General features: G+C 37.6%; 4 protein-coding genes across 6 annotated transcripts; 1 reads left to right on the forward strand and 3 right to left on the reverse strand.

The window, feature by feature from the left end:
- Window positions 1-881: 881 nt before the first annotated feature.
- LOC149834536 (uncharacterized) lies at window positions 882-5948 on the reverse strand. The gene is made up of 4 exons (XM_090011468.1): window positions 5822-5948; window positions 5565-5749; window positions 2305-2437; window positions 882-1116 (listed from the first exon to the last, which is right to left on the reverse strand). The coding sequence occupies exons 1-4, from the start codon at window positions 5832-5834 to the stop codon at window positions 983-985; spliced, it is 465 nt and encodes a 154-aa protein (XP_089867594.1). The 5' UTR covers window positions 5835-5948; the 3' UTR covers window positions 882-982.
- Window positions 5949-9802: 3854 nt separating this feature from the next.
- Window positions 9803-11636, reverse strand: LOC149834537 (uncharacterized). Its single transcript, XM_090010175.1, has one exon. It carries the CDS (start codon window positions 11506-11508, stop codon window positions 10264-10266), a length of 1245 nt encoding a protein of 414 aa, XP_089866301.1. The 5' UTR covers window positions 11509-11636; the 3' UTR covers window positions 9803-10263.
- A 2531-nt stretch (window positions 11637-14167) lies between these two features.
- On the reverse strand, window positions 14168-35706 carry LOC149834538 (Noc2p family). Of its 3 annotated transcripts, none has more exons than XR_016432781.1 (13): window positions 35534-35687; window positions 22652-22760; window positions 21832-21871; window positions 21655-21731; window positions 20763-20837; window positions 20156-20671; window positions 19676-19978; window positions 15819-16148; window positions 15521-15727; window positions 15249-15338; window positions 15065-15176; window positions 14868-14987; window positions 14168-14770 (listed from the first exon to the last, which is right to left on the reverse strand). XR_016432781.1 is itself a non-coding variant. In XM_090011469.1 (13 exons), exons 2-13 carry the CDS (start codon window positions 22652-22654, stop codon window positions 14512-14514), a joined length of 2115 nt encoding a protein of 704 aa, XP_089867595.1. In that variant the 5' UTR covers window positions 22655-22760; window positions 35534-35706; the 3' UTR covers window positions 14168-14511. The 3 variants fall into 3 exon arrangements, 1 of the variants encoding a protein (XP_089867595.1); XM_090011469.1 differs by having other exon boundaries at window positions 15065-15159; window positions 35534-35706; XR_016432780.1 differs by lacking the exon at window positions 15065-15176.
- Window positions 35707-61804: 26098 nt separating this feature from the next.
- On the forward strand, window positions 61805-63326 carry LOC149834539 (myb family transcription factor IPN2-like). The gene is made up of 6 exons (XM_090010176.1): window positions 61805-61907; window positions 62017-62093; window positions 62252-62318; window positions 62397-62463; window positions 62590-62659; window positions 62985-63326. The coding sequence occupies exons 2-6, from the start codon at window positions 62037-62039 to the stop codon at window positions 63324-63326; spliced, it is 603 nt and encodes a 200-aa protein (XP_089866302.1). The 5' UTR covers window positions 61805-61907; window positions 62017-62036.
- Window positions 63327-72089: the final 8763 nt, after the last annotated feature.

Consider the following 72089-nt stretch of genomic DNA (forward strand, 5'->3'; position numbering starts at 1 on the left):
CATGCATTTTTAGAAATTCTCCACAAGTTTTAAAAACGCTAGGTCTCCAATTTCAGAAACAGTTTCCCAAGAAATGAATTTCTCACAAGTAGAGTTTCCGGTCACCCCAGATGGAACAGATCCAACTGGGACTTACTCAATCTGCCCCGCACCTGACCTTGTGAGCTCATTAGCAGTCTGATGTACATTCAGATCAAGGATTCGGACTTGCATGTTTGGACTTTCAGATTCAGAATTGTAATTTGTGTAATTGTGTTAGATCTATATTCGGACCTGTATCAGTTCTGCACCAATTGCGATTTTGATGTGGAATACCCTCGTTTAACCTTTTCAGTTGAGTCCAGTACTATTCACTTAAATTTGAATCTGGATTGAACCTCCCTTTAACCCAACTTGATTATAGTCAGGTCAAGGGTGCGTGCGTTTGTGGAGAGAGAGAGAGAGAGAGAGCATACACATGGTATATAATATGATTAACCTAATATAATTTTCAGATGAGCAAAAGAAATGGCTACACCAGAAGATGCATTCAAAATGGACTAAAGTAGGTAGACTATAAAAAAAAGAGTATGATTTCCATTTACAATTGAAAGAACATCTCCAAGGGGGACCATTTGGTCATGTCAACCTGACATTTCAAATGAGTTAGAGATCATAGGTGTGGTTCGTGTTGATCCAATCAGACCTCACAGATAGACCCAGCATGGTCCAAATGCTAGAGACCACTCTTGGATCACATTTTTTCTACAAAAAACATAATTTTATGAGCAAAGAAAATATCACACATTGTGAGCTATTGATTTTGTAAGGATTATAAAATCGTACCTACCTAGCGGACGAGCCAAGAGTAGATCCCCACTATCCAAACCATGTAGATCATATCTGTAAGGTTAGTTTCATGAAAAATAACACAAAATTCAATTTGCGCATCATGGCGACCTGGCCAAATCTTAACCACATCTCCAAGAGGCTAGCAACTTTTTCATAGTACTCGAAGCAAGTAGTTGGTAAGATATGCCCCCTCTGGGTAAGACGGGTCAATAGGATGATCAGAAGCTGCACCAGCTTGACGGAGAACAGTAATTCTCCTTCCTTCCATTGAAGCAGCACCCTGTATCAACCATTTAAATTATTCAGAAATCATATCAGATTCATGCAGCGCTGTAAGGGCTTGAAAACAGTCATGCATAAGAGGTTAGAATAAAACATCTTACTTGCACAACATTAAGACAGACAAGTGAAACAATCCCCTACTTGACTGATACACTTTCACCCAAGTATAGATGTAGATACAATGGGTTCTCGCATGAAATTAAATGATCGCACAATATTTTTTTTGGATAATCAGGGAAAAACTCCCTCGTACATTCATTGACATAAAACCTCAGGTTCCTCTTGCTCACCAGGGAATACACCCATCATGCCCACTAGGGAATACACCAATCCTTGTCCTTGCAGCAAAGGACATGCACCCGTGGGTTCCAAACTCATGATGTCCTGTTAACTTAGTGACATTCACGAGTTGTCCCTACCAAATGAGTGAAGTCATCATGGACAGACATGAAAATGTTCATTAAATGACAATTCTGGAATCCATACAAGAGCATTCAATTCAATCCAATTCCACCACATAAAGCACTAAGATGTACTTCAAAGCACATGTGCCTAATTTAGTGAATAATGGAGTGAAAGCGTGCACTTTCTGGCAAGTGAAAAGAGAAAAGGAACAATAAAACTGATGTCCTACAGAAATAACTGAATACACCAAAAGAAACTTGGTTACAAAAATGCAACTCTTATCAGGTCAAAACCTAAATGTCTATATTAGACAAAAGGTCCGCAGGTGAAGGATTCAATTCATGCAAAAAAAAACTAGACGTACCCATGATTCCTGCCATAAATAGAATCACAGAACAATGAGATAAAGAGCATAATAGGTTGAGAATGTAGTTGGTATCAGATAGACCATTGAAAAGGCAACATAATTAAAAGATTACAGCACATCATAAACAAGTGAGGCTGAAGAATTATCACAAGCAACTATGACAGTGACAAAAAAAATCCAACTAATGTTCCATTGAAAGCTTTTGAAGGCTATAAACCTCCCGAATAACTATGTTTAAATCAAAGCACAGAGAGAAGAATTATATGCGTGTATGGTTCTGACAAAGAAACATTTCAAGCCAACTTTCATGTGCCAAAGGAAACACAAAACAAAATGCCAAGAACATGGATATATGGTTCAAAACAAGGTAATTCCACGAACTAGTAAGTGATAAGTATAACGTGAACAACTTTCCTGAAGAATTTGTAAAAATGTCCCACTTTGGGTCATAGCTCCTGAGCATGAACAGGTCATAAGGAGACCGCCTTCCTTTGTTATCCTCATAGCTAGGCAATTTAAGCGTTTGTACATACCAGATGCACGCTGAAGAACCTAAAAATATGTCAAAGTAGTCAACAGAATGTCACTGAGTGATTCAAGGCATTGTGGATGACCAATTAGTCAATTACTTCAAACAGATCAATTTGTCTGGCTATGAAGACATACAGACAAAAATTTCAGGAATTCTCATGGGCCATAAAAATTAAGCTTCTGAAATATTATACTATGGTCATCAGCATTTGTCTCAGAAATATCATGTCATGGGTTTTTTTTTTTGGAATAATTTAGGAATACGTGACTCCTCTCATGAAATGACATTTTAAAAAGTAAATAACAATAAAATTAAAAACCCTAACATCTCAAAAAGGATCACAAAAAATTCATTTTGAAGTTTTTTAAAAAATATTGCACTACAATTTTTTCTTTTAAAAAACAGTTAAAAGCCTGATATTCTCATAATATTGTGATGGCCAGTAACTAATCATTTGACATCCATTCAAGCAGAAATCTGCTGCAATAACCACTCTTGCTGTTAGATAGTTCTATGGTGAAGACTCACTTCTGCTGAAGAAACAAACAATTAGCAATGAATCAAAGCAAAAGATGGCACACAGAGAACAAAGAGAGATAGAGCCACACAAGAGTTGATCAGGTTTCGCCATCTTGTTAATAATTGTAAGGTTAGCTGGAGGAATCCCTATCCCCAGTTGTGTCAGACACTCATAATTATTACACAAGGTAGGAGTGTTGTACTCGCATCATAAGCCTCATAGATTAAGTCCTTTTTGGGACATAATTGTTAAGATTGTGTACCCAATATATATATATATATATATATATATATATATATATGTGTGTGTGTGTGTGTGTGTGTGTGTGTGTGTTTAGTAGTAAGTAAACCGAAATACCCATCAGGGGTATTTCGATCATTTCCTTTTGTAATAGGGGCCAGCCCACTAGGCGCTGAGTTTGTAATTTTCTTATTTTATTTTATTTTTTGTTTTTTATGTAAATCATTTCATGTGACTGATTCGGACAGCCCAACTAGTCGTTGGGCTAGTCCCAACGGTCATATTTATGACCATTGGGGACTAGTCCAACTCCTAGTTGGGCTGCCCCCTTTGTCCCTTGTGCTTATAAATAGGGATCTCCCTATTGTATTTTCTCAATGCTTTTCTAAGCATTTGTTAATGAAGGATCTATTATTTTTACTTTGTGAGTTGTTGGTGTGTATTTTCATTGTGTGAATTTCTTTGGTCCATAAGTGACCACTATTGTATTGGTATCTCATTGTAGCCTTTGTGGCACTCTTTTGAGATTTTGCTGGTTTCATTACATTAATAACTGACTAATTAATGAGTTAAAGAGGGGGCCTTAATCCTGTAGTATGCTTATAAAGATATGGTTTTTGCGAAAGATAAATATACAAAATCACCATTTTAAAATATAACCAAAGCATAATCATTGCAACAATACCATCATTGATCTTTTTAAGAAACAACTTGTTAAAAATTTGATTTTTTAAAATTTATTTTTTTTAATAATGTTCAAAAACCAATATTTTCGAAAGAAAACCAGTTTTTTTTTTAAGTTCTGAAGAAAACTCTCACCAACAATTATCTTGACCAATATGGGTGACCATGAGCCATACACATGCAATCCAAAAAAGACAGATGCAAAACACTTCATATCAACACATTATGAAAAATAGAAAGGATATTGATTTATATGAACTCTATCAAAATGGATCCAAAAGATTGAAATAAGATTTTATTTTATTTTTCACACAAGCTATTAAGAACTTCAGAAAAGTAATTTTGAGTTTAGAAATCACTTTAAAGTCTCTCAAAAAACCATAACTAATATGATACAACATTGTCTTGGCAGGCAAGAATTGGATTATCCACATTGCAGTATTTCCAATAGGAAACAAAAGAAATCCTCCAATACCCAGCACCATACATGGCCAGCCTAAAATGTCATGCACATTCTTATGAGACAAAGTAGGTCCAAATGCATTAGATGAATATCAGAGTTTTGTAATAACCACCAAGCCATCACTGACCCACAGGGATGGGATTACGAGTGACCTACTGACAACCTATTCCATTATAATCAATCACCCACTAAGTTTCTTACCCGATGAAATGATTTTAAAATTCACACAATACATCAGAAAGGTCACACTACAAACTAATGGCTCTATATCTACGTTGGTATAAAACTAGCCTTAAAATACTACCTTCATATAAGAAATTGATTTTGACAAATGCAAAATAACATGAATAACAATGACAGAAACTTTATTTAACTAAATTAGTCCATATAGCCTTACAGGGCCACAACATTTTCATAGAACTCCTACTTTGTCCATCTTCTAAAGAAACATGTCAGGTGGCATGGGTAAGAACAAATGATCTTTTCAATCAGAGTCTATTACAATGTATGACGACCCTGAAAAAAATGCACTATGTTGGATACCACATTTATGATATTCTCTATTCGGGGCAGCGAATGTTGACCTACTACAACAACAACAACAACACCTTCATCCCAACGATATGAACCAAAAAAGAAAATCATTTCGGGTCTTCCACATGAATCCTTCTCCTCCAATCATTTCTATCCAATGCCATGTCCTCGGTGAGGTTCAAAGCATTCATATCCTTTCTTATCATCTCCATCCAAGTCTTCTTAGGCCTACCCCGACCTCTTTTAACTAATATATTATCCCATTTCTCCATCCTTCGAATGTTGACCTACTACTTCACTGTAAATTTTCTAGCATAACCAACAAAGGAGAGATGAAAGTGAGTGGAAGATAGAGAAGAGATACATAAATGACCCTTAGCCCCTGAAGTTTCACCTGTAGATGAGAGGTGGCACCTAAGAACTTTATATATATATATATATATATATATATATATATATATATATATATATATATATATATATATATATATATATATATATATATATATGAACCCTTATTTTAAGATAATAAATTACATCCTTGTCATTCACAAGTGGCAAAAGCAAACAAATAAAAGAAAAACAGAAATTACATAAACTGTCCCCAGAAAGGTGACGCCTTAGACCATAGGAATGTCCTTTTTTTTCTGAAGCAAAACATATCATACATCAATCTGAGGTTGATAAGACTATAGCAGCAAGGTACCTTTCGAGAAGGTGCTAGTTTTGGTGGATCCAAGATTATTAGATCCCATGTTTCTTTTCTAGAAGCAGCATTTTTTATGAATTCTGCTGTGTCTTCCTTCAAAAATGATATCCTTTGGGGATCAAGATTATTAAGAAGGATATTTTCCTTTGCAAGCTCTATAGCAGCTGATGAGGAATCAATCCCTGAATACAATAACGTATGTATGCATTAGTGGACATGCCAAATTACACATTCATTTAAAAGAATAACTATACCGTCTTGCGTCATCCTCTAGTTGCATTATACGGACACAGAACATTGAAAAGGAATTGTACAAGCCCCACCCAATTGGCTTTTCGGATCCATCTGTCACCAGCACAATATCTCCAGTCTTCGGAGGAGGCCTACCAACTATTCTGTCAACAGCACCACTGTACACCATTGGACTTCCATTTCAAAACAACTGTGTTTTCCCTTTCTTCAAAACAACCTTTGGTATACCTGTAGTACCAGAGATCTCATCATAAAATTAATGTTGGTATAAAGTGTGGGGAAGTCATATATATACCACAATATACAAGGAACTATGTCACATGGGTGCGGGTGTGGGGATTCGGCACTTCCAAAAAACCCGGGTGCGGGGGTGCGGCAGGGGCAAAAATGTAATATATATATATATATATATATATATATATATATATATATATATATATATAAGGGGGGTCCGGGGTTCCCCCCGGCGTGGGTACCCCCCCCCCCCCAGATTTTTTTTTTTAAATTCCACAGCCCATTTCATAGGGCAATTTAAAAAAAAAAAAAATGGACCAAAATGACCCTGGGTGCGGTCAATGCACCCAGGGTCGGGTTGACCGCACCCGGTGCCGCACCCGCATCGAGTCGCGTCGACGCGGGTGCAGCACCCTGCTAGCCGAGTCCCTGTGACATAGACAAGGAATTGTTTACAAGAAAGACAAATGATTGAATAGAAAAGGAAAATAGTTTGTCACTTAAATAATAGTGGAAGACCTATGCCATCAGCCCATGCCCTTCTATGGTTCCTTTGGCAATTTATGGAAATAGAAGAAACTATGAAGAAGAATGTACAACCCCAGTAAATGTTAACCATACAGGTAACTGCCATGTAGATCGGAATGAACTTAAAATGGTGCATTATTGTTGTTGTTGTTATTATGATGGTGGTATAAAAGAAGTGTTAGTGATCATATTTTGTTTGTGGAAAAAAGTGAGAAGATACTAATCTTCACAATATACATGAATAATATCATAGAAACAGATGTTGGTAAAGAAACTCAAAGAGTAGAAGTGTATATAAATCAAATGTTTGACAGATAAGGTCTAAGAACATAACACTACTTTCTAGGTATAGAAGTTGCAAGATCTCAACAAAAATTGTTATATATCTCAACAAAGTATGTCCATGATCTTCTTAAGGAGACTTGAATGTTGTGATAATAAGGTAGTGGATAGTCCAAGTGGGCAAAACCAAATTGAGGGCAAAGAACTCAAATGAACCAAAGAAGTTTTTCCAGCCTATTTCATTATATTTCTTTTATTTGCTCAAACTGCTGGATTTCTTCTAAAATTTTGCTACTTTTCCTTTTGTCTTCTCATTCTCCAACTTTTACTTAAATATCAATCTCATTGGTCTTGCTTTAGGGAGTTTCAACAACTCTTTGCTTAAGCCACTAAGGTTTCTTTGTTGTTGAGCAATGATGGCCTTGGTTGAATGCAGAGCTGTGGTGTGCCACATGGTGTTCATAGCTGAAAAATATTCCTAGAAAGCGTGTGAGAAGAATCATGATAACCCCACATGTTGCAATTTGGCAACTCCACTAGCGTCGGTGAAAATATGCTTTATCTGTTGTCAAGTCCTATGTCATATGACAACAAGGAAAACGTTTTCTTTACAATTTTATCCTCAAAAGGTACTGATTGAAAATAACGATATAGACACTAACAGGAAAATATGTTGAAGATATTTGAGCCTGGCCAACTGACAAGAAAATTGCAAGCAATCTCTCACTGCATCAAATATTATTTCGAGTGGCATTTGAAAAAGATAAAAATGCCTTTGTTAATGCTCAAGCACCTTTTCATATGAGACAGAGTAACAACTTCTTGATATGTTGCCTTGAAAGGTCTCTATTTGCTATATAGAGAACAACAATAGTTGGAAACATCAAACACTTGAACTACAGACCGTACATCTCCATCACCCGCAATGTATTGGACCAAAAAAGAGAAAAAAGAGGAATCCCCAAAAGCTCACAAAAAAGACAACAGCAAAAATTCAAACCTGACCATCAAAATTCATGAGCTATGGTGGAAATATTCGTAGAAATAACAAATACAAGGAGATTGGGGTGTATAATTTCCATTAATCGCTAATATTTTGGCATTGTATAAATCAACAATTTGACAATAATGTGCAAAAAAGAGCAATAGAGTGAACAACCAACAAATACAAAACTAGAACTTCATATTTTAGTTCCATTTCATGGTCATTTCAATAGTAACCAGGATTACTGTCTCAGGTGAAGTTTTATAAGCATAGAAAGCGCGCTCTTCACTTTATAGTTTTATTTGAAAAGCAAAATGCTCCGAACGAATCGTGTTCTCTCCGCAGGCAATCCATTATCTACCATGGAGAGCAAGTCATATTGGGCTTCCTTTTGTTGTCAAGAGAAACTAATAAAAGATAGCTGCTACCCACAAAAGTTGAGAGCGAGAGAGACCTGGGGTGGCGACAGCAGTTTCTTGGAGGGGGCTTGGGGAGTTGGTGGTAGTGGAGGAAGAGAAAGAGGCAACGATGAGAGGCTTCAACAGAAGGGAGGTGGGGCACTGCATTTGCTTCTTTACATTCAGAAAGAGGTTAGCTGGTGCGAAGGCTAGCATCTTCTTCTGCTGCTGCCGCTGCTGGAGAGAGCTTGTGGCTTACAAAAGAACCACGAAGCAGAAGTTGTAAACGAGGGCGGGAGCAGATCCAGTGATCGGTTATGGGCTGGTTCATGACCGATCCGAACGTTAATCTAAAATGTTCAGTTTGTTTTTCTTAATCTTTTCTTGGTATTAGAATTTATAACTAGGGAACAGGGATGTAAACGGTTTAGATTCGGATTGGATGTAGCCAAAATCAAATCTGACTAATAGGATACTGGCTAATTGGACTTGGATTTGGATTTAGATTCAAATGAGAAAAAGCTAATGCTGAATATGGAAAAACAAATGTAATCAGATTGGATTAGGATATGGGTCAGAATCAGATATTGGTCCGGGTTCACTCATGAAATCCTAAACCCAATTTGGATCCAATTACTAATTGGATTCAGTTTTCTTAACCAAATCCAACTATTTGGGTTGATATTCAGACCAAATATCCGATATTTTGAATCCATTGACATCCCTAACTGCAACATATATTTTGGATCTGGGATCATAGTCTATTTATTACAGCTGGCAAATGGTTCTGGTCATAAAGTGCTCATTAAAACTTGTAAAATGAGCTCGGCAAGTCAAACATGAAAAGTAGGTGTTCAGCTCGACCCAGCTCATATAAGCTCGTTAAGAGGTACAAATAGTTTAGATCAAATGACTGAAGTACTTGGTTAGTTGGTTTGCAAACAATAGGTTTGAAGATGAAATCATATTGCTTAGAGGTCTGAAACAATGCATTTTTTGTAATCCTATTACTTTTAGCTCTAAAACTTTTTTTTAGACAAGTCATCTCGAGTTTGGCTCATTCAGTTCGAACTCAAACATAATGTGAGAAATCTTGCAACGAAGTAAATTTCTGTTCCCTGAATTATCCTTTAAGAGATTTCTTGCAAATGAGTTAGTGCCAGCTCGAGGTTGGTTGTTCTTAAGAGTGATATTCTCCTTTTTTTTATTTTATAATCCAAGGGAAATAAAACCCCATCACCCACTGCACATTGGCTGACCTCCAGTTGGTAAAACCCTTGAGGTCCCCCTGCTCACCGGAGAGTACCCCCAACTTCGACCTTGCCGTAAGGGATGCCACCTGTGGGTTTCGAACTTGTGACCTCCCGTCAACTTGGCGACATTCACAAGCTGCCCCTACTAGATGAGCAGAGCCCTTGTGAGGGTAAGTGATATTTCCCCTTGAGTTTCAAGGATCATGTGAAAACTTGGGACTTACCTAACAGCACAAGATAGCCTGCTGATCTCACAAAAATGCAACAGCATGACTTACAAGTTACCTAACAGCACAAGATTCATGCACTAATAACAGAGCATTTCCTGCAAACCACATAACGTTTATGAACATTTTGAATTGCATAAGACAAAAAGAAAAGTGTGAATCAGTATGAATATGTTTCTCTGCATAGAAGTCGTTTGGCAAACAAACAATCAGAAAACCTCTTCAGGAACCAACACTCAGAAACCCTTCTGTTTGATTTCTGTTCATACTTTCTGGTGCTACAGCTTAAAACATCCAATTGGGAGCTCTGATGTAAATGCTCAGGATGCAGATTCAAGAGATCACACTTACCTTCAATGCTTGTCTGAATGCTTCAAGCATCAGAATACATGCTATTGATCAGGTACTTGCTCTACTTTTACCCAGTCCGTGCATCTAAATCTTTTATTTTTTCTTTGTTTTTTTCAAAGAAGCAATCACCATTAAATTACAATGATCAAATTCAACAATCTCCATTCAATTGCAACAAAATAGTCATTAGAATGATGGCATAACCACTGCTCCAACACTCTTCACATAAGCCTCGCATATGTCAGGAGCGATATCCTCGTAGGGAAGAATGTATCGGTTTCTGAATACCTTTTCACTCAATTGAGCAGCAGTAGCAGGGCATATGCATTTCTTGCGAATCTTCTTCGAGTTAAATTCCTCACAAAATCTGTAGCGTGGAACGAGCCTCATTTCCAAGCTTAAAGTCAAGAGATAAGCACGCGAAGCTAGATACGAGCTATCATACTTAACTTGGTTCATGAAGAACTCCAATTTCTCCCGGATGTTTTGCACGGACACTGAGAAACAAAATGGGTATGAACGAAATGCACGCATCACATCGGTGTCCGCCCATCCGAAGCTCTTGAAGGCATCAACTTTAGCATTCAAACTGGATTCGCTTAAGCTGCACACCAAACGGAGAGCATGGGCAAACACACCGGAACAGGGATCGATCCCAAATTCAATAACCTTGCAGACACGTCTCTCGAGCCAATCCGGATTTTGCAAAAGGTAACCAGGGTTTAGATCTATCAGCTTAGATATAACACGCTTGTGAACTCCATGTTTCTGCAAAATGCAGATGCCGTGGGGCATTACCTTCCAGAAGTTATGCGGAAGACGAAATTTAGATCTCCTAATAACCCTCACAATGTCTTCATCCCTACAAAACAAGGTCCTAAGGAAATCGATCGATGGCGCGAAGCTTCGGATGAGGAGTTCAGAGTTTGTGGCCATCAAGCTCGCGATCTCGTTGTCGGGAAAACCTAGATCCTGGAAAACCCTGAGCTTGGGCTTCAGGGTCCTCTCTACATCGGCCACAAGAAGCTTTGGCCTCCAAACGACCACTCTTTTGATATGGGCGTCTTCGAAACCGAACTGCCTCAGGTAATTGAGGACGGAGCATGGTTTGCTGATGGTCTTCAGGCCGGCTAATCCTGATGCTACGGTTTCAGCGCTTTCAGAGGGGAAGCCCCATGAGTTGATGAGATAGTCCACCAGCAACGATGAAGGTAAAGGAGAAGGAGAAGAATAAGATGAGGACGAAGGGCTGCTCGTGTTATCTCCATCGCCATCGGAGGCGTGGAAATGCGGAGGTGGGTATTGCTCAAAAGTGGTTGTTGAGAAGAGAAGAAGACGTCCCAAAAGGAAATGTTGGGTGAAACAACAGGTGTTGCTGATCAATCTCTTCCCCATGAACCCATCTCTCAGAAAGAGATCTCTATACAACATACTTCTTCACTATGCATGAATATAAAGGAGAAAAGCCCGAGAAACAAAAAGGACCCAAGAAACTCTTGAAGCGTATTGTACCTGGAAGAAACTTCTTTTGGATGAATTCTCAAGCCTGAATGTTTCTTCGTTTTCTGAAACCCTAACACCCGCGAGTAAGGGGCTTTGCTTTTCTCGTTGCACGCAGGCGATTTTTGCATCGGATCCTGTCAGATTCGAATTGAAATCCGAAATGCAAACAGTAGATTCGAATCCGAATCCGAATCCGAATCCGGATCCGAAGAGGTTAGATTGAATCCGAATAAAAAATACATGTGGTAGTGCTGGATCCGGGTAAAAATAGATCATATCCAAACCATTTGCAACCCTAGTTGCAGTATGACAATTCTCGTTGTCAGGATAATCTCAGTAAGAAAAATTACTAAATATTTTGAAAATCGTTCTGAGTAAAATCTTGAGAAATTATCATGGTGCTAAATGAAACATTATTTGTATAGATCTAGCCACCAAATGGTAGATCTAACCATGTATATATATATATATATATATATGCAAATCAACAACCGGGCATAGCTTGTTGACATGCTACTTAATTGCTGCTCTGCTCCTACTATACTGAGTTACGGTTAGGGATATCAATGGTTTGGATTCAGGTCAGATATCCAACCGAATTTGAATCCGTTTAGTCAGATGCAGTAGAGTAAATGATATGCCATTAATAATGGTATTCAATTTGGAACAAAGTTTTGCAGCCAAACCCGAATCATGTAAAAGGAATATTGGACTAATAAGATGCAGGTTTGGCTTTAGCTTTTTTTATCTGAAACTGAATATCTGATTATGTAATATTTGATTATATTGGACTTAGTAATCCCTACAACTGATCCAAATCCAAACTGTGTACACTCCTAAGTTTGATTCTTGGGTTGTTGTGTTGGACTTCTGAAAATTCCATTACAAAGCGCACATCACCTGGAGGAAATTGCCTCAAGTGGAAATTTTTTGTACAATGGTCATTCCATTGTAGCTGTGATGAATGCAAGATCATTGGTAGCCCAAACATGATCATGATTAACTTGGAAGCATGGTACATCCTACGCAAGTGCAAAAAGATGTACCACAATCATGATTAGTAATTTTTCTCACTGTGTTAGGGTTGTAAACGGTTCGGATTCATATATAGGATGTGGTCAATTCCAGATGTAATCAGATGCCTAAACAGATTCCGATTTGGCTGGTGAAAAACTCATACCAAATCTGCTTTTTTACATGTGATTGGATTCGGATATCCCTCAAATCAGCATTTCTGCCAGTTTCGGCAGCAGAAAACCAAAACCATATCCACATCCAATTGTAATTGGATATGACTTTGGTCTGACTAAACGAAGTCGGATTCGATCGGATATAAGGTAAAATCTGATCCATTGACATCCCTAGACTGTGGGATGGTAATTTGATTAACATCTAAACATCCTTTGTGAAACTAAGCAAACGAAGATCATATGGAGGTAATATTGGCATTGATCTTTGGCTGTTAATCAAGTAAACAAATATGCCTTGGAAACATTGAACGTATAACAATTTAAAAGAACGAATAACGAAAAAACTTTTGATCATTAAGACCCTACATGTTTGAGAAAGTATGGCTCCCATAGTTATTAGAGTTTAAACCGAGTAAATGAATACGTTGCCTGTAGCGGGCAGAAATATTATTTTTTAGGGTAATTACATAAAGGTACTTAACAAATGAGAAAATTATAAACTGCCTCAGGTTTCAAATATTTGAGATGGTCTCTAACGTTTTAAGAAAATACCCCAAACCTGCTTTTTCTCTCTGAAATCACTTGTTTATCCTAGGGTTAAAATTGACATTCTAAAGAGTAAGCTGGAGTTAAAGAAGCAACTCGTGACCATTTGAGCAATTTTTTAAAAGGTTAGGCATATATATTAAATATCTGAAACCTAAGCAGTTAAACATAGATTTGACAAATATTAGGCACGTATATGTAAATTACCCTTCTTTCTACGAGAAAGAATCATCATCTAAAGAGATGCCAATCCTAGTTCCTATTGTAGAAGAGAGTTTGTGATTGGTTATCACACAATCTTTTTGCACTATCAAGAGAAAGAAGATGCTTATTCTTGTAAGAATATGCTTTTCCTGCCAGTTGGAACTTGGTAATCAAGATTAATGCAAGAGGATGCCAGAAAAGGTTTTTTAAAGCAATAATTGATGTCTTGATATGTAGTAACTAAATGGTAGGAAGTCTCTCTCTCTCTGAGATGCTAAGTTGATATTGCTGCTACCTGCAAAACTGGTTGCCACTGAAACCTGGGGATTGAACTCATGCTACTTATATATATTTAGGCTAATGCTACCAAAACAAGTACTTGCAAGAGCTTGAACTCAGGTACAGATGGAGGTACCCCTGCTGCCCTACCATCAAGCATGTAAACAGAAAGCTTTGGCATAAGTTTCCTCTTGATTTGTCATGGCCCTCTAGTAGGGGTAGGCAATGACCCTATATGCCAAGCCAACCCAGTGCACCATGGGCCGGGTTTGGGTCAGAGTTTTAGGCCCTAACCTGTTAGCTGAGCAAGTACCCAATTAATTGCTTTAGTAATATACAAACTAGAACTAATAGCTGCATTAATTGTATTCAAACTAATAAGGAATTGAGAATTTTATGATTTTTCATTAATTTGATAATCTTCAAAATAACTTACAAATGGGTTTGGGGGGTTCGAAGAGGACCACTAAACATTGGCCCGTTGGGCCAATGGGCTGGGTCATGGGTTGCCTTTCAAACCCAAGCCCATTAAGAACCGGGCCAAAACCCAGCCTGTTAACAAATGGTCCGGGCTGGGTCATGCTCAAAGTCCAATGGGGCGAGATCAAAAAGCATCCCTACCCTCAAATGATTCCTAGATCATTTTGCATAAACCATTTCAAAAAATCTTAAATGTGCCATTTTCTTTCCATCCTTGAGCTGGGTTAGTGCTTCACTTTGCAGTCTTTCTTTTCTTTCTGTTCTTGGGACGGTTTTTTGCTCTCTTTGCTGTGTGATTCGATGTTTTCTGCTGTGACTTTTGACCACCTGCAGTAGATGTTTTTGTCTCACTGCGACCCTTGACAACTGGGGAGTCAGAGTGCTCGTCTTCATCAGAACTCAACTCTAATTCTGTCACCACATCCTCATCCATAACAGGTTCCTCATCTTCCGATTCCCGTTTCTTTGCGTGTTTGGATTTCAGACTCTTCCTGCAGAGTTGTAATATATTTCATGAAGCAGAGATGGAACAAAGATTAAAAGATAAATATGAAAAAGGCAAAGGAAAATGTCGGCAAATTAAGATACTTGGCGTCAATCCCTGGTAACCAGCTAGAATTAAAGACAGCATCGCCTTTTTCCACGTTCTCACTTTCAATATCGGGTATCCCTTTCGTGAATTTGGATGCCTTCTCTCCAACCAAAACACTGGCAATTTGATGGAACTTCATGTTATAAAGCACCAAAACAAAGAACAACCATAGAAAACAAATGGGATCACTAGCCTGGATTCATCCATTGAAGCCTTTCTCTGGTGTGCTCTTAGGCTTAGGTTGTCTATATATCGCGACAGTGGACTTAGTTTGGACCCCTTCTCAACCTAGTGTGAAAAGAATTCTGCATTTCTGTATTTTTTTCTATAACTACAAATACCGAAGTGTGAAAAAAAGAGGGACAATTTATGCAAACCTCAAGATATGATTCTATTTCAGCCTGGTCATTTGGTGAAAATGCAATACTTGCCCGCCTGTTATTCGTGAACTCTATGTTGGCCTCTACCTGTTACATGTACATAAAGAAGAGAAAAAAGTTCAATACCTGCCTTTCACTAATATATTCCACTTCAAAATTGACTTTTATTGTTCCTCACAGCAAATGGAACAAACAAAAAGATGAACAGAAAGTTAACATTAACAATGTGTCAGGCAGATATGGCAAGTTAAACAACAGTTACAACACACCTGCTGTATCAACTGTCTTGCTTCTCTCCTGAACCTTTCTATTTTAGTGGATTTGCAGAAGCTTCGCAAATGTGTTAGTGGTAAAAATGCCAACTCATAAAAGAAAACAGAATAGCTCCATTGTGCTAAATGTTCACCAAGTTGTTCGATTACAGAAAATACACATTCCTCCTGAAATGCACGTGTCTTTAGTGTCTGTTTGCTAATCTGTCATAAATGGAAGCCACAATCAATGAAAAATTTCTGGTTTGCATCCTTATGACCTGTAGCATGCTTGACTTATCAACTGATTTCTTACCTTCAATGTGGAACGAAAATTTACTGATTTTCCAACCCCTCCAGTGGCCGACTTGTTCAATTCCTTGAACTCCAGCATATTAACAAGGAGTGAAGCGATGGGAATAAAGGTACCGGTAGATATAGCAATTTGATTGAGCATCCTAGCACACCTCAATCTAAGAGGGATATATCTGGCAGTTGGAACCAAGTTGGCAGCCCCAGATGTTATCTGAGTCAACGGGTATGCCAGGAGACAAAAATCAGGATCCTCTTTGTATGCACATACAACTCTAGTCCATAGTTCAAGGCAATTTAAGTATTTCCACTCGTACACCTTTCTATATGCGTCCTGCAAAATCAATGTATTCAGGTTATGCTGTTCTGCACGAGATTTCAAGAGAATGTAGCAGTTCGGGTATCGCAAAAGATGTCCTTCACACAAATCACTAAGTGGCATATTCGCAAACAGCCATAAATCTTGTTTTCAGAATTTCCTCAGCAAGAGCAAATCTCATGATGAATTAAAACAAATATTCTTTTGGGAGAATATTGGGAAATTGTTGGTACATTTAGAAAATAAATTGTAAGAAAATATAAAAATATAAAAACAACTAAATCATGATAAATGTGTGACCTGTTAGAAGAAGACATTTTAAATTTATTACAATATTGTTAAGGGTTCACTGTTTCGGGAATTTTGCAATAATATTATGACAATACTAGCTAAATTTGTGACAAATAAAGCAACATAACAAATACCAATTAACTTCCTTTTCATACTCTACAGATACGTAGACTCCTAGACCATTCACATTCACGGTTGATCAATTGCTTCCTAACTGGCCTCAACTGACATTGAGTCAGGATCGGGTGCAATCACATGGCACAAAATTTGTGCATTAAGCACCTGATCTCCCTCCATCAGGCCTTGGGCCACGCAACTGACAGGCCCTGTCCCCAAGATGGAGGGTGATCAGGTGCTTAATGCACCAATATTTGTGCAATCATATTGCACCTGATCTTTTCACACTGACATCATGGAAGTATTTCTACAGTCAACTTATTAAATTATAGTTGTTGAAGGAGGCGTTGGAGGACAGAGCATACAAAAAGAGGGCCTGGAAAAGAAAAAATACAGTAATAATTTTTAGAAACTAATTAGAGAAGGATGCAGACATGGGAATGTGAGAAGCAAGAACAGAAACGTCCAAAAAGTAAATAAGGAGGGTTACATTATAGGTATGCCCACATGTTTCTCATGGTTAACAGAACCAAATACAACAACTACGCCTTCATCCCAAAACAATTGGGGTCGGCGATATGAACCAACAAAGAAAATCATTATGGGTCTTCCACATGAATCCTTATCCTCCATTCATTTCTATCCAATGCCATGTCCTCGGTGAGGTTCAAAGCATTCATATCCTTTCTTATCACCTCCATCCATGTCTTCCTAAGCCTACCCCGACCTCTTTTGACTAATATATTTTCCCATTTCTCCATCCTTCTAACTGGAGCATCATTAGGCCTTCGTCGAATATGTCCAAACCACCATAAACGATTCTCTCTCATCTTATTTTCAATGGGTGCAACGCCTACCTTCTTACGTATCTCTTCGTTCCAAATCTTATCTTTTATTGTATTTCCACACATCCATCTCAGCATACGCATCTCAGCTACACTCATTTTTTGAATATGATGTCTCTTGGCAGCCCAACATTCTGTACTATATAGTAAAGCGGGCCTAATAGTCGTCCTATAAAACTTTCCCTTCAACCGCAATGGCATTCTACGATCGCACAACACTCCAGTTGCACTCTTTCATTTCATCCACCCAACCTTTATCCTATGATTTACATCTCCATCAATTTCTCTAGATCCCAAATATTTGAAAGAATCATCCACCGGTATTTCATGCTCACCAAGCTTCACTACACTCCCATCACTACTTCATTGCTTACTAAATCGACATTCCATGTATTCTGTCTTACTCTTACTCAACTTAAAACCTCTTGCTTCCAATGTCTGTCTCCATAATTCTAACTTAGCATTAACCCCAGCTCTAGACTCATCAATCAAAACAATATCATCAGCAAACAACATACACCACGGCACATTTTCTTGAATTGATCTCGTAAGCTCATCCATCACTATAGCAAATAGGAAGGGGCTTAAGGCAGATCCTTGATGTAACCCAACCGTTATAGGAAAATTGGTTGTCACCCCTCCACAAGTGCGAGCATTGGTTACTACTCCTTCATACATATCTTTAATTATACTAATGTACTTGAGAGAAACACCTTTCTTCATCATTGTCTACCAGAGAACGTCTCTAGGTACTCTATCGTAAGCCTTCTCCAAATCAATAAAAACCATATGCAAATCTTTGTTCCTCTCTCTATTTTTCTCAATAAGTTGTCTAAGAAGATGTATAGCTTTCATAGTTGATCTTCCAGGCATAAAACCAAATTGATTCTCCGATATCATGACAATCTTCCTCAACCTAGACTCAATCACCCTCTCCCAAAGTTTCATAGTATGACTCATGAGTTTTATACCACGATAGTTTGTGCAATCTTGTATATCACCCTTATTCTTATATAGAGGCACCAAAGTACTTTTCCTCCACTCATTAGGCATCTTATTTGTCCGCCAAATCTTGTTAAAAAGTTTTGTCAACCATTCTAAACCTTTCTCTCCCAAGCATTTCCAAGCCTCGATAGGTATACCATCTGGGTCAACTGCCCTTCTTGATTTCATTTTCTTCAAAGCCTCTGCAATTTCTTTTTTTTGAATCTTGCGCATGAAGTCACGATTAATCTCATGAAAAGGAATTGAAAAGTCTCCAAGATCCTGAGCATGACTTTCATTAAATAGCTTATCAAAATAATCTTTCCATCTCTCCTTAATCTCCTCATCTTTGACTAAAACGCTTTGCGTTTCATCTTTGATACATCTAACCATACCCAGATCCCTCGATTTCCTATCTCTCATCTTTGCAAGCCTATAAATATCCTTCTCACCCTCTTTGGTTAACAGAACCAAATGAATGAGAAAAATACAAATCTCGATTAAGTGTTTTCCTAGAAGCATATTTCAAACATCTAAGGGCTGCCAACAATAATGTCTTAATTATTCCCTTAGATAAACAAATTTCTAGATTCAGGCTCAAGCTGACAAGGTAAGAATAATCAGAAGTAGTAATTTTGTAGATTGTACATTTCTGTTTCATGTAACTTAACCTGTGCAGGAACGTGACAGTTTATACTCTTCATTAAGAAAATGGAGGAGAAGAAAAGATATGCCCTTCCTGCGTCTTTTTTTGTCACTTCCATAGCCTAGATACTTACCCTTCATCTCAGCAAATTAGTATTATGCAAATTTAGGACATGTTTGCAACCATCACATGCTAGGAAAGATGTGTGAGGAGAACATGCCCAGGGAAATTTGGAAATTTTATCACCTGGGTAAATCTCAGTCCACTTTGGGTCTTTTTCCCATGAGGAAAGAATCACATGTTTGTAAACCCAATGAAAAGCTTTCCTACCTAAGAAAAAAACAGTCTACTTTCTCAGATGAGAAAGGGTTGCATAGGCTTGCAAATGTGCCCTTAGTAGTATTTGAAAATGTAACCTAGTGACAGAGAAATTTCAAGGGGCAAAAGCTTAGCATCTGAAAAAAAAAACAGAGTGCACTGGAAACTGATGAGATTAGCTATGCTATACCCCAAAACCTAATGGTCTCTCCTGGACAACGTGGAGATGGTAAAGTACCCAGTCAATTTAAATGTAGCATACATCAGTTTATATCTTAGGTTGCACGAAAAAAGTTGACAGGCATCAATATATTATAACATATGCAAAAAGGATAAAATACCTTGGTCTGTACAGTGATGGCATCTCGTAATATCATTCCCAATTGTCGGATGAAAACAAATGCATGTTGATACGCATTTGGTAGGTCTACACCATATAGCTCAATGACACAACTTCCAAGAAATTCAATGTGATGTAACTTGGTTGGTGTCACAAACTGGCAGTTCATAACATAGGCCTTATAGATACCTTTCAGACAGATATCCAGGCAATCAGAACCAAGCCGAATACAGCAGTCTCTTAGGAGCAGAAAGGAAACAACTGGAACGGCACCCTTTCCAGTACCCCAGAAGTACAGAGAAACCTGCAATAACCAAGTCAGTATCAGGAGATTCATCAAGGCATTTTATTGGCATCCTAATAACCCCAGCGGGATAGACAGCATCATATATTACCTAGAATATGCACACGTTTGCATGGATGTACAACATAAATAATATCCATTACTGACTACAAAATCAATGACAGATCTTCAACTCACCTTGATATACCTCCTTAAAAGACTAGGAAATGCTGCCAAGAATATTGCTGAAGCTCTGAGACGTTGTAAAGTAAATGAGATCATATCAGTGTCAGTCATTTGTTGCAGTACATGAAGAGAATTTCCAAGGTAAGACTTCACTAAATAACCATAGTCCTTCCATGCTTTAGTAGCCATCAATTCTACTATAGTATCTTTCTTTCCACCAGATTCAGGGAGTTTTAGCAAAGTACGGAATATGCCATCAATTTTACCAAGGACAAATACCATTATTTTGTTAAATACACTGCTGGTCATGATAGTAATCCTTGGAGCAGATCCACTTTTGCCATCATCACCATAATGACAAGCAGTCTGGAAAGCACGCATAAGGGACCGAATAGCACCTAAACTACCATTTTCCGAAATCCTTTTGCACCAGGAATCAACCATTGCAGTTGTAAGAACCTTTCCTGAACTCTTTGTGCTCTCTGTGGATACCTGAGACTCCAACTCCTTGTCAACATCAGTATCTTCCTGAAAATATCAACCCAAATACATGATAACCTTTTGTGATAACAGAAAATAAAACATATGTTGCACAGGGATATGCAATATTAATACTCACATAAGGTTCTTCATCATCCCCAAACTCTAGAAGCTCATTGTCATGATCTTTCAGAAACTGGTAAAACTCCGGGTCCTAAGCACAAGCATCGGTCACATTGCATTATCAGTAATACATAAGTCTTAACATGAAGACCTTTATTTGGATCCAATAAGCCATAATATTTCATGCATCAAAAATATATCTTCAACTACTTATTCCAACGTTGAAAGTAACGATGATAGTCCGATTATCCAAATGGAACAGAATTAACATTTACCACTTAAGGGATTTGATTGACTTCATTGCATGAAATTTTTTCTAAAGCATGCACACATTGTATTAAGATCCCAAGCACACTTGGAACATGTGGCTGAGTGAAAATATGTTTGATTCCCAGAGAGTTTCCAATGAATGCAAAATGATTGACGTGTGGTGCCAAGCAACAGTTGAAATATATAGGCCACAATATTTGTTGGGTAGAAGAAGAATCAAACTATTGGCACAAAGGAAGCAGCTACATTCCCTTCGCTTTCTAAGTGCTCCCAACTTCAAAATTGCCATGTATAAACCACTCCTCCAAACATTAAGATATGATATGTCATGTACTATACCAATTCATGAGAAAATGCTTCATTAAAAATACATACATGCACCTACTCACATACATCTATGTGTGTGCACAGACACCGCCCACCCCCACACACACGAGCATTATAATGTGAACATACTCTTTTTTCTTCTTCGGAGAGAAAAAATTATTTCAGAACTAAAAGGGTACTTGCAAACTATTTATAATTTTCAATCAAAGTGTTCCAGACAGCCATGTTTTGGCAACGTTGTGGGGGGGCTTCGCTTCTAAGCCCATGACACAAAGATCTTATTCAATAATAACTTTGCTGGTGTGTCCTACCTTCTCCTTTAGTCGCTCTAGCTGATGCTTGTGTTCTTCTACTTCACGTCGAAACTTAGGCACGGAGTGACCTTTATCTGTAACAAGCAAACATGATATGTCACACAATATTAATAAGCATGTAACAAGTCATACAACTAAAAGTGATAAAATCTGATGAACCTGAATTGGAATCACCTGATATAACTGTTTTATGGTCAACTATGTCATTTTCATCCTGATGACAAGAGAGGTAATAAGAGTCAGTAAATCACCATATCAAAATGAGAACGTTCTCATGCATGCATTAAAAATAATGAAAGCAAACACACAATAATAAGGATTATACATAAATTTTCTCATATATGCCCTAAACCCCATGTAAGCAATACCAGAAAAGAAGCAGTATAGAAAGAACATATCAGCAATTTGATAGTGTCATCCTTCCGACCATCTTAAAAGAATATATTTCAACAATGTCTGGAAGGATGTTAAGCATAGTCACCAATATCGTTCTCGGCAAGGTTTTTCTCGGGAGCTTTTTCCAAAAAAGTTGTATTTCTCAGAAAAATCTCTAGAAAATATCGGAAGCTTTAAATTTAAAAATAAAAAAGATATGAGATAATTGGTTCTACTTCTATAGTATTTTTCTTACAAAAATATAAACAATAAGTAAAGTTTTTAAAATATAAAAGAAACAAAAAAGATACTTAAAATATATGAAAGATGTTTTTCAAAATCTCCAGAAAATATTGTGATATGTTATGTTCTGGTGATGTTTTGAGAATATCAAGAAGATCTTGGGAAAATATGGGTTGACCTTGAAATACCGATAATATTGTGATATTTTCAAAATATCAGCAATATCGATGACTATGTTGTTAAGATATCAAGAAAGAAAAATGGGGGGAAAAAGCAAAAACATCCACTCAAAAGATGAGCAAATAAAATATATCAAGGATTTATTAGCGAGATATACATATGCAACGTGGCAATGAAAATTTGCTCCAAACCATACCATCTTCACAATCCCAGATATAAAGAATCTTTTTCCACCTCAGCAGCCAACTCCTTGCTGAATGGGTTAATGAGTGTTCAAGCTTTACTCAGTCTGTTCCTTGGTTGTCCTGTCATGACCTCAAAGTAGTTTTAGCATCAGCTAGCATACAAATTATGCAAGAATAAACAATAATTTGCAAAGGAAACCGAATTAGAAGAACAATCAACTCTAACGGTGACATTCATCCTTGCGATTTGTAGTTGTTAAAGAAGTCTATCTGAAACAACTGTGTGATATGGAGCAAACAATAAGTAGAAGAATGATAAAAACTAAAACTAAGACTAATTTTCATGATGTCATGCATATGCATTATTTTCTCTGCCTGTGTGTCTGTGACGACGTCTATATGAAGCAACTTATGTTGAGTAAATAAGAAATGGGAGAAAGATAAAATGTAAAAGCAATAATAACTTTCACTCAACATATTATGCAATTAAAAGTCTATATAAAGCAATTTATCTGGAGTAAATAAAAAAGGAAGTACGACAAAAAACTAAAAGCAATAATAACTTTCATGATATTATGCAATTCAAAGTCTACATGGAGCAACTTGTGTGGAGTATAAGAAAGGGAAGAACAACTAATACCAAATTCATCATCATCGAGCCTTATCCTAACAACATGGGGTCAGATTTGCGAGTCCTATTTCTCCATTCATGCCTATCTAGAGCGACAACTTCGGTCACTTTACAATCCTTCATGTCACCTCTAACTGCCTCATTCAAAGTCTTCAGTGGTCTTCCTCTTTTTCTAGTTCCTTCTACTTGTACCACCATGTCAACCTTTCTCATAGGAGTCGTGAGAGGTCAATAGCAATTTTCATGATATTATGCAATTCAGGTTGGAATATCAACATACAATGTTACCTTCCTATCTCTTAACTTGAATAGGTGACTCTTCAAGCCTATTTGTTTCTTTTAAGTTTGACATATTCAATACTTTGTAGAGATCGATAACATCACCATGCATTAAACCCACCATGGGCAAGAGATTCGAGAATTCTAGACGCATAAATCATATACTAAACAACATCAGCCCATAATGCAATCTTGAATTATCCCAACTTACCAAACAAATAAGTTGGGATTGCTAACTCGTCTATTGGAGTAAGTGGGTGCATCCAAACAGTCTCTTAGAACATAAAAGTGGACTCTACTTTAAAACACAAACTCTCTTTTATAACATCTGAACTTTACTAAACCCTTAAAAAAATGCTTCAAAAGTTATGGTTGACCCTAGAAACCGCCAGATATTTCTGATTACAACCAATAGAATCGCCTCTCTATGCAACAACTTGTGTGAGAAACAAAATATGTCCTATTTTTTAACCAAAGTGGGGGAGCATTAATAAAGATTTGAAATTAGAGAGAGTAAAATCAACTATGTGATATGGATGCCGCATGGGAGCATGTGATACCTCTTGATGCAATGAAGAAAAAAGTGTGTTGTTTATATTGCTTAGTTGTCAAAGGCACTAGGGGGGCCTAAGCAGTGAGCCCCTACAAAAACTAGGCGGGACTAGTCAGTACCCCAATTAAAAAAACAAAAAAAAATGCACAACATATGTAAACAAACTGCAAAAATTAATAACAAACATGTATACAACACAAAATAAATCAACAATAAGCAAAAGACAAAACACATGTCGCCGAATACTAGAATGCAATTATATAAAATAACCTGCTCAAAACAATTAAGAATAAGTGAACAATTGAACAAACAAACCATACAACTAACAATATGAATAAACAATATACAAAAAATGAATTCATGTATACAAAAAAAATTAACAACAGACAGAAAATAAGCAAAAGAGAAGAAGAAAACCCAGAGAGTGAGAAACCGAGAGATAGAGAGAGAGACTGAGAGAGAAGTAGAGAGAGAGAGAGAGGTAGAGCGCGAATGAGAGAAACCAAGAGAGAGAGTGACTCATAACTAGTTGGTCGCCTTCTTCTTGCTGCAAAACGTCGAGAGAGAGAGAGAGAAGAGGGAAACGAAAGGGCAAGAGAGGGAGAGAGAGCAGAAAGGGAAAAGGTGAAAAAACTTTAAAAAAAGAAGACCACCGCTCAGGCGGTCCCAGCCTAGGTGGTGCCTAGGCGAGATAGGTGGCGCCTAGGCATTAAAATAGGGCCCCACAGCCCAAACCCAATCTCCCAGGCGGTGGGGCTGCGCCTAGGTTGCCTGCCTTTGACAATGAAGGTGGTGGTATCAATAGGCTCAAACATTTTGCCTATGTAATATGAGAAGTCGAGCCATGTACTCAAGTGGATGATGATGTGAAAGAGATGTTCTTACGAATAACAACAACTACGCCTTCATCCCAAAACAATTGGGGTCGGCGATATGAACCAAAAAAGAAAATCATTTTGGGTCTTCCACATGAATCCTTCTCCTCCAATCATTTCTATCCAATGCCATGTCCTCGGTGAGAATAAGGTACAATATAAGAAATGGAAGCATTACAAGGCACATATGATAAAATTGGTTCTTTTGATGTGGATCTAGGAAGATGATTATATACATGTCAGATGATGCTAATGGCAAGGGATTGCGCACACGTGCTAGTAAGAGAAGAACAATATTGATTATTTTGTGAACGTTAAGCGAGGACCACCATCTATGAAACAACTTGGGTTAAAAGCAGCTTAGATAAGAAAGAGAAAATTTAAGTTCTTTTGTTGCTAGATTCTTTTACCATTCAACAATCCCATTTAATGCAGCTATTTCTCCTTATTTTGTGAAGATGCTTGAAGTATGTTCACCAATAGGGATGGATCTAAAGTCACCTTCATCATCTAAAATTTTTGTAAGGTTGTTGAAAGAAGAAATACAACAACAACAACTACTACTACGCCTTCATCCCAAAACAATTGGGGTCAGCGATATGAACCAAAAAAGAAATTCATTTTGGGTCTTCCACATGAATCCTTTTCCTCCAATCATTTCTATCCAATGTCATGTCCTCGGTGAGGTTCAAAGCATTCATATCCTTTCCTATCATCTCCATCCAAGTCTTCCTAGGCCTACCCCGACCTCTTTTAACTAATATATTTTCTCATTTCTCCAACCTTCTAACTGGAGCATCATTAGGCCTTCGCCGAATATGTCCAAACCACCGTAAGAAATAAAGAAGATAAATATTTTAAAGAATATGAGGCATCATGGGCTGATAGTAGTTCTATTATAGTTGATAGTTGGAAAGATGCCAACCAAAAGATGTTGATAAATTTCCTAATTCACTGCCCATGGAGATATATTTTATCAAATCAGTTGATGCATTAAATATTGTTGAGAATCAAGACAATTTTTCAAATTGTTCGAAGAAATGATAAAAATTATAAGTGTTGAAACTATCAGCCCTTGGTTCTATTTTAGAGAGACGAGAGAGAGAGAGAGAGTTTGATACTTTCATTAACCCTAATCACCTATTTAAATAGGTGATTAGTAAAATGTGATTACAAGTAGGCATATGTAATTATGCTAAATTACGTATGACCACCCCAGATTATGAATATTGTTTTTAACACTCCCCCTCAAGCTGGAGCATATATATCTATCATGCTCAGCTTGCTGCAACATCTTGAAAAAACTGCACTTGCGAGAGGCTTGGTGAAGACGTCTGCAACTTGGTCTTCAGAAGTCGCATGACTAGTAGAAATATGCTCCGCCTACACTAAGTCACGTATATAGTGGCAACCAACTTCAATGTGTTTCGTTCACTCATGAAAATCTGGATTGTTAGCTATATAGGTGGTTGCTCGATTATCACACATCATCAACATTGGGGATAGAATCATCACTTGTAGATCTTTTAGAATGGACCTAACACACATCATTTCAGCAGTTGTTTGAGCCATAGCTCTATATTCTGATTCAGCACTCGAACGAGCTATCACAGTTTGTTTTTTACTTCTCCAATTAATTAAGTTTCCTCCTACAAACACGCAGAACCCTGAGGTGGACTTTCTATCATCGATGACCCCTGCATAGTCTGTATCTGAGTACGCAATTATATCAAGGTTGGAACATTGTTTATATAGCAATCCCTTTCCAGGAGAGGATTTCAAATACCTGAGAATGCCAATGCACTCGAGTTGGTTTGTCCATGAATTGGCTTATCTTGCTCACGGCTAAGGAGATATTTGGCCTTGTTACAGTGACATATAAAAGTTTACCAACCAAGGATCTAAAACTTTTACTGTCAATTGGTTCTGCTTTTTCATCATACATATGCAGATTAGGATCCATTGGTATATTGGCCGGTTTGGCACCTAACATCCATGTTTCCTGCAGTAGGTCGAGTACATACTTTCTCTATGATAGAACTAACCCCTCACTGCTTCTGGCCACCTCTATGCCCAAGAAATATCTAAGAGACCCGAGATCTTTTGTGACAAAGTGCTTCTGAAGATGAATTTTTGTATCTGAGATGTCTTTTGCACTGCTCCTTGTAAGAATAATGTCATCTACATATACAACCATAACCACAATAACAGCGAAGGTTTTCTTGATAAACAAGGAGTGATCTGAAGATGACCTGTTGAAGCCAAATGCAGACATAATTTCAAATAACTTCTAAAACCATGCACGGGAACTTTATTTAAGACCATATATGGCCTTCTTTAGTTTGCACACCTTGCTACACTCCCCCTGAACCTCAAACTCTGGAGGTTGCTGCATGTACATAGTCTCAGACAGATCCCCATACAAGAAGGCGTTTTTCACATCTAACTGACATCAACTCCATCTACAATGAAAAGCTACGGATATGACCAGACAAATAGTCCCAAGACGGGCTACTGAAGAAAAAGTCTCAAAGTCAACTCCATATGTTTGAGTATACCCTTTAGCGACCAACCGGGCCTTGTACCGTTCAATTGAGCCATCCGAGTTATACTTAATGGTGTAGACCCACTTACATCCAACGATATCTGTATCAGTGGGAGGAACAACCAAATCCCATGTGTCGCATGAGAGCAAGGCGTCCATCTCAACCTGCATCGCTTGCTTCCACTTAAGATTTAACAACGCTTGATGATGATCAAGTGGGACAGATGTGGCAGATAAAGCGGAGATGAAATTCTTCATGTGAACCCAAAGTCGTGCCTCAGTAACAAACTTGGAAATAGGATGTAATGTGCGTCTTTTACCTTTCCTGAAAGCGATAGGTCTATCATCATCAACATTAGACATCTCAATATTTTCATGTCAAATCGCTGACTGCAACATAGTTTAACAACCTCCACCCAGGACGACACCAATCTGATTTGAGTCGTGACTTCAGATCAACATACTTTTCCTTATGTGTCACGATGATCAAACACGATCTGATATATATATATATATATATATATATATATATATATATATATATATATATATATATATATATATATATATATATATATTTAAAGACCCACGAGCAGATCACGATCCACAACATCCAAACCTTCTTCACGATCAGCAGCTTCAGATCCAATCGTTGTTTTCAGATCAGCGTGCTTTTGTTTATGCATCACGATGACCGGACACGATCAAAAAAAATTTTTTGATCCACGAGCAAATCACGATCCACGAAATCCAGTCCTTCTTCACGATCAGCAGCAGCAGCATCCGATCCACAGCATCCGGTCCTTCTTCACGATCAGCAGCAGCAGTGTCATCCCAGAAGGGAGACCTGCTCTGATACCATGTTGAAACTATCAACCCTTGGTTGTATTTTAGAGAGACGAGAGAGAGAGAGAGAGAGTTCGATACTTTCATTAACCCTAATCACCTATTTAAATAGGTGATTAGTAAAATGTGATTACAAGTAGGCATACGTAATTATGCTAAATTACTAATGACCACCCCAGATTATGAATATTGCTTTTAACAATAGGTCTTAAGAATGTTGTTCAGGTATTTAAAATGCTTTACCAATTGCTATATAGTTTTCATTTTATTTAGTTAGATACTTGGATATTTTTTTATGTCTTTTAACCTTTAATTACTGACAATGCAGCCCACTATCAAACAACTGGAAAGATGTTAGAGAATGAGAAAAAAACTTTATTTTGGACCCCGTATGCAGCACATTGCATCGACTTGATGCTTGAGCATATAGGCAAAATCAAAAGTATAGTTGCATGTGTGGAGAAGGGAAAGAAAATAACAAAGTTTATTTATAACCACACGTGTGTTGGATTTGATGTGTACCCAGTTTTTCAATCAAAAGGAGATTTTAAATCCAATTATTACAAGATTTGCAATGAATTTCATGATACTTCAATCATTGCTAGAATATTGTTCTAATCTTAGAAGGATGGTCGTGTTAGAAGAATGGAGTATGTCAACCTATTGAGAAGATGATCGTGAAAAAGAGATGGAGGAGATTATATCAAATCATAATTTTTTGAGGGCAGTGGAATCAACAATTAAGATAATAGAGCCTATTTTCAAGGTTCTGAGATTGGTTGATGGAGAAGATAATCCTACAATGGGATATCTTTATGATGATATGGACAGATCCAAACAAGCCATTAAAAAAATCCATGAAAATGATGAAAAGAAATATAAAGCTTATTGGAGAATAATTGATAATCAATGGGAACATCAACTGCCTATTATTTGAATCCAAAATACCAATATAGTTGAATATTGTAATAAATAAAAGAGATGATGATCCATATTGTTTGTTAACCATTTTCATAAGGATGTTGCCATCATTAATTTTGATGATAGCATAGAATGCTATGTCACATGGGTGTGGGTGCGACACGGGTGCGGCGCAATTCCAAAAAAATTGGACACGGGGACTCGGCTATATATATATTAAAAATATATATTATAAATATATATTTTAAATATATATAATTATATATAACAATAAATTAACACATAAAGATTGTAAATTTTAAAAAAAAATAAAAAAGCAATTCTTAACAGCACAAACTTACCAAAATATAATACATAAAGATGCTTGTGAGTGTGATAAACAACAAAACTTATCATAAATCTGCCTCATCATCTGAATTAGAGGGAGTAACAGGATCGAGGTAGTCCATGTTGAGAGTATGTAAATTATGTTCTCCCTCCAAGTCAAAATCTTTTGGATTTACATCCCAATTCTTGGATGGTCCACAATTGCATCAAAAAATGATTATATTATATCTAACTTAAAACTTTGAATACAAATATTTAAATACAAACTTTGAATACAAAGAAAAAAAGGTACCTATACTCTTCTTTGGTGCGGCGAGAAATTAATCGTAGATTTGATATAACATAAACCAAATCCTCTGCTCTTTTACTAGTGAGTTTGTTTCTTTTAATGTTGTGAATTTGAGCATATGTACTCCAATTTCTTTCACAGCAAGATGATGTAGCAGGTTGGGATAACAACTTCATTGCAAGACGTTGCAGATTTGGTGTCTCCGATCCATATGTTGCCTACCAATTAAGGGGATCTTCATCGTCCCTTGCCACAAGTGCTGCTAAAGAATCAAATCTCTCAATAGAAAACTTGTCAAACTCACTATTTACAACCTTAAACATGTAAGGATCATTAAAAAGTCTTCCCAAATATATCATTTTATTTCTTGATATCTCAGGATCTTCATTTGGAGAAACATGACCAACACCTGCTGTCAACCATTTTTTTGCATAGTATTTTGGATTGAGAGAGTGTGTCATGCAATGTAAATGTGTATTGCTTTTATCCCATCTTCTCACTAAAACTGAATGTACATGATTGTAAAATTTTGAATCATCAAGTGCAATATCTTTCTTCTCATGTTTAAAAATGATACTTTGAACTTTTTCAATCATATTGTCCCACATTTCATAAATTCTATGAAGCATGGGTACATCTCTGTCAACTTCTCTCAACATTTTCCAAATAGGCTCTGTAAATTCAACAAAATATGTAATTTTATCCCACCAAAAATCATCACAGATGCATTTTTTGATAGCTTGAGCCTTGACATCATATTCAGTACGATAAAAATCTCAATCTTGATCAGCCACCATCATCATCAATGCATTCTTGAGTTGCTTAATTCTTTTTATCATAACAATGAGAGAAGCAAAACGAGTTTCAGCAACTTTCAGTAACTTGAGATCAGAATGCCTATTAAATATAGAAAGGGCATGATGATGGTTTACAACAAAATTTCTAATATTTCGAACATCATGTTCTATTTCCTCAATCCATAAGCACATTTCATGTGCATATGCATCATCTTTTGATGGATTGCATATACTCTTAAGTGCCAAATTTAAACTGTGTGCTGCACAAGGAGTCCAAAAAATATGTGAATATGTATCTTCACTTGCCAAATTCATTCCTACTGCAAACTGGAGCATTGTCAGTAATGATTTGCACCACACTTTTTTCACCCACTTCTTTTATCACTTCGACAAATAATCTTTTTAAATATTCAGCATCTTTATACTCTCCAGATGCATCAACAGTCTTCAAAAAGATTAGCCCATTAAGTGAGTAAGCAATGAAGTTTATCAGTGGTCGCCTTTGTATATCAGTCCACCCATCAGAAACAATCGACACTCCATGTCGTTTCCATGCAAATTTTTTGGTCTCTAACAAGTCTTCAATTCTATTTTTTTCCTCTGCAAGAATGACTCTTCTTAGTTTTTCTGAACTAGGAGGCACATAATCACTCAAATTGCAATTAGCCAAAGATGTAATCATATCTTTCCAGTATGGACTTCTAGCTACATTAAAAGGAATTGAGCTTAAGTAAAAGAATCAACCAATCTTTTTATCAATTTCTACTCTTGCCATGTTTTTGAATGACGCTTGTATTGTTTTATTGCTTTCCATCTTTCTTTTCTTTAAAAACTCTTTTTGTATATCACTAGCAGTAGGAAAAGACAAATTAATCGAATCGCTTCTCATCTCTGCAATTTTCTTCTTTTCAGCTTCCTCTTGTTCTTTTTTTAATTGCTTTAACATGTCTTTGTCAACCCCAGAACATGCCCTAATTCCTTGACCACGAATATGCAAAAGATGTGCTTTCACACGCATATAAGAACATGTGAAAACAATCTTACATAGATTACAATGAAACTGTACATTCCCACCACCACCACTACTAGCTTTTACCCCTTTTGTCACAAGCCTCCAAAGTGGTTGACAAACTTCTAATTCAGGGTTAGAACTTTAACCAAATGTATTGACACTACCGCTAGAACTCGCCATTATATCTGAAAAGTGAAAACTGAAATCTGAAAAGAAAATAAGTAAATAAAATAAAGTTAATAAACACTTCAAAATAATAGTAATAGGAGCTCCAGGTTTGTTCCCCCTGTGCAAATCAGGTTAAAACCAGGCCCTCCTATGCAAACCAGGTTCAAGATAGGGGGCCTACCTCCTATCTAACGCAAAAGGAGGGGCAAAGCAAGCCCCTGCTGAACCTTATCCGTGCCAGGGGCTTCGCCCTTGCCAAAAAGCCAAAGGCAGCAGGGGAAACGAGGAGGGGCCGAGCCTCTCCTCATTTTCCTTTTGTTCGGCAGGGGTAAGAAGGAGTGGGGTAAGGAGGGGGCTCGGCTGACAGGTCGAGCCTTGCCACGCCGGACAGAAGGGAAATGAGGGGCCGAGCCCCTCTTATGTGAATCGAAGGCAAAGGGAGGGGCTCGGCCCCTCCTCGTTTCCCCTGTTGTTCGGCGGGGCAAGGATCAGCCTGTCAGTCGAGCCCCCTCCTTCCCCCACTCCTACTTTTTACCCCTGTGATAAAAGGGAAACGAGGAGGGGCTGAGTCCCTCCTCTATGAATCGAAGGCACAGGGAGGGGCCGAGCCTCTCTTCTGCGAGCAGAGGGTGAGGGGAGGGGGGGCGAGCCCCTCTTCTGCGAGCAGAGGGTACGGGGGGGAGGGGTCTGCCTGACATAAGCGAAACGAGGAGGGGCCAAGCCCCTCCTTTGTGAATAGGAGGCACAGAGAGGGGCCGAGCCCCTCTTCTGCGAGCAGTGGGTGCAAGGAGGGAGGCTGCGAGCAGAGGGTGCAGGAGGGTCGATCGACATAACTGTTGAGTGTTGACGGAGGGGGAGACGGTGGTTGCTTGTGCGTACCGTCGCCGGAGTCTGGATCGCTGGCATGGGTGTAGGAGAAAGTTGCAGGGGCTGAGGGGGAGAGGCAAAATCGAGAGGGTAAGCCCCTCCCCCTGTCGATAAACCCCTTTTAGGGTTCGGCTGGAAAATAAATTTGGATCTGGGTCAAGTCTGGACCCGACCCGACATGAATCCAAAACGTAATTTAAAAATCGAAATGGACATTTTTGGACTCGATCAAAGTTGACCGAGTCCAAAATGTGGACGGACTCGGCCTCGACTCGTTGACCGAGTCTGACTCGGCGTTGACCGAGTCTGGGCCGAGTCTGAGTCCGCACCCGTGTCGGGGCGTGTCGACTCGGGTGCGGCACCTCCTTAGCCGAGTCCGTGTGACATAGATAGAATGTGAAAGTCTCGACCAAACCTTTTAGTAATTACAAACTAACCATTGCTTGACTTAGTCGAGTCATTAGTGACTCGTGAATCGTCCAAGTCAAGCGAGTCAAGGAGTTGCATGTAGAGGACAATTTTTTTTGTGAAAAAAAACACGCAAAGTTCGGATGAGTTATGGCGTGTTTATGCTTAAGACGACTCTATCACCTGGGTTGACCCAGTAAATGGGTGATCAGGCCGAGTCAACGAGTTGGCCCAGTGAGTTTTCAAACCATGCTATTAGCTTTTGCCCCACTAAATCCAAGTCCAATTAACCAATATCTAACCAGTCATATTTGGTTGGCTATATTTGAGTCCGGATTTTAGGCAACAAGCCCAGATTGGACCCTAGCAAGATCAGTACTTGAATCCTAATGTTCTATGGAAACGGTGGATCCTATAAAAAAATTGAAACCCAACGCTTCACATGTAAAAGGTGTAAAAAGAACCAGATTAGATTTAGACATGAACATAGAACCGATGTCGATCCATAGAATACGTTTGTATAAGTCCAAATCCAATTTATATGCATATTTTAATCTTATTTGAAGATCCATGCCTGAGAACAATGTCTCGAATTTGGATTGGAAGTCAATACCAAAATCAGATGCAGTGGCACCCCTGCATTGACTGTCTCTTCTCACTGGATCCGAACCTAGGTTGAACCATTGACAAGATCTATTCCTTGAAGGAGCCATACCGAGTCCTAGACTCATTCCATGGTAAGCATTGTCATGTAAATGCTTGTGATCATGTACACTAATAGGGTTTTGGGCAACTTGTTAACATCATCAAGCTGAAAGGATGTCACAAGTTTGAAACATGGTTAGAAAACCCAATGACTCAAGAATCGGCTCATCGACTAGTGACATGAGAGTCGGGTGGGTCAACTCAGTGACTTGTCCGGGTTTTGTTAACTTTTGATTTTGTATAAAGATAATGTACTATTAGTCAAATAAATACAAAAAAACTAAAAAAGGACATGATTTCTTCTAAAATCACTAAATAAATCATATAACATCATGCAAACTGCTAAGTTACAACTAAGCTGTGTCTAGTCATTTACTAACAAGAAATCGAAGCACCAAACAGCTAAATTAGTGTCTACAACTATATAACACAGTTCATGTAAGCAATCTAACAACATCAATGAATTAAAACAAAAATAAGCATTGAACATCAAGATTTTCAAAAAATTGGAATTGACTAGTAAATGAATCACTTCAGTAAAGTAATCACTAATCATTTTGATCCCTGAGCACCACATAACAATTGAAGAACAAAAAAAAGAATATTTTGAGAGAAAAAGAGCTAAACACACCAAATAGTAGTATGAAAACAAGAGTATCAGATTCATTAGAGAACACATCTTCAAAGGGACAGATAATAACAAACTGCTGACTCTCAATACTCAGCAAACTACAACATAATAAATTATAATACGAATTAGCCCACTTCCACCATTTAAGGCATTGTCAATACTCATTACTCAGCCAGCCACCCGCATGACTCATTCAATGCTTACTTTCCTACCAAATCAAATTTCAATACTTATTACCCGACTTCGGCCATTTAAGGCACTGTCACCAGCCAATATATCAGCAACTTCTCCCTTAATATACAGTATCAGACCGGCTATATATTGTCAACTTGCCGGTAAATAATAAATGTGAAATCGGCAATAAGACAATTAGACGATAAAAAGATAGTTACTACCTACCTATTTCAAACAAGAACAAAAACTGATTATTTCATAGTTCAATTTGCCTTGAAATAAATTGAACAGCATAAACAAGCAAACGAGCCAAACGTTTGCAGAGAATGTGAAGCCAATCACCATTAAATAGGATAGCAAGAGGTTTTCTTAACCAAAAGAGAAGATCCAATATACAAATCAACAATTTTGTAAAAGAACAACGCACAGGCTGTAAATTAAGAGGTCAAGTGGGCTTCGCTCTGAAAAAGAAAAGAAGGAAGAAGAAAGGTTTTCCCTTAAGCAACCATATAATCATTGAATCAAGAATCCAAGATCTTGTTACAGCCAGATACACGCAGAGCTTCCTCTTTCGTTTCACGTTTCAGAGAGAGAGAGAGCAACGGCCAGCTACCCTTTCCCTCTTCAGCTTCCCCACAGAACCCTTATCCACCACCATTATCGCCTCCTCCCCTGCCACCACCATCATCGCAGAGAGACTCAGAGAGAGAGAAAGAACAACGTTCATCCAGCCTTCCCCTCTTTATCTGTCCCACAAAACCCTTATCCACCACCATTCCTCGGTCCTCCCTGCAGCCAACATCATCGCCTCCTCCAAGACCCTCCTAGCTAGCCAAAATGCAGGGAGATAGAGAGAGAGACTCACCGGTCATCGATGTGCACCGGAATCGCGATGCAAACCGCCAAGTGCCGCCGGCTCCTTGCTGACACCGGTGGGAGTGGGACTGCCGAGTGCCGACTCTGGGAGGAAAACGAAGGGGGAAGGAAAGAAACAGGGTTACAAAAAGGGTTTCCTGCATAAAAACTTTAAAAAAAAAATCGTGTAAAAAAAGGCTGTTTTTCTTTTCAGAAAATTACAAACCGAGCTCCAACGGGGCTCCGCTTGTCTGGCAGGAGCAGTTAGTGCACGTCACCTTGTGCTGAAACGTTGCAAGTTCGAACCCCAAATGGTATGGATTGTATAAATGGTAGGGGTCTGTCTAACCCCAGCTTCGACTATTGCTTGACTCGGCCGATTCATTGGTGACTAGTGACTCGTCCGAGTTAAGAAAGTCTGATATAACTCGTGAGGTTCTCGCAACCCAAGGGTGGCATCCCTTGTCGCAAGGTTGAAACTGTGGTATACTTCCAGGTGGGCAGCCAGGGACCTCAAGGATCTTATCAAACCAGAAGCCACTAGATGTGCGATTGTTGATTGGTGGTGGGGTTCAAAAAAAAAATAAAAAATATATATATATTAGCCTTACAAAATGACATATTTTTTTAAATAGCCTAAAATTTGCAAAATCTAACTCATGCCAACAATAGCAAATGCCCAACTTTTTAAAACATATTTTACCCTTAGCACTAACGATCCTCTTGAGGTTTGTGCAATATATAGGTACATTGTAGGTAGGGGTGGGGGTGGCAAAATATGACACGACCCGCCAACCCGCTTCTTAGGCGGGTTCGGGTTTGGCTTAAACGGGTTCGTGTCATAAACGGGTTGACCTGCCTAACCCGTTTATTAAATGGGTCGGGTTCGTGTTAGGGGTATACCAACCGGGCTGACCCGTTTAATAAACGGGTTAGGCGAGCGGGTCAACCCGTTTACCCGAACCCAACCCGCCCACCAACCCGTTTACCCGACCACCAACCCGCCCACTAACACGAACCCGACCTACCAACCCACCCGCTAACCCGCCAACCCGTTTACCTAACCCGACCCGTTTATTAAACGGGTTAATTGTGTCGGGTCGGGTTACCCATTTAATAAATGGGTCGGGTTCGTGTTTGCCACAGCCGACTCGTTAAATAAATAGGTCGGGTTCATGTTGAGGTATGTTGACTCGTCGACACGACCCGCCAACCCGACCCGATTGCCACCACTAATTGTAGGAAGCTTACAATCTCTCACCAAAAAGTAAATTTTAACGATAATTCCACGTATCACACAAATTTTGCATAACCAAGTTTGTGAAACTAACTAGTTTTCACCCCCAACAAAAGATATTCGCATATTAAACACGCACATGTTCTTCATTTTGCAACCCCATGTAACGCCCCAACTTTTATAGTAAAAATTTTGGAGTAAATTTTTTTTTTATAGCGGAAGTGTGAAAACACAAGTCAGGTGCATTACAGGGTAAAACAGAGAAGTACCAAAAAACTTACCATTCAAATATTAAAACATTAATGTCATTAATTACATCTCATAACAGAAATGTAAATCTAACTATTCAGAGTTTAAACAGGAAACACTGAAAACTGAGATCTCTTGACTACTTCCAAATGTGACGCCATGATGCTCCATTTATTTACTACCTGAAAAATTTTAAAGCAGAAGGGTCAGACTCCCCTGTCTGCGTAAGAAACATTCTATTTATATGTGGTGCTCAGTGTCCCGTGTATAAATATGTGCAACAGTTTAATTTCGGAGCTAGCATATAATTTGTGTTATTGTAAGGAAGTAAGCATGCTTTCTACATCACTATATAGTACAGGAGATAAACAAGGCTACAACTAAGTTTATTCATACCAGCATGACCTTGTTTTTTATCATTTCTATAGATTTTATGCCAATAATTTCCACAATTTCTCAAGAACAAGTTTATAGACCAATTAAATTTCTTTTTGTATTTATCTTACTCTTACCCTGTGGGCACGCACAGGCATAGACATCGTAGTGGGCCGAGACCATACGGTGAGACGCCTATATATCTCTCATGAAAAACACGAGCGTCCATGAAACTTGTACCACCTACCCTCTCCAAGGTAGACCATGGGTCCGATAACATATACCGTATTTCAGGTATACCCAAAGCCCAGAGAATCCGGTAACATATACCGTCTTTCAGGTATACCCAGAGTCTCACAAACTTTATGACTATGCATACATTTTTACTATTCATTTATTCTCTTGTGCGAGCCATCGCACCACAAGGGATTTCCAAAATCTCGAACCCATGTTTGGGTTCAAGCACATGATATGCATATTACCATTTGGGTCATCTCAAAAGCACGGCCCAGTTATGTATATTTCTCAAAACTCGGCTTGACTCGGAGCCCATATTTGAACATTCAATTTTTTTTTTATCTATGAGTACGCATTTGTACCTACAAACAAAGACATACGTACTCACGACAAGCTTTGTTTATCTTGAATGTGCACACACATTTTTTTTTGTGTACTTTTATTGAGGTCACATAGACTTTAAACACTGCATCGGGTTGTAACATAACTGTCGGTGTCCATCCGAAAGCAACAACAGTGGCTTCCTATTTCAGCCATATGATGGCAAGGCTAGCGTCAACAAAGCCAGATGATCTACGGTTTCGTTTCAGCCGAACACCGCCCATCGGTCAGATGAGCCAAGGTAACGTGCATCCCATTGGATCACATTACACCACTTTATATCTACATTTTTATTTTCCAAGGGTCGGATTCTTTACAAACTGTCATCCACTAACATTTCAGAAATTTCTAATAGGTTGATAACGTCTAGAATGGTTTTGACGTTTCAGTGAAAATATCCCAACACATTTTTTTCTTAGCTATTGTTTAGGACACACACACACCCTGCTCATGGTATAAGAATACACTCCAGTAAGCAATGTACGTAGTGTATTGACTTCTTTACACTGTGTCCTACACCTATATATATATATATATATATTGACAGATCATGTGCATGTACTAGCCTTAGCAACCAATTATCGTGTCATGACTTGCATACCATATAAAGAAATAATACTACAACTATGTAAAACAGTGTTTGTACATCATCAACTATGTTTTCAAGATCTCATATTTAGGCATAATAACCTTACACATGATCCTGACCTATCCTTACCATATTTTTGTAGGCCTGGTATACTCAACTAAATGTCTTAACGTTACATGACATGAATAAACTAGTTAATTTGGTTGCGTATGGTCCTCATTCCAGATTTTTGTTTTATCATTCAACGCTCATATAGAGGTGTAACCTCATCTAATCAGGTAACCACCACCCTTAACATCTACTACATGAAATGAACAATGAGCAAGAAGGCATAAACAACATGGACTACTCACGAGTAGTTGGTACGGGTAAACCACCCTCAACGTCAATCACACATGCCATGTGGTTGGCGTTTCAAGTAGTTCACCTTCAGATCTGCGACTCACGAGGGAGTGCAGCGCTATATATAGATAGCATGCACTTTAGTCTACATTATCAAGATAGCCCACTTTTTCTATGAAATTTGGTCATACCAGCTCACAGTAGATGTACCTCTGCAACATCCTAGTTGGGATGAAAGCAAGTTGGATCCAGTCAAACTTTTGACCCAAGTCATCGCACCAATAATCCAACCAATTGGGCGACCCTTCTTTCTTGAGACAGACTGTTGGTTGGGCCACAAGTGAGAAGAGAAAAAAAGAATCTAACAATTGAGTTTGTTTCCATATTCAGATCAGATTCATCCATGTGGTCAGATCTTATCATATATTATTTTCATTTTTGTACTGCTAAGAATGATTTGCACCCAAACTGTGAGAATCAAACCATTTTGCATTTAGATATGGCAATGTTTCAAGCTCAGTACTTCAAGAACTGTACACTCTTTGTAAATAATACATGACAGGGAAATTGGACCTGGACTCCCTGCACTATGAGTTAGATTTGGGCATGTATAGGCCATGGCCTCGTTTGGATCCCATGCAGATAATGGAAAGTGCTACATAAGCATTATTTTTCTTTTTTTCTTTTTTTATGATAAGCACACTAGTACACAGATGAAATTTCCATCGTTCAAGCTTAAAAGCCTGATGCTTAAGAAAAAAAAAAAAACAATTACATGGCCTAAATTAGATGACAAATGCCCATCATATTAGACACGTTTTTTTTTTTTTAAAAAAGAAGGAAAAATATAAGATAAGCTGCATCTCTCCACTAACTTATCTAGAGGAAAATTTTAACCTAGAACTTTGGATAACTGGGCTAGGTATGGCTCGGTGATGAGTTTGTTTGGGCAAATGAAATAAGTTCGCGAACTCAAAAAGCCCATGTCACAGCTTAATATGTAACCATCAGCACTATATATATATATATATATATATATATGTGGTGATCTGGTCATTATATACGTCCATGTTTATTCACGATTTGGTGGATTCCCAATCAACCAAACAAAAAAAAAGGTTTTGACATATTCCATCAACAGCCATGGTTAAGGATCGTGACTACCATAGTAGGTATGTTTCCTTTGCTTGTGTTCGGAAGGGGATGCAACACACTCATACTACAAGGCATTGAACACCCGCATACAAAAATAATACCCCTTACCTCTTTGCTGGAGTTTCAAGCTGACGGGGATGATGCTTCTACTTGGTGATGGTGCAGCACATCGTCACGGGTTGGATAAGCTTCACAGTCCAACAATGGAGGCCGATCACCAAGGAGAGAGAGAGAGAGAGAGAGAGAGAGAGAGAGAGATGTCCAGTGTAACTCCCCACCATAAAATCCCCCTTCTTAGGGGAGTTTTAAAACTTCAAAATCTACCTCAACCATATCCCACGACCTTTTTAGTGGGAGCTTTAGCATTTCCAAAATAGTCCTTCCCTTCTCTTGGCTACAATCCCTCTAACTTCCAAATCTTGTTGCTTTATTGGTACCCCTCTTCCATGTTACATGGGATTCTCCTCTTACTTTTTTGGAAAAGGGGAAAAAGTAGCAAAAAATGTAGGCCTAACCCAACTCCTACGTTTTTACTATTCTTATATATATTATTTATTTATTTTCTTTTAAATCCCCATCATCCTCTTTTTGTGCAAGAAGGAAAACTCTATGCACAGGGGGTTTTGAACCAGGGTCTTCAACCTAAGGGGTAACGAGCCCCACCACTTGTGCTACATTGTTTTTCGTTGCAAAGTATGTGAATTAAATTGTATTTAACTCTTTTAGTCTTGTTCCGGATTTCATGAAAAATAAATGTTTTTCATTTCTACGTGGGCGCCCCGGGGTTTTGAACTTGGGTTGTGGCTCCAAACAACCGTGTGCCCTACCACTACACCACACCATCACTTGGTGTTTACTTTTGCAAGAAAATTTCTTTTATGTCATATTTGGACGTTTTTCCTTGTTGATGGATTTCTTTCATTTTCAAGTGAATTTTTCACCCGTTGGTTCTAAACTTGCACTCTCTCACCATAAATGTGCTTCAGATCTCACACTATTATCTCGAAACCATCGAATTTCTCCACTTGGCCTCGTGAACCGGGTTGGATCATCGGATCTCGCTAAAGTCCAGATCCAAGTACCCTTTCTAGTATTCATTACCGGGTTCGCTCTACTGGCCCGCAAGCTTCAAAATCACATTGAATATTTCATAAACCATATTATTTCACATAAACACATGTTTTTATTTCATTGAAAATCCTTAAAATTCATGGGTTTTACACCCCATGCAAACCTATTCTGATTAAAATGGTTTACCTTTTAAGGTTCGCCACATGCATTTATGAAATTTAAAATTCATGCACATGTTATACAAACCCTTTTTAATTAGAAACATCTAAACCTTCGCAGATATCGTACGACATTCGCATATATATATATATATATATATATATATATATATATATATATATATATATATATATATATATATAATATGACACTTGTGTGCTACCATGTAAAGCTCCTTTAAGTAACTCATCCTCGAGGAAGTCCACACTCCGCAAATGTGTGGTGACATTCCCATATAAATGTTGTGAATGTCTAGGTTGTTCACACGATAATACAACTTTCAAAAATAAAAAACTACCTTCACAAATTAAGTAAGACCTTCGTGTAGAGTTCCTGCAAATCTCCCTAGACAGAATTCTCTTCAATGTGTTTCGCAAATGTGTGCCCACTAGTGCATTTTGCAAATATGATACTACCTTTGTAAATGAAGTACGACCTTCACGCAGAGTTCCTACAAATCTCCCTAAACGAAATTCTCGTTAATGTGTTTCACAAATGTATGCTCACTACGCAAATTTCTTTTGTGGATGTTTGTACATTCGCTTGTTTATTGTATCATATATAAAGTCATTGTGTTTTTTTTTCATTTTTTTTGTCTTTTTGTTTCTAGTTATAATCCTAACCCTTTCCCATCTCATCTTGTGATGATTCCAGTAAAATAATTTTATCGCATTATGATGAGGTTGTGATGTCATTTTCATCGACTTTCTTGGTTAGGTTAAAATGTGAGTTTCATGCAAACTATATATATTATTTCATTTTGAAGTTTTTTTAGATATGAGTATTTAATCGCTTTATAGTATTTATGTTTAGTTTTTGTTGTTGAAATTTTATGTATATTTTTTTGTGTTTTATTTAATATTTTGCACTAGATTTATTGATTAGGGTTTACTATGTTTAGGGTTTTTTTATAGATATATATTTGTTGGTGTTATAAATGATTTATGTTTGTTTGCTTGTTTGTCCTTTATTTAATATTAAGTCGTTTTGTCTTGAGGTAATGGGGTTAGGGTTTACTGTGCACAAGCATTCAATTAGTGTGATGAGGTTGGTGTTAACTATGCACAAACATTTAATAGGGGTTAGGGTTATTGTAGGTAGTCGGTTTTCAGTGTCATTGTTCTAGGTAGTTTAATTAATTGAATATATGAAGGGTATATGGATGGTCTTTTCTCATATCTTATTTTTATTAGATAAATGATATCTTATGTGGTTGGTGTAGAAAATTAATGATGACATTTGGAAGTGTTAAAATATATTACCATAGCATTTACTTGGAGATCTATAGTGATCTTAAAAACAGTACAACAACAACAACTACTACGCCTTCATCCCAAAACAATTGGGGTTGACGATATGAACCAACAAAGAAAATCATTTTGGGTCTTCTACATGAATCCTTCTCCTCCAATCATTTCTATCCAATGTCATGTCCTCGGTGAGGTTCAAAGCATTCATATCCTTTCCTATCATCTCCATCCAAGTCTTCCTAGGCCTACCCCGACCTCTTTTAACTAATATATTTTCCCATTTATCCATCCTTCTAACTGGAGCATCAATAGGCCTTCGTCGAATATGTCTAAACCACCATAAACGATTCTCTCTCATCTTATTTTCAATGGGTGCAATGCCTACCTTTTTACGTATCTCCTCATTTTGAATCTTATCTTTTATTGTATTTTCACACATCCATCTAAGCATACACATCACAACTACACTCATTTTTTTAATATGATGTCTCTTGGCAGCCCAACATTCCATACCATATAGTAAAGTGGGCCTAATAATCGTCCTATAAAACTTTTCCTTCAACCGCAATGGCATTCTACGATCGCACAACACTCCAGTTGCACTTTTCCATTTCATTCACCCAACCTTTATCCTATGATTTACATCTCCATCAATTTCTCCATACTTTTGAATAATAGATCCCAAATATTTGAAACAATCATCCACTGGTATTTCTTGCTCACCAAGCTTCACTACACTCTCATCACTACTTCGTTGCTTACTAAACCGACATTCCATATATTTTGTCTTACTCTTACTCAACTTAAAACCTCTTGCTTCCAATGTCTGTCTCCATAATTCTAACTTAGCATTAACCCCAGCTCTAGACTCATCAATCAAAACAATATCATCAGCAAACAACATACACCATGACACATTTTCTTGAATTGATCTCGTAAGCTCATTCATCACTATAGCAAATAGGAAAGGGCTTAAAGCAGATCCTTGATGTAACCCAACCGTTATAGGAAAATTGGTTGTCACCCCTCTACAAGTGCGGACATTGGTTACTACTCCTTCATACATATCCTTAATTATACTAATGTACTTGAGAGAAACACTTGTCTTCATCATTGTCCACCAGAGAACGTCCCTAGGTACTCTATCGTATGTTTTCTTCAAATAAATAAAAACCATATGCAAATCTTTGTTCCTCTCTCTATTTCTCTCAGTAAGTTGTCTAAGAAGATGTATAGCTTTCATAGTTGATCTTCCAGGCATAAAACCAAATTGATTCTTTGGTATCATGACAACCTTCCTCAACCTAGACTCAATCACCCTCTCCCAAAGTTTCATAGTATGACTCATGAGTTTTATACCACGATAGTTTGTGCAATCTTGTATATCACCCTTATTCTTATATAGAGGCACCAAAGTACTCTTCCTTCACTCATTAGGCATCTTATTTGTCCTCCAAATCTTGTTAAAAAGATTTGTCAACCATTCTAAACCTTTCTCTCCCAAGCATTTCCAAGCCTCGATTGGTATTAGGGATGGCAGTGGGGCGGGGCGGGGGATAAGGTTTCCACCCCCGCCCCGCCTCAAAATTTTATCCTCCACCCGCGCCCCGCCTCCGCGGCGGGGATGGATTTTATCCTCCACCCTCGCCTCTATCCCAGTTTCATACCCTTCATCCCCGGTCCAAACGGGGATGAGGCAGAGCGGGGCGGGGATATTGCGGGGAAAAGTGGTCGGGGCGGGGATTAGGCGGGGATCGTGGCGGGGATCGTGGCGGGGACAGGGCGGGGCGGGGAAAAGTGCATGTCCACCCCCGCCCCGCCTCTGCGGCGGGGATGGATTTTATCCTCCACCCCCGCCTCCATCCCCGTTCCATACCCTTTATCCCCGGTCCAAACGGGGCGAGGCGGGGCGGGGCCCCGCTTTCCTCCGGTCCACTGCCATCCCTAATTGGTATACCATCTGGGCCAACTGCCCTTCTTGATTTCATTTTCTTCAAAGCCTGTGCAATTTCTTTCTTTTGAATCTTGCGCATGAAGTCACGATTCATCTCATGAAAAGGAATGGAAAAGTTGCCAAGATCCTGAGTATGACTTCCATTAAATAGCTTATCAAAATAATCTTTCCATCTCTTCTTAATCTCCTCATCTTTGACTAAAACCCTTTGTGTTTCATCTTTGATACATCTAATCATACTCAAATCCCTCGATTTCTTATCTCTCATCTTTGCAAGCCTATAAATATCCTTCTCGCCCTCTTTGGTATCCAACTTGTCATAAACTTCCTTATATACCTTATATCTCGCGTTTCGAACTACATTTTTAGCTTCCTTCTTTGCTATCATATACTTCTCCAAATTCTCATTATCACGACTCTTACTTAGATTTCTATAACACTCTCTTTTAACCTTAATAGTTAATTTGACATTCTCGTTCCACCATGATGTATCCTTACCTAGCGATGCACCGCCTTTAGACTCACCCAATACCTCCTTAGCCACCTTTCTCAAGCCACCCGCTATCTTATTCCACATTGAGTCTGAATCCTCCTCGAGACACCAATCAACTTCCTTAACTACCTGCTCTACAAATATTCTTTGTTTAGCTCCTTTCTGTACCCACCACTTAATTCTAGGATCTATCCTATGTCTATCCCTTTTGCGACATTGTCTTATTCTAAGATCTAAAATTAAGACTCTATATTGTGTAGCTACACTTTCTCTCAGTATAACCTTACAATCGATGCAACAACCCCTATCTCTCTTTCTAAGTAGGAAAAAATCTACTGTTTCGTATTAACCCCACTTTTAAATGTTACTAGGTGAGACTCTCTCTTCCTAAACAAAGTGTTTGCTAAGATCATATCAAAGGATAAACCAAAATCTAAAATTCTTTCTTCACTTTCGTTTCTTTCTCCTATACCATAGCCTCCATGGATACTTTGAAATCCATCCCTACTAATGCCTACATGTTCATTAAGGTCATCGTCGATGAAAAGCTTTTCACCATAAGATGTCCCTTGTACTACTCTATCTTAATCTTCCCAAAATTGATGCTTAATGGAATCATCTAAACCTACTTGAGGTGCATAAATACTAATAATATTAATAATATCCGTACCTAATACTAATTTAATAAGTAAAATCCTATCACCCTTCCTACGGACTTCAACTACATTATCTATAAACTCATGACTCATAACAATCCCTACTCCATTCCTATTTCTATTTATTCATGTATACCAAATCTTATATCCCCGAGGTTCTATCACTTTTGCCTTTTCACCTACCCATTTGGTCTCTTGTAGACATAAAATATCAATCTTTCTCCTACATATAACATCTAATAACTCTACCAACTTACCAGTTAAAGACCCTATGTTCCAAGTGGCTAACCTAATTTTATGGTCTTGGACTAACTTCTTTACCCCCACTCGTCCAACAAAGTGAGGAAACCCTTGCCTATTTGACACCACACCCAGGCACTGGTGTGACGCGTCGCTTTAGGACGAGGACCTAGCAACCCTTGCCCATTTATAACTGCCTCCGGGCCTATATAGTACAACGCGTCACTCAGTAGGGAACGCTCCAACGAAATTCTCATATTGGTTCATATTCATAGGGTATTACTAAGTTTTTATGCTGGCTGTCACTGGCCTACCGCAACCCTCCTCATTTACCGAGCTTGGGACCATCAGTGTATAACTAAACAATTATACACAGGCGGAGTTGATCGAAAAAATAGTAACTATAAAAAAATTATAGCTTTCATGTTTCATAAAATCGGATATGCAGAAGAGTCAAGGATCATTCGGTATAATTATTTTCCAAACATAGATGTTTTGGATGATGATGATATAGAATTGATGATATTTAGTGGCAATGTTTACCTAGTTGCACGCAAAGTTAAACTTGAAACAATTAGAAGTAATGTTCAAGAAGTAATTGATGATGAGAATTTTGTGAAGAATGTGCATCTATCTCAAGCACCATATATTTAGCTCAGTCCTTTAGCAAAATTTTAATTATCCCAAACATTGAGCTCAAGTACACAAAAGGTATGTAGTTACCCGAACCAACGATGTTCAACGCACATACAATAAAGAACTTCCACAAACAATTGAGGTTATACATGATCAGCGGATCACTACATAGGATGTGAAACTACGTTGGCAAAGCAATGCTAGTAATCTTCAACGCATTATTTTGGATGACATTCAATCTTTCAGAGCAGATGACATAACTATATACAAGTTGTTAACTTTATAATTTATGCTTAAGATGTATGTATTATTTTTATGATTAATCTTGAAGCTAGAAATGCAAAAATATTGCATGCATAAAAGCAAATGAAACAATAAATATGATGAATTTTAATTTAATTTATACATTCGAAAAATCCATTAGTTGTAGTAGCGATCACATTGACAGTAAAAGATCAGATGATAATGATTGTAACATGTCGACTGAGGATGTCTCATAATAAATAATGGTAGATAAAAATGATACCCAAATTAATATTAGGAAGTTGAATCCTTAATATGTTGTGTAAGCTACATGAATATTTGTTGGACATTGGAATTGTTTTATACTTTTAGACTAATGAGATGTGGTTGAGTAGGCTTTCATTCAATGGATTTTCATATAATTAAGAGAAATTAAAAATCATTAAAAATGAGGCATCTCAATTGTGTAATGAGTTGTATAGTGAAAATTTTAATGATTGAAAAGATTTTTAGTGGCTAACTACTGTAGACACTGCATTTTTTGACCCATTTAGATCATGGGTAAATTGGATTTTGAATTGGATTTTTTAAACATGTCATTTAGGTCTAAAATATGATAAAATTGGCTTACAACATAACTTTTACCTAAGAGGATATTTTTAGCATTTCATCAAAAAGAGAAAATATTCTAAAATATCTTACCTTCCAAACAAAACAAAATTGGGTCAAAATGGATGCTCTTTGAGAGATTTATGGCAAAAATAGTAAAGTTTGTCCAAGGTTGGCCCTAAATTTCAACTGGACCCACTTAAATCAATTTCTTGTCCTATCAAATTCTATTTTTGAGTCTTAATATTCAAACAAAAATTATGTATAAATGTGTTATCTTTCAAATAAAACAAAAAACATGCTAATATCAATTACATTTTAGAAAACATAATAAAATGACGAAAGTTGTTTTAAACTTGTCATTTCGTAGCTATTTTGCCTAAGAAGATGTGCTTTGGCCCAAACCAACTTACCAAAATCATGCATTCTCGAATTTAGGCCTTTTAAAATGTTAGCATAAGCCTAATAATCCTTCTAAAATAATATTTTAGGGTAAGTCATGGAAACTCAGTCATTCGTTCAAAGGCAATCATTTAGGAGTCGTCCATCTAGATGGATCCCAAATACGCCTAAAAAACTATAAATAAGGACATGTTCCCCTTATTTAATCATCTAGAGTTTATCTGTGTCTACGTTCTCACTCTGTAAGAGTCTCTACAAGGTTTAGCCTAGCCTATGACCCAAATTCCTTATCTCACCTATTTTTGGAGCCCACGCCTAGCCGAAGTGTCGTTTGTGCTCTCCCACACTCATCAACCATAGAAAGGGCTAAGTCCAATGTGAGATTTGAGTTTCTATTTTCAATTAATAATTTATTTATTCCATGCATTTTTTCTAAGTTTTGATAGCCCTAACGTTCATATATTGATTGTTTTGTGTATTTTTTGAGTTTTAGTGGTTTCCACCATCGAACTTATCTTTTTTATAGGATTGTGTATGAGGTATGGGCTTTTGCAATGTCGTTACTTAAAAAAAAAGATTGAAAGCTCTTGGTTCAGCTAATTCCTACTTAAGAAAGGAGAACATGCTCTTTACCTTGAAGAACATACCCCACATTTTCTCAAATTCAGGTCTGATTTTTTGAACCCCTCTCTAAAAATATTTTCTTGGTGGAAATTTTGTGTTTTTAAGCTTTTAAAAAATCCAAGGATCCACAACAACAAGCTTAAATGATTGAGTCATTATTGTCGATCAAATGTTTAATAATCTTTAGCATTGTCATGAGTTTTTCAACGATCATGTAATTAAGAACAACTATAAAACATAACTTGTCAAGAATTGCAGTAATAGAAATATTGTCATATGCATGAGAAAGAACTCATAGACTATGGGTGATTGCCCTTAATAGATCAATTGCACAAAGGTGCATGGAGCAACATTCTTTAAAGTAAAGAAGTATTAACAAAGCATACATGCGGTTGATCATTGGATAACTTTCAAGTGAAAAAGTATATTTTAAGTAGACTTCAAGTGCTATTTGCAAATGCCTATATAGTAACTCGAAGATGACTCAAAGAGAAATCATGAATGACATCAGTCATAAGAAAGGTGTATATATTACTTAAAAATAAGTATGATATGGATGAGAACACATAAAGGAAGAGTTATATGATTCATTCAAACAATCCTTCAACATGTTTTTCACCTATTTGAATCATTTAATAAAGGCAAAACAATGAACAATATGATACATTCAGACCGATAAAAAAAATTGATTTAAGTAGTTGTTCTTATTCTTCTGTCCATGCGTGGCAATTGTAGGTTGTCAGCAACTACATTCTACTCACCAACAAGTATCATGGATGACAAGCCAATATCATCATTGTCATCACACAAGTCTTTAAGTTCAGAAAAGAATATTGTGGGGTAATCCTTAATCCAATTCTTTAAGTAGGTCGAGATGTTTTTGCTAACTACGAGAGGATGATGGGGCAGTTGATAAACATACCCAAACTGATGGACCACTCGACTGTCAATTGGCACTCAATTTTATTCATGCTATGCAAGTAAATGTCCTTCCTTGCAAGGCTTATGGCTTGGACAACTACATTCTCCTCCTCATTTGTGTCCTATATCACATTATTGATAAAAATATAAGAAATTCTTTTGTGGTTTGTTGAAAAGTATCCACCAACTCTTCGATGAAACAACCCAGTGACCAAACTGAACCAACTTTGGTTCAGACTTTGGACACTCTTTGTTATTTAGAATCCACAATTGTTTGTTGTCAGTTTTCTAATCATTTAATGTCCATAAAGATACATATCTGATTTCTAAAATGGCATTAACATCTTTGTAAAGGGATTTTGGTTGACTGTCATAGACCCTCTAATCGACGGTTTTTGTTGACTTACATATCATGGGAACTAAAGATTGCTACTACATTGGTGTGTGGGATTTTCAGTTCACTAGATAATTCTTAAAAGTGTTGTTAATGACCACATTTTTTCATGTCAAATTGCTTGAATATTGGCCTAGGGTTGTTATCAATTATACAAAATTTTTGCACTTGATTTTTTATTACCTATTTGTTGCATGCATAGCCCTTGGCTACTTTCTTATTTGGTCATTCTCATACTGGATGCCATTAGGTTGGTATCAGAGCTCGGCTTGCCTAGTTTTTTTATTTAGTACAGTTCAACATCTCCATGTCAAAAAAAAGGTGTGGGCAAGAGTACACATAGAACAAGAAAAAGATGAAGTAACATGAGAGTTATGAAGACAAAACCATAATCTCTAATGATAGTTGGACACGATAGCGCAACGTCTAGCAGCACAAAGATGATAAGGAGGAGGATGAACATCATAATACGAGTTTATCAGCATCATTCTGTAGGCAACATAGCCCAGTTTACAATAACAACTAGGTTACATGAATCAAAATTGAGATCCTTGGATTTTTTGGTTCTTGCACTCCCAAATAATCTATTGATTGGTTGAACCAAGTGAATTAAATTGTGGACTTAAAGAATGTCACAAACCACAAACTCATTCGTCTAGTTGCCATCCACCTAAAGGGTAGGGAGGCAGTTTGGTGGCGTCCAGTTAAGAAAACCGATACAACAAAGGGAAGGCTCCTATCACGAAGTGGGTACATATAGAATGCAAGCTTGACACTCAATTCCTCTCCCACAACTACCATCACGAGTTGTACCAGAGATATCAAAATCTCAAGCAGGGTAGGTACATTGTGGACCGGTACAGTGGCGAGTTTCATGAACTCGTAGCTCACAACAACCTCATGAAAGATGAGAAAAAATTGGTTTCAAAATGTATTTATGATTTAAAATTTTATATTCATGACATCTTAAATTTTATTGATTGTTTGTCTGTCTTTGAGAAACATCAACGTGACAAGCATTGAGAGAAGTCCAACAAGCCAGCCCATTTTGGTCTGGGGCTAGTCAGAATAAACCCCCAACCAACTCCACCCATCAGGCATGCCATATAAGATCAAGCAATACCATCAAGTGTTATACTTATGGAGGTATAAGTCATCGGACATCTGAATTTCAATCCAAAGCTCTTTTTGTGGATGATGTTCACGAAGAACCAAGTCAGAAGATGGAGGGTTATCCCATATATGATAAGGAGATTAAGGAAAAAACTCTCAATGTGTATCAGGTCGAGGCCTTGATCACCTGACATATATGTTTAGCTCCTAAGCAAGATGTTGGTGATAGGTGTTTGAGAACCAATATCTTTTAGCCTACATGCATGATAGGAGGGAAGGTTTGTAGGTTAATTATACATTCAGGATGTTATGAAAACAATGTCAAAGTAGTTTATAAGCTCAAGCTAGAAACACACAATCATGCTATGCCCTATCAGATGTTGTCATTGTAGAAGAGTGTAGATGTGAAGGTCCCTATAAGATGTTGTCATTGTAGAAGAGTGTAGATGTGAAGGTCACATGTCAGTGCCTAATAATTTTTTCAATAGGCAATGCTTATTTTGATCATGTATGGTGCAATATGCTGCCAATGGATGCTAGTAATCTCATCTTAGAAAGACTTTGGCAATATGATAGGTTAGTTACTCACAATGATCGAACTAATACATACTCCTTGTTCAATGGTAGGAAGATCACCTTAGCCCTTATAGGGACCTACCTACACAATCTTCATCACCCAATCCTAGCCCATCTGAGCCACCCATTGTGTTATTAGCTAGGCATGAGTTGAAGATATCCTTGTCATGAGTGACCACATGTTATTTCCTTCATGCATCTGATCTTGCACCTGAAAGACATGTCATAGTTCCTCAAATATAACCACAGCTCGATCATTTTTGTGATATTTTTTCTTGAGGAGCTACCATCTGAACTATCTCCTTTACATGAAGTCCATCACCAGATAGATCTTCAATCTGGAACATCTTTCCCACTATTACATGAGTTCAACTGAATACAAAAAATTGCATACCTAGGTTGAGGAATTGTTATAGAAGTGTTATGTTAGGGAGAGTTTAAGTCTCTGTGCGCCGTTCCAACCTTACTTGTTTATAAGAAGAATAGAACTTGATGCATGTGCATAGACAATAGGACCTTAAATAAGATCACAATTAAGTTTAAAATTTTCATTCCTAGGTTACATAATTTACTTGATAAGCTAGGATATTTTTCAAGTTAGATTTACGTAGTGGTTATCACCATATTAGGATTAGACATGAGGATGAGTGAAAAATCGTATTTAAGACTTGAGATGGTTTGTATGAATGGTTAGTTATACCTTTCTGTTTATTAAATGCACCATTTACTTTCATGTGTATCATGATTTGGGTACTTCGGCCATATGTAGAAATTTTTTTGGTAGTTTATTTTGATAACACCTTAATTTATAGCAAAAATGAGCATGAACACTTATCTCATTTGAAAGTTGTATTCATTGCACTTAAGAAAGAATTTTTTTATGTTGCACCTGATAAATACTTGTTCTTAGTAGACAACATTTTGTTTCTAGGATATATTGTTTCTAGTATAAACAATACAAGGTACTTTGATTGAGATAGGATTTGTCATGTTGCTAAAGGAAGTGCATCTAATGATGGTTTATATCTTCCATTACTTATTCCTAAAAAAGACATGGCAAGACATTAACATGAATTTTGTATTAAAACTGCCTAAATTTGTGCATCGTTTGGATTTTGTGTTTATGGTAGTAGATAAATATTAAAACATGATACATTTGGAAAACCATGGATGTGTCACATATTGCTGATTTATTTTTCAAGAAAATTTATAAACTACATGACATTGCAAAAAATATCACTGTTAATAGAGACTCAAAATCTGCGAGGCACTTTTGGAGACAATTATGGAAGCGGTTGGGCATACCACTCCACTATAACATTGTGCACCATCTACAAATTGACGACTAGATAGAAGTTGTTGATAGATCACTTGAAAATTTATTGCATGCACTTGGTGGTGACCGACCTAAGTCTTGGCCTAGTATACTATCTCAAGTTAAATTTATTTTTTATAAATTTGTCAACAAGTTCACAGGCTTTAGTCCCTTCGAATTTTTATATAATACTAACTCTTTCTCTGCAGTTTATTTAGCATTTGTTCTTTCAACTGGGTTGGTTCATAAATATGTTCAAGAATATATGCACTTCACAAGACACATGAACAAGTAAGACAAAATCTCATAGAAAATATTGCAAAATACAAAGAAGTTGTGGATAAAAAGCATCACCAATTTTTTTTGAATCCAATGATTTTGTTTGGGTTATTTTATCTAAAGAAAAAATACCTCTTGATATGCAGGTAAATTGGCGAACTTCCATATTGGTCCTCTTGACGTACGAGAGAGAATTAATGAAAATGCATGCCCTCTCATTATAATAATTCTTATGTGTTTAATGCCAAACATTTTTTTTTAAGTATTGTGGAGATTCAACTGATGAGGGGTAGGCTCTGAGGACAAAGCCTTTTAAGCATGGGAAAACTGATATGATGCATCCAGATGACATCGAGGAGGACATGATGAAGAGACATTCATAGAAGTACCATCGAGCCTAAACAGGCAAGCCCACCTCACGCCATGTTTAAAACAAGCATGCAAGACAAAAACACATTATTTTTAGGTATTTTAGGATGTTTTAAAATTTATTTTAAAGAAACTAAACATTAATTTTGTCCAAAAAATACCTTTCCAACATTTAGAGAATATTTGTATTTTTTGTACCTAAAATTTCTAGCTTTTGAGTTTTTTTTTTTCAGAATCTCTTTGTGGACACAGATCTAATTTCAGTATCCTGATAGAATCCATTTAGGTTATTGGAGGGTGTAGTAGGTATTTAGATATATTTTTTGGGAGGTTTAGATATGTCTCTATTTGGATATCAAAAAATAACTATTGAGAACCAAGGAAGCCCATTGAATCACAATAAGAGTAGTTGGAACTGGACTATTCTTGATTGGGTTCATGGGGCAACTACCCTTAACCCCAAAAGAGGGACATTGGCAATCTCTTCTTCCTAGTTTTTATATCAGTCGGCTCATAAAGAGGAGAAGGGATGTTGTTTGAAGAAATAAAAAACCCGTATCAAAGTAATTGTGAGTGTAGTGGAAGGGTGATCCTTTTCATTTGCCTCCTAATTAAGTGGCTACTCGAAGACACAAGAGCTTCTGACTAGAAGACAATCAAACATCGACCATCCTTGGTCCTTACATGTGTTGTTGAATAAATGATTGCAAATCAAGTGTTGGCCAGTGTTTGTGATGCCGGAGCTAAGAACGTTCTTCCTTTCCTCTTTTTTTTTATTGATATCTTGTTTGTTAAAATATTGAGATTGCGAAGAACTAATGGACTATTAGAGATTTTTGTTGTTGTTTGTTGACTGTCATTGTTGATTGATTCCAGATTTTAATTTAATCTTTGTTGAGCGATTTAGGAAGATCTGATGTTTAGGACAAGCTGACAATATTGGGTATTTAGTTTCACAATCTTTTGTGTGGATTTATACAACTAAGGCACTATTTTGTGGCTTACTGGGAAGCATCCATCAACTGTTTGGTGAAATGCCCCAACAACCAAACTAAACAAATCTTGATTCAAACTTTGGACACTCTTTGTTCTTTAGATTCCATTACTATTTCATGTCATTTCTTGATTTTTTGACATCCATAAAGATAACTATTTGATTTCTAAAATGGCGTTAGCATCTTTGCAATGGGGTTTTGACCGACTATCATAGACCCTCTAATCAGTGGTTTTTGTTGACTTACATATCATGGAAAATAAAGACTTTTACTATGTTGGTGTGTGGGATTTCTAGTTCACTAGATAATTCTTAAAGTGTTAAGGGCCAAATTTGTTCGTGTCAAGTTGCTCTTGGCCTAGGCTTGTCGTCAATTATATAGAATTTTTGCACTTGATTTTTCATTACCGATGTATTTGCCACATGCATAGCCCTTGGATACTTGCCTATTAGGTCATTTTCATCTTGGACACTACCAATAGCACTAACTGCTCTTTTCAATATATTGTCCTAATCATCATCAAACATATCTTTTGGTTTTTTTATCTTTTTAATAGAAAGCTTTAACTAGTTTTTGTTGGGTCAATAAATCTTTCACTTATTTATGGGTGTGAGAAGCATGCAAATACATGATGTAATGAAAGAAAGAAAAAAATTTAACACACAAGACACTGAATTTTTGTGGTTTGGAAAAACCGTTGATCCACGAGAAAAGTTTGAGAGAAATCTTTATTAAAATTGATAAGTACATGATGTTACAAGGCTCTCAAGAACAAAAAGGAATACACTAATATGCAACCAATGCTAATTACTTTGACCTAACAAGTAGAAAACAAAGTCTGCACTACCTTATTTCTCCTCCCTTGTCGCAATCCCAATAAGCTATCCTTAACACATGCACAAAATGTTAAAATATGATGATCACCATGTTCACCTGCGCAAGGAAGTAGAAGCATGATATAGGAAGAAAGGGGCTGCAAGAAATCATGTATGAAAGTCATCAACATTTTTTTCATTGCATTAGGTTATAAGTATTGAGCTAATACAAATTTTTAGGGTACAAAAATACCCTCTAATAAAAAACAAAATTACAACATTTTTATATTTGGATCCTGATATGATCCAGTACAAAAGTCGGGTCTGGTCCTGTGCAGACCCGACTTGGGTCCAAGACCTAATAACGCCTTCTTTTCAGCCTTCCTCAAGTTGTACATGGTCCTGAACCATGAACAACTTTCCTTTCAACATCCAAAATATGTCCTTTGTCAGCCCTTTGGTGAATATATATGCAACTTGCTCTTCAGGTCGCATAAAGATAGTCTCAATCTCTTTTTCTTCAACCTTTTTTCTGACAAAATGTTGGTCTATCTCAATATGCTTTGCTCGATTATGATAGATGAAATTAAAGGACATATTGATGGCACTTTGATTGTCACACAACATAAGTGATCGAGCAATCAGTTCTTTCATTTCCGTTAGGAGATGTCTTATCCAGGTAGCCTCAACAGTGGTAGCATCCATCGACCTGTATTCAGCCTCTGTACTCGACCTAGGAACAACCTTTTGCTTTCTACTACTCCAAGAGATCATGTTCGATCCAATGAAACCACAATAACTAGATATTGATCATCGTTTATCTAGGTCACCTGCTTAATCAACATCAACGTAAATAATGATTTCATGTGCACCTTAATTTGATTCACTTTTCCTGTACACCAGCCCATCACCAACCATACCCTTTAGATACCGCAGTATTCGCTTAACTGCCTCCATGTGCAGTATATGAGGTTCATGCATAAATTGGTATACCTGATTGATCGAATACACTATGTTGGGTCTAGTAAGGGTCAGGTATTGCGGCATGCCAACTATGCTACGATATCTAGTGGGATCCCCATATAAGTCCCCTTCTTTAGAACTCAGTTTCTGATGGATGATGCTTGAAGTCACCAATGGCTTACAATCTTTCATGTCTGCCGTACTTAGAATATCCATTGTGTATTTGTGTTGAATAAGAGTAAGTGCATCACATGTTTTATCAACTTTCACCCTAAGAAAACATCATAGATCTTTCATTTTGAATATATAATTTAATAACTTCTTTACTTCCTCAATATGGTCTCTTCAGTTCCCTGTGATAATAATATCATCTACGTATATCAATAGAAGAGCGATGACATCTCGTTCCTTGTAGATGAATAATGAGTGATCTAGAAGAGACCGAGAGAAACCATACTTCTGTATCTTCAGCAAAAAACTCTCGAACCAAGACCGAGAAGCCTGCTTTAATCCATAGAGTGCTCTTTTCAACTTGCATACATATTGATTGGCATTTTGTTCTGCATATCTAGTAGGTTGTTCCATATAAACTTTCTCTTTTTGATCTCTATATAAAAAGGCACTTTTGACATCTAGATGGCTTAATGTCCATCCATGTTCAATGGCTAGACTCAATAGAATACAAATGGTCCCCATCTTAACAACAGAGTTGAAAGTTTCATCAAAGTCTTGTCCTTGTTCTTGTGTGAATCCTTTGGCTACAAGTGTAGCTTTATACCTTTCAATGCTCACATCTGGTTTATATTTTATCTTGTACACCCACTTCGACCCAACCACATTTCTATGTAGTGGTTTAGGCACAACTTCCCATGTACCACATTCATGTAAGGCTTTTATTTCCCCATTTATCCCTTCAATTCATTTTCTAGAACTTGCAGCTTGATAAAATGTGAGAGACTCATCTTCTTTATTTATAGACTTTAGGAACAATTGAAAATCCAAGAATTTTTTTTATAGTTTACCCACCTGTCAAGTGGATGTCGAGTTTGAGTAAATCTTCTAATGTCCAACTTCTTTGGAGAAGAGGTAGGAGGACCAATATCTGTGCAAGGGATGGATGGAGGCTCCTTCTCTCTTCGGGTGTAGACAACATCCTTATACCTTCTTAGCTCCAAATTTTGTGTAGCAACCTCTTCTGGTTGGGGTGCATTTGCTGATTCCTCATATATCCCTTTATGAGTGTAGTATATAGGACAACTATCTCTAGTGTTAGAGAAGAGTTCTGAATTTAACCATGGATAGTACACCTCAACATTGGGACTTGGATTAGCAACATTGAAACTTAGATTAGCAGGCTGGTTATCAAAAATAATCTCGTCAAAAACAATAACTCTTGATATTTTAGCGTGTTTGCTTAATGGATCATAGCATCTATACCCCTTGTAGTCTTCAATATATCCCACAAACCTACACTTCAAGGCTTTGTCTTAAAACTTATGTCTCAATGAGCTATCAATGTGAACATAGCAAACATATCTAAATACACACAATTCGTGATAGTCGGGGTGTATGCAAAAAAGAGAGAAATATGGTGACCTATTTTCTAAAATGGTCATGGGTAGCCGATTTATCACATGAACTGTGGAGTGAAAAGCTTTTGTCCATAGGGTGATTGGAGATTACTACCGTGCATTATGCTTATTGCACTCTCAACAATATGTCGATGCTTCCTCTCAATAATCTCATTTTGTTGAGGTGTATGTGGGCAAAACACTATTCTCTTTATTCCATTATGTTGAAGGAAACTAACAAAATCACTAGAAGATAATTCTCCTCCTCCATCACATTGGAAATTGAGAATGTTTGTAGAGAAATGGTTTTTGACAAAAGAATAAAATTTTTGAAACAATCTAAAAACTTTTGATTTGTGTTTCATGAAAAATATCCAAGTATAGAGTGAATAACTATCAGTGAAAATAATATAATATCTACTACCAGAAACAAAAGCAATTGGGGCAGGGCTCCAGACATCAAAACATATGACCTCAAAGGGCCTTGAAGATCTCTTATTAATTAAATTGAAAGGCAAAACATGACTCTTACATAAATGACAACTATGACACTTTATATCACTTGCTTCTGAACTCAGACTGAACTTAGGAATGAAATTATTCAAGATAAGTTTTTCAATAAAATGATGGTCACAATGACCCAAATGACAGTACCAAAGAGTTGGCTTATTATATTAAAAAAAAAACAAACACACATTCGGAAGAGACTGATGATGGATACTGATGAGGCTTTAATTAAGGATGAACAGAGGAGGAGAGATATTCTTAGAAGATGCATATGTTGCCTCGTCTCTTTCCCTCAGTGAATGTCTTCCTCGTGCAAAGATCCTTGACATAAAAAAAGTGAGTAAATTCAACTGAGGCATTAACATTATCATTAAGTTTGAGACAAACGATGCTCTTCTGAATATTAAGACCATAAAGAACATTTGAAAGATTAAGAGGAGACTTGGACATGGGTATAATGGCATTTTCAATGTGTGAGATAGAGTGATGAGAACCATCTCCTGTGACTATGCTATTTTTACCAACATAAGAAGTAAGATTTGAGAGCTTACCCTCATCACTCGAGACGTGGGTAGCTGCTTCAGAGTTGACATATCAGATGTCTTTATCATTTTGCTTCATATTTAGCCCTGTCAAGGTTGTTAATAGCAGCTTCTTTACTTCTCCTCCATTCCTCTTAGCCTCTGTTTGTATGAGTTTTTTCTTATTTTGAGGGTTGAACCAACAATTTACTTTAATATGCCCTCTTTTATTGCATAAGAAGCAACTAGGGATGGGATTTTGGCCATGTATATTGCGCGTTGGAAGCAACCCACGACCCCCAAAAACATTTCTCCCTTGTCCTCCCCTTCCTCGAAAAGAATTTTCTACTCTTCCTCTACCATAAGTCAACCCCATGGTCAGCACATCTTGAGTCCCTGACTGCACATAAGTGTCCTTAGGAGACCCTTTCAAGGTCATTTCATATTGCAGTGGCTTTGCATGAAGACCTTCAAATTTTGGAAGCTTTGGGAGACACGACAAAGACATTGCCAAAACATGATAATCCAACCCCAATTCACTCAAGGTATGTTGTACCTTCTCTTTATCACTGACGAGATATTCCATAATAGCCAGTTGATCCGTGATGCCTTTCATTTTATTCAAGTACTCTACAATGAACATCGAATCTTTCTTCAACATTTGAAATTCTTGCTTAAGAAACACGATTCTTGCCTTATAGATCTACGAACATGTCTGAACTAGCTTGTCCCATAGCTCTTTGGCTGATCAATCATCGAGAATAGCCACAAGAACTTCTTGTGAGAGTGTAGAGGTGATGTATGCCACTAATGCTTGATCTCTTTTCACCCAAACAATATATTCTGGATTTCTGAGAAGAACAGTAGATGGCGCTCCTTTATCGTCCTTCTTTTCTTGCGAAATAAACTCTGAAGGGGGTGAGATTGATCCATCTAGATGATCAAAGAGATATTGACTCTTTATAAAAGAAACAACCTATCTTTTCCAAGTCAAGAAGTTGAAATTATTTAGCTTTTTCATAAACCAATTGGCTAAGAAAATTAGATGAAAGGCCTGACTGTGGAAAAGATGAATCCATTCAAAAGGATTGTAGGAAAGAAAAGAAAGAAATTTTCTAGACCAATTTTTAGCTCATAAAAAAATCAATCACTTGAATATTCTGTCCTTTTTTTTTGCAGGAAAATATGACAGATATATTATATTTGGGTGTGATCAGAAAACGTTAAAAATCTGATAAAAAATTGGATATCAACACAAAATTGGTTCCAGATTAAGTAAAGACATGAAACAAGAATATGAATATTTTGAGATAAAAGATTTTGCAGATTGAAACAACACAAGTATGATGTTGAAATATGATCCTAAAGGAGAGGATCATATATGAAGAAGAAAAGAGAAGGAAGGGATGTTGACGTCCTTACCAGAATGAAAATCAAAAAAAGAAGGAAGAAGATGTATAAATCGGGGTTGAAGGAAGATATATTTTCTTGACTTGAAAACTCAGATCATCTCCTTGGACATTCCTTCTGGAAAAACAATCTTAGGCCTAGTTTTAACACCGCTCTAATACCATGTTAAAATATGATGGTCTCCACGTTTACCTGCCCAAGGAAGAAGAAGCACGATATAGGAAGAAAGGGGATGCAGGAAATCACGTCTGAAAGTCATCAACGTGTTTTTCATTATATTAGGTTATAAGTATTGAGCTAATACAGAATTTTAGGGTACAAAAACACCCACTAATAAGAAGCAAAATTACAATATTTTTATATTTGGATCCTGATCCGATCTGGTACAAAAGTCGGGTTTGGTCCTGCACAGACCCAACTTGGGTCCAAGACCCAATAACTACTTCTTTTCACAAAAACCCTCATCCAACATGTACAACATAGGCTTAATATGCCTTAAGTCTCTCTCCTTTCTTGATTCTTTTCTCTTTGGGTTTTCTTTTGTAAAAGATCCTACGTTGGTACCCATAGGTTTTCAATTATCATTAATTTTGTGGGTTTTCAAAATATGGTAGTTTCTAAAATAAAACAAAGAGAAACCGTCGAGGCTTTAGGGGTTTTTATTGGAGCCATAAGAAAGAAACTCCAGTGAGTCCCAGGTTCCATGGAGTAAGTCAAAGCCACATTACCCAACAGTTACCTGCAAGGAAAGAGCCTATGGTCTTTTGGACAAGTCCATCATGGTCCGTGGGCTTGACGAGGCATTGTGTGGGGTTGGCGATTAGTTTCACATCTTATCGTGTGGAAGATAGGGGACGGTCGTATTGACAGTGCAACTCATCTTATCGTGTGGAAGATAGGGGACGGTCGTATTGACAGTGCAACTGCTTCAACATGACCCAGCTTTACATATTGTGGGTCCCGGAAGCTGCGTCCTTCTTACGGACGTCGGGTTTGGTACGGAATAGGCTCATTTGGCGTGATACCCTCTCTTCTAGTATTAGCAGATAATATCATGATTGAAATATCTAAGATCGCAGGTAAACTTTCTGGTTTCTTCCAAATGGGCCCATAATATTTTATTCCTTGCACTACTTTAATCTCTCTCTGCTTTTGCGTGCTGAAAAAAAAAAAAGCAAAGCAAAGGATTGCATGTTGGAGTCGGTTGCTTTTTCCACAGTCGACTGGGTTGCTTTTTCCACAGTCGACCATGACCACCCAATCCGTCGAAAACAACCTTCCCATTGGTCTCTGCAACTTATTCCTCAGCCCCAGAGAGGGGAACCCACTTCAAATCCTTCCCTATCATATTCAACTCAAGAGGGAGAACCAAAACGCGTGATAAGCGAGAACATTACTCTTCCTGTCTTCAAGAATAGCCACCATATTCTTTTCCTCTTTTCTTCAAAAACTGCTTCTAGAAGATCTCTCTCTCTCTCTCTCTCTCTCTCTCTCTCTCTCTCTAAGAATGTTACATCCAAAGAAGCCAAGCATGTCTTCCCAAGATAGGCAGGTGTGTGTGCATGGGGATTCTGGACTTGTCCTGACAGCTGACCCAAAGCCCAGACTGAGGTGGACTGTGGAATTGCATGGCCGCTTTGTTGATGCAGTCACTCAATTGGGAGGCCCTGACAGTACTCACTTGTTCTCCTGTTTCTTACTGCTATTTTATCTCCTGCCTTTGTTTCTTGTACTAGATGGAAAATTGTATGTTAACTGGGATGCATGATTTAATTTATGCAGAGGCAACTCCAAAGACCATCATGAGAGTTATGGGTGTCAAGGGTCTTACTCTTTACCATCTCAAGAGCCATCTCCAGGTAAGTTTAGAGAACAAAAAAAAAAAAGAGAGAAAAACTAAGTCCATTCCATCACTTTTATTTTATAGCCTATTTGCTTGAATAACTTTCTCATGATGAATTTACCTCTAATTCATTGACTGGTTATCCTTAATTTTTTTGGTATCTCTGCTATCTAGAAATTTAGGCTAGGAAAGCAACCACACAAGGAATTCAATGATCATTCAGTTAAGGACAGCGAGACAGGTGCATAAGAATATCAATCTCTGTGTGTGTGTGTTTGTCTGTGTGTTTCATTAATAGAAGAGAGGTGTTTCTTGACAGCAACAACTTTAGAACTCCAAAGAAATGCAAGTTATTCATCAGGAATAATTGGTCGGAATGCAAATGAGTAAGAACTTTCATGATCTGTTTATATCATTGATAAAAAAAGAAAAACGGATCAACTTTAAGCTTGTGCATCTTTTTGTAGTAATCAAGGTTGTGCTTGTTTGTTTGATTGGAAATGCTTTGTTAGGAACGTGCACATAACGGAAGCCTGTAGACTGCAAATGGAGGTACAAAGAAGATTGCATGAGCAGCTAGAGGTAGTCAAATGATCACGGTTCTTATTCTTCTGATTAAAAAAAAATCTCCGTACACAGGAGAACCATGTCACAGGGACACGTTAGTTGGGGTCCTATGATAGTCGACACGACATGGCAAATGTGCACGCCAACTGGACACTCCATGAGATTCATTTGTCCAACACCGTTTATATTTTTAATTATTTTTTATTCTTATCAATAATGAATATGTTTTATGCATTAAAACTATATTAAATATTTAAAAAATTGGGTTGTTTGTGTCCCTATGACATAGAATAAACACAAAATCATGCTTTTCTGTCTAACCATATGGTTATGGATACAGGTGCAAAAACATCTCCAGTTGAGAATAGAAGCCCAAGGGAAGTACATGCAAACCATACTTGAAAAATCCTGCCAGAGCCTATTAGGTGACCCTATGGCATTGAAGGGTAGAGGAAATGGTGTTGGTGGTAACCATGTGATGATAGACATGGGGGGAATGAAAGAGTTGAATCCTCACATGAATTTGCCTTCCCTGCAAGACCTCCACATAATCTGTGGAGATGACATACAACAACATCAGATTGATAGGCCACTGGATGGAATATTCTTTTCAACCAATGACAATGTTTGCATACTACCAAAAGTATGTTCAGATCTTTCACTCTCTTTCATGTGGGAATGATATGGGAAATTGATATGAAATGATAGGATCTTTCTCTTTTTTCTGTCATGAGAAGGAGAATCAGAAAAACTAAAGTGTCTTCTTTACCCTTTTTCGTTCTTTTCTCATTGTATAATTAGGAATAGTATGCAAGAGTGAGACTGCTTTTTAGGTAGCGCTGAACATGGTTGGCAGCTGGTTGTGAAGAAAGCTCATATAAAGCAAGAGAGGGTGGCAAAGAAAAGAGGGAAGGCAAAAAGTGTGGAACACAATCCCATGCTTACAGTTATCAAGGAAACTTCTTTAGCTTCTTTAGCTCTTCTGTTTTGATCTATTTGTGAAATCGTGTGTGCGTGTCTATGTTTAGAGAAAAATGTGTTAGAGAAAAGGACAACACACAAATGTAATTAAAACTCAATTTGTATCTAAAATAAAATTTAAACCCAGGAAGTAGGGATGGCAGTGGACTGGGGGGAAACGCCCCCACTCCTCCCCGCTCTGTTTGGACCAGGGATGGAGGACATGAAACAGGGATCGAGGTTAAAATCAAAACCCGTGCGAGGATGGAGTTAAGCTTTCCTCCCACCAGCCCCGTCCCCGTCCCCGTCCCAATCCCTGCCTTGCCCTGTCTCGCCCTGCCCCGCCCCATCCCCAATCCTTCTTTAGGGATGGCAATGAGAAGGGAAACGGGGCCCTGTCTTGCCCCGATCCGATTGAACCGGGGATGGAGGACATGAAATGGAGACGAAGGTTAAAATCAAAACCCGTGCGAGGATGGAAGTGAGGATGGAGGGCAGGATTTTGAGACGGGGCGGGGGTGGAGACCTTGTCCCCCGCCCCTGTCCACTGACATCCCTACCAGGAAGCAAGCAGGAAGCACCATAAAAATGTAGCTAAACTCAAGTTTTCATTTAGAATAAAGTTTAAAACATTCTTATCACTAATATTCACTGTATGATGTAGGTTTTACAATTAAGATGTAAATTTGGAGAAATAAAGTATAGTTCTTTTAGCATTAAAAACACATTTCCAATATAAGGAAGTGCATTTTCATATCAAGAGAAGCAAGTCTTCTATTTTGCAGAAGTGAGTTTCTTATAAAGCTTCAGAATCATGTAGTTTTTATGTTTCTGAAATGGTTTTTTTTAAAAGCAAGATTTCAATCTTTTGAGATCCTTCTACTAACTATAGACAAAACATATGGTGCTTTAATTTTTATAAACCCTGCACTAGCTGAATGGAGTCCCCACTTGGAATAATGTTATTGGTACTCTAATCTAAGCTGTGAGACACGAGAGCATTGGATCCTAACTCTTAGCCAAGTGATGCCTAAAAGTTGCATAGGTCATGGAGGTTTCTGAAGCAGGGAAGGAGGCAAAGAGACGTATGCATAGAGAAACTCAATGAAAAGCTTTAGTAGCGGTAGACTGCCCCACCCACTAAGATGGAATCCAATGATGCTTGATTATATACAGTGAGTGGTTGTAGAAACCGCAGCTAAATATCATTTCAGAAAATGACTGGTGCGTCTCTCCTGGGGGCATTAGCGATTCTTTAAAGCGCCGCTAAATGTTCCAACGGAAGTGAGACATTTAGCGGCACTTAAAAAGCACGCTGAAGGCTAAAAACCCCGCAAAAGCGAGTTTTAATGGCTTTTTTTTTTCAGTTTTTGGGCGCTGGCCATCCATCATGCCCCCGCGATTGAAGGCCAGCGTGATCACACTGGTAGTTGTGCACCTATGAGTTGCTTAGCTACCACTTTTTTTTTTATATATATATAATGGAGTTGTCTGCCAATGGCTGGCCTGCAAGAAACTAGGTCTGCCCATAGGCCACCTGACCTGTTGCCCACCCTTAGGGATGATGAACGAGTCCAAGATAATTGATACAATAGGGTCTCTATCATCAACTCTACCCGTACTAGATCAGCTATTGCTCTAGATATATGCAATACGAAGCATCGCTGCGGTATTAATGGCGCGCTTGGAGTAAATTTTGTATGAATACAATTTGAAATTGAGAAAATTTTGTTCATATGAAGATTTCTTATATTTTTGTATGATTTTTGCTTACAAATTCTGGGGTTCCAAGGTCCTGTATTGTGGGTATAGGTGAAGAGAACAGGGAAGACAGTGCCAGCTCTCATACAAAACGTAATCTGTGCCAAGAAACATCAAGCTAAACAAACCGAGGATTGATGTTTGGCTGGATTTAAGTAGCTAGTTAAAGGCCTAGGGAAATTCTCAAGCAAAAAGCTAAGTCACAGGGACACGTCATTTTGGCAGTGTGTCTCCCATGACACGAGTTAACACGCTCGGACACTTAGACACGGACACTGACATGTACAGCTAATATTTTCATATTTTAATGATTTTAAGTATTATTTTATTAAAAACTATTTTAAATATTAAAATATCAAAATTTAGTTTTTTATTGATTAAAAAATTCCATGTCATCGTGTCTTGTTTTTTTTTTTTTTAATTCCAACTTGGGCATCAAATCTGCATCACACGTGCTCGTGCCCACATGTCTTTGTAACAGAGCAAAAGATGAAACAATAGAATAAAAGATTAAAAGCTTATCTCATTTTTTTGAAAGGCAAGCTAGGGTTAGGCAGACCCTTACCAGTTATACAACTATACCATTGGGTTTTGAACCTGCAATGTCCCAACACAAGGTGACGTGCAGTAGCTGCTCCTACCAAACAAGCCACGCCCAAGTTGGTTCCAAGAACCATCTTTACCTCTACCTATTTGGACAAGCTCTTGCCAGCTTCAACAGCTAGCATATTTATGTAGTGATGATGACAAGTTCTTCATATATTCATGACCAAACAATATTTGAAGTTTTAAACTCATGGTTGAGGCCATTTCGCCATCAGATTCAACTCCAAAATTCACTCCTATTATTTTCTTATAAAGACTACATTTGTATCATATTTCTTAAAAAAAGGTTGTGCCTTTCCATCAGGACTGGAGCCAAGTAGAGGCCAGGGTGGGATGTGACCACCCTGAACAAAAAATGCCCCCCACAGGAGGATTGGGGTCAAGGTGGACAGTGCCCAGAGTGGGCCCAAAACACATGCCCCACCAGGCTTGATCCAGAGCCTGTTTTGGCCTCATGAACTGTTCATCCTGCCCCAAAATGTGTGCCCCATGCTCGGTCCGGAGCTTGTTACGACCTCGTGAACCCGAAGAGTGAAGAAGTTTGGATAGATATGTCCATTAAAATGAGGCTTGTTTATGAAAATGGGTTGGATTCTTAATGAGCGGAGTCGGATTTACTCAAATCTGAGTTAGAAATGGGAAAAAATATGTTTAGAACTCGGCTTGATCCAACCCATTTATATATTCTCTGAAAAAACCAATACATTTGACCCATTTTTTGCAAATCCAGTGTCAGAGGGAGTTGGATCACATATGGATCCATAACTTTGTCATGTGTTCAGAGTAAGATCCACATGCAAGATTAGATCCAGTTATTGAAAATTGGAGTCATCACCATATCAGGCCAGACCCAACTGTTGGCAAGCCTACCCTACAAATCTACGAACACATTACGATGTAAAAGGGACAGATTCAGTTCGGATGTAGCCTTTACTGAATATGACATAATCAGATTTGAATTCACATTCATATGTCATAGTCATATGGAAAAAGGATAGTACTGGATCCGGTTAGCATAAGATAGCTAACCAAATATATTTTCTGCATATATTTTGATTCAGATGTGAAACCTCAAATTGAATCTGAATCAAACTGTTAATATGATGCCTATTAACCAGATTTGGATTTAGTTACACACAAACCATTTATATATATAGAGAGAGAAAGAGAGTAATGGGTAGGTGCATTACGCTTTTTGTGCCTACCGAGCTTAGGAAAGATTGTTTCTATTTTTCTAAAATTTGACCATACAGATGTGATCTACATGCTTGATTTCATGGGAATCGACTTTTGGATCATCTGATTCCAACACCAAGTTAGGTTATTATAAGATTAAAAAATCAACCGTCTACAATTTAAAAAAATATTCAATGCTTAAAAATCATCTTTTGTCTCAAAAAAATATGATCCAAGTGTGATTTCCTAGCAAATCGATCATGCAAAATACATTTGTTGGGTAATATTTTTGAAAAACATGACAACCCTTATCCAAGATCTGTAAGCACCTACTCTCTCTCTCTCTCTCTCTCTCTCTCTCTCTCTCTCTCTCTATATATATATATATATATATATATATATATATATATATATCGGATATATTCAAATGCACACCTCACTTAGGAACCGTGCATCTCATTTTGAGAACTGTGAGACTATAGCCCACCCACATCTCCATCAAGCGAGTACGTATCTGTTTGACAGTGAATGTGTTGGGTAACTGAAAGAGTCCGGCTATCAAATTAATCTCTGTAGATGTGAGCTACATCATCCATTTAATTAAGATTGTCATTGCAATCGTGGTAATCCTACTTGTGCGTAGGATTTTTTTAGCAATTTAAACCAAAATGCACAAAACTTAAAAATTTTAAAAGCCATATTTTTTTCATCGAAAAAACATGATTCAATGGCTGACTCCACCTATTAGGTTGGATTTTATCAAAACAACTTGCATGGTAAGAAGGGTCCTGTGTCAAGCTGAAGGCCCAGGATCGAATCCCTCTGTCGTATGGGGCAGCTGTTCTTCTGATAGGGTCCCCCTAACCCCAGCTTGACTTTCAATAAAAAAAGTATGATGAAAGGGAATGGCATAGGGATGAGTGAAACTGGATCGTAACTGAAATGCCCCTAGATCCCTTAAAAACATCATAGGGAAGTACTTAGATAGAACTAGGTGATTTGTGGCCCTTTTTCCAAAAAGAAGACCCCACAATTTGGGGTCCATCAGTGAAACAAAAGTAAGAAATATTCCTATCCAGATGAGGGTCCACCAACCGAAAGAATGATTTATCCCAGTACCCATCTCTTCCAAGCATCCTTATCTAATCAATTGGTGACGGCTGTAGGTTTGGCAGGCTGAGCCAGTGCCATTAGGTCTTCCTGCCAGGTGCGGTTTCTTAGGGTTATAAATTAAAAAGAAAATCAATTCATGATGCATTCATTTATTCATGACACATAGACCGGTGTAAACTCATAAATATGTTTATTGCACGTATGATGGTACAAAGGACAATCAAAATGATCATGTCCATTATTGGACGTAGTGATCCTCAAAGAAGGGAGGCCTTGACCATTTTAGCATTTGTTAAGTCATAATTAGGATAAGGCAGGACGGTCCTTTCTTACCCCCCAAGCTTACTTATGGTTCCCAGGTCAACCAAAATGATTCATCACATGAAAATATGTTGTTACACGACCTTTGACCATTAGGTTGTTTAGCTTGAGCAGCTTGACACGTCGTGAGTTTGCAAAACATTCTATGCCCATGATAGAGCGATAAGTAAGCTTGCGGCAGTAAAAAAAGACTGTCACGCCGCATTGATTTATTGAAAAAAAGTAAACCCATGACACAAGTCAGGTATTTTATTAATCAGGTACTCAAATGAAAATAGGTTGAGTTTGAGCTACCTCAACAACGCAAAGAGAAATAAATTTTGGGCCTAACCCAGTCCAAATGGATCCCGTTTATTTGTTTGAAGAGCCCAACCCGACTCACTCTCAATGCAGGCAGCTTGATAAGACTTGGGTTCAACCCAAATCTGATAAGAATCGAGTCAGACTTTTGCCAGCTCAGACCAGACTGTCAGGTCTCATCAGGCCAATTAAGCAGGGTTGGGTCAGCCCAATCTTCACTCACATTAGTAATTGCCTAATGATCAACTGACCATGAAAAATATGCCACTCCATGAAATGAAATCTAGCATTTCTCCAAAATCATCTCTATCATCATACTTGTTTTGATCAAATCTAACCCCATCAATGTGATCTGCATAGTTTGTTTAATAAAGACTGGTATTTGAATTGCTCGAATCCAACTTGTGTGTGGTATTTTTGGGTGATTCAAAAATCATCAACAGGCATAAAAAAACACTAAAATTTTATGATTAAAATCATGTCTATAATTGAAAAAACAAGATCCAAAAGTTGATCCCTATCAAGTCAACAATGTCAAATACTTTCAAGGTAAGATCTGATCAAAACTCATAAAAATGAGATCTTATGAAGGGTATGACGAAAAGGATGACCGGATCCCGTTCCCACCGCTCATAATTTTTTCCAGTGTTGTCCCATTCATGAAGAAAGAGAATATAAGTTCAGAAAAAAGAAAAAATGACATTTTTTTTTAACTTTAGAACTCGCAAATTTGCTTTATTAGATTAAATTTGTCATCCTTGGATAGCAACCTGTTTTAAAAATTAAGTACAATCATCGTGGAGGTTAATTGTTCCAAGTAAGAGAATACAAGTCCAGACAAAAGGAAATTAAAACTTTTTTTTTTAACTTTAGAAGCACCTGATTTTGCTTTATTCAAAATTTTTTGTTATCCGTGTACGTTTGATGGCTTGTTCAGTATTGGACGAAATAAACTAAATGTTAGGAAAACTGAAAGCAAAAAACAACCAAAGGAAACAATAAACAAGAATGATCAAACCAAACACAGTAAGGACACAAAGATTTACATGGAAAAAACTCTCCTCAAATTCGAGAGAGAAAAGAACCATGGCCGCCCAGAGGAAAACTTTGTTGCTCTTCTTCGATTATTACAAGAGAAAAAGAAAAAAAAGAATTTATAAGGCAAGGGCGACAACCCTAAACCTAAACAAGTCGGGTCTGATCCATAAGAAATTGGGTCTCAAACATAAGCCCCAAACCGGGTCTCAAACAAGTCAGGACCCGCACCGGGAGGAGCCCCCGAACCCCCTTCGTACAAGGGAAAAAATACTGAATCAGGCTCCACAATTCATCACTAAAAAGGTGGAACATAACATTAGTTATGTTCACTCCATAACAACTATACCAAGTCAAACATTTGTTTGGACCATTTTCGAATGTTGTGTTCTAAATATTCGTTGTTTAATGATGATGTGGGAACATCTTAAACAATTATGGAAAATGAGTAGGATAATTTATAAAATTTCCAATAAATCACCTTGGTGCCGCTGATTCTTGATCTTCGACATCAATTTCAATCCAAAACCACCAAGTCTTTTATAAACCTCACCCAAATCAGGCCCAAACTCAAAGTCCTTCAATCCAAACAAAAGAACTGGAACCAAACAGAATAAATTGGAATAAAACCAATCACAACACTAATCATAATCCACCCCAAAAACAAATAAATTTTGCGTCAGAAAAATACATTCCAAAAAGAATCTTTTAAAATCAAAGAAGGTGAGAACAAAAAAAATGTAAAGATTTTCTCTAAAACCTCCATCATTTCATGATCCATGAAAAAGATCAAGAGCATACAATACATCCAAACCAAACAAAACAATAACTCGAACAATTTAAAACCCAACAAACGAAAAATAAAAAAAAATCATTTTCACTGGAAGAGAAAAAAATATACAACACTTAAGTTCCAAAGAAATTAAAAAAAATCATTTTCATTGGAAGAGAAAAAAAGATACAGCCCTTAAGCTCCAAAGATGTAGAAAAAAAAACCAATGAATGAACAATCATTTGGAAGAGAAAAATGAGGAGAAGAAGAAAAAGAGGGAATGAGATATTTCACCTTGGCTTCGATCTTAAGCTAAGGGCGACGAAAGGGTTCTTGAGAATAATCGAAGGGTGCTCTGATTCTTGGCATTCTCGATCGTCCATAGAGTCAGATCAAGCGGTAGACCGCGAAAAAAGGGCGAGGACAAAGCAATCACTATTAGAGATGAGGGAGCCGAACAAGCAGCCATTGCTAGAGATTTGGGAGTCGAACAATTGGCCATTGCTGAAGATGAGAGAGAGTGAGAGAGAGAGAGAGTCAGCCCCCGTCGAGGCATCTATTTTTTTTTAATTTATTTCCCTTGTCTTGTTATTTTCGTAACAGGGGATGGAATAAAAAAGACACCCATTTTTTGACATGGCGAACGACGTTCTACACGCCGATGGTGTCCAATGTTTGTTAGAAAAAACATAATTTTTATCATCTTCATTTTTTTGTCCTGTGCGATGTGCGAGACGAGCCATCAAACATGCCCGGATGGTGCAATGGATGCCCTATGGAGATAGCAACCTACCTTGGATTTAAGTACTATCATCTTTGAGGTTAAGCCGCCTTTTGCCATTTCCTAATCTTACTTGAGCCATGTCCTTTCACCACGGCACCACCTTCTGAGCTCCTTTACTTCATGATTCTGATCTTTGTCAGCATCATAAAAAACTCTTTCAACTATTTTCCTCTAAAAGTTAGTAGGTTTTGGTTGACACAACCATAACATAAAACAACATGACTCAAAGCAAATTGTTTCCCACTACAAGAAACTAGGTGATTAGCGATGGAATTATTTCGTCGCTAGTTAGCGACGAATTAACGAGAGAAACACATCCGTCGCTATAATCAATGAAATTTATGAAAATAGCGATGACATATATCTCCTTGCAAAATTCGTCGCTAATTAGCGACAGATTTTGTGAGAGAATATTTTGTCATAATGAACGCACCATTTAGCGATGTCTTTTGTGACGGAATATATTTTGTCGCTATTTAGCGACGAAATTGGCGACGGAATATATTCCGTCGCCATTTTTGTGTTTTGATTTACGGCGGCTTAGCGACAGAATTGATTCGTCGCTAAGTCGTCGCTAAATGTCGCATAACCCCTAATCCCAACACTCTTTTTCTTTT

Source organism: Nuphar pumila, chromosome 6, assembly GCF_984573655.1.
Source record: "Nuphar pumila chromosome 6, dmNupPumi1.hap1.1, whole genome shotgun sequence".
Taxonomy (NCBI): domain Eukaryota; kingdom Viridiplantae; phylum Streptophyta; class Magnoliopsida; order Nymphaeales; family Nymphaeaceae; genus Nuphar; species Nuphar pumila.

Coding starts and splice junctions, on each gene's coding strand:
- LOC149834536 (XM_090011468.1), bottom strand. Junction 2,438..5,564: donor AACTAGCACCTTCTCGAAAG/GTACCTTGCTGC, acceptor ACATATTTTTAG/GTTCTTCAGCGTGCATCTGG. Junction 1,117..2,304: donor TGGGACATTTTTACAAATTC/TTCAGGAAAGTT, acceptor TTAAATGGTTGA/TACAGGGTGCTGCTTCAATG.
- LOC149834537 (XM_090010175.1), bottom strand. CDS start 11,508: ATGTTGTATAGAGATCTCTTTCTGAGAGATGGGTTCATGGGGAAGAGA.
- LOC149834539 (XM_090010176.1), top strand. CDS start 62,037: ATGAGAGTTATGGGTGTCAAGGGTCTTACTCTTTACCATCTCAAGAGC. Junction 62,094..62,251: donor ATCTCAAGAGCCATCTCCAG/GTAAGTTTAGAG, acceptor TCTGCTATCTAG/AAATTTAGGCTAGGAAAGCA. Junction 62,319..62,396: donor AGTTAAGGACAGCGAGACAG/GTGCATAAGAAT, acceptor GTTTCTTGACAG/CAACAACTTTAGAACTCCAA.
- LOC149834538 (XM_090011469.1), bottom strand. Junction 21,732..21,831: donor CCATAAAACAGTTATATCAG/GTGATTCCAATT, acceptor TGCTTGTTACAG/ATAAAGGTCACTCCGTGCCT. Junction 14,988..15,064: donor GCTTCAATGGATGAATCCAG/GCTAGTGATCCC, acceptor TCAAATTGCCAG/TGTTTTGGTTGGAGAGAAGG.